Below are 72,089 nucleotides of genomic sequence, written 5' to 3'. Positions count from 1 at the left end.
ATTGGATGCTGTCATTGGTGAAATGTCAGAATGATTCAGCGAACACATCATATGGTGGAGGCCCTATGTGCCCTTGACCCAGAGAGCCATGACATGCTACATGTGAAAAAGGTGAAACCATTTATTTCTTTATTGTTACTGTTTACTGTTAACTCTAAATATACATTGTTTCATTCCTTTAACGATCTGATATGTTGTTTAATAGGCCTACTACTGTACTTGGTAATTCTGTTTTGTTCTGTTCGCATTCATTCATTTGCATTCACAGTTGTGTCGGTATTCTAAGCCAATCTGCTATTCAGTATTTTTGTTTGCATGCATGAATAACTAGGCTACTACTTTCAGCATTTACTTTGCATTATATTGGTAAGACAGCTGTGTGTACGGCTGCATTCACATAGGCTGTTTGGAATAAGTGAATTACCCTATCTATCTTGTAGCCTATATTCATTACCAAAACAACCTTGTTTTAGTGTGTAGGGCGCTGATTGTGCTGATACAGTGCAGCGGAGATAGGTTACTGATTTCACGCCAACCTGTCACTTCAAAAGCACTCAAGGATCTCGGAGTCTCGGCATTTAAACTTTATGTTTATGTAGCATAGGGTGTTATAAGCTGAATTCAACATAATTCCAATGCATAACCCCCCGAAAATGGTGCCCCCTCGCTGATTTCAACTGCCCCCTTGGTCACTTTATTCTAGCACCAGGTAACCACCCAACTATATGTGATGAAGTGAAAAACGTAGGCCTAGACCTCACCCTAACCCGCAAATATGCTGTACAGTCAGAGATGCCGGAACGTTTTTTTGACAGGGGTTGCAGGATTTTTTTTAACGCCTAATATAGATAGCCCTATGTTTCTGCTTATATTTTCCGACATTTTGTTAGGCTATTTGTGAATCAACTTGTCTATAATTAGATTCATACAGCTTCTATTCTGTCATTACATGTTGTCCTAGAAGACTAAATAAACCCTTGCACACCAAAAAATATATCATACATCGATAGAATGAATGCTTCAATCTAGTTGACATGGGTAAAAGATTTCTCTTTCATTTCTGGTTCTGTTGCACAGCAAAGACGTTTACGGACCGGGGAGAAAATGCAATAGAGTAACTCCTCACCTACAAAAATGTTGCACTTTTATTTATTTTTTTCTGCAATTCTACATGGTTTCTTAACAGGGGGAATCCATATTTATGAACAGAACACAACTATTTTTCTTAGGATTTGCCACAATAAATGATATTAAAGTGTTTAATGACTAAATTACTAATCTACTCCCTTCCCTAAAAAATCCACCCCAATAATAAATTGACAGGTCTGAAACCCTACCAACCCTATGACTCACAAGTATCCTGTCCCCTTCACTGAAAACTCCACCCATAGTGATCGATTGACAGGTCTGAAACTCTACCAACCCTATGACTCACAAGTATCCTGTCCCCTTCACTGAAAACTCCACCCATAGTGATCGATTGACAGGTCTGAAACTCTACCAACCCTATGACTCACAAGTATCCTGTCCCCTTCACTGAAAACTCCACCCATAGTGATCGATTGACAGGTCTGAAACTCTACCAACCCTATGACTCACAAGTATCCTGTCCCCTTCACTGAAAACTCCACCCATAGTGATCGATTGACAGGTCTGAAACCCTACCAACCCTATGACTCACAAGTATCCTGTCCCCTTCACTGAAAACTCCACCCATAGTGATCGATTGACAGGTCTGAAACCCTACCAACCCTATGACTCACAAGTATCCTGTCCCCTTCACTGAAAACTCCACCCATAGTGATCGATTGACAGGTCTGAAACTCTACCAACCCTATGACTCACAAGTATCCTGTCCCCTTCACTGAAAACTCCACCCATAGTGATCGATTGACAGTTCTGAAACCCTACCAACCCTATGACTCACAAGTAGCCTGTCCCCTTCCCTGAAAACTCCATCCATAGTGATCGACTGTTAAGTCGTGGCCAGGATAATGCATGACAATGAGGAAATTAAACCGAAAATGGGAGGAATAATATTTTTTTACCCAATAATAATTCGAATTTTGTACTTGGTAGGTTAAGACAAATCATTGTTAAATTGCACAAGTTTTGTTTTTGACACAAATAATGTGATCAAAATAACATAGTACAATTACAAATGTGAATTTGTATGTATCTTTTAACAATTGTATTTCTCAATATGGCAGTGGTATCTGGTAGGGCATTGAACAATTTCAAAACGCAAACTGGAGTTGCATATTTAAACATGGTCATAGATTATGTTCACATAAAAATTATATTGCAAATGTATCATTCATTTATCATTATCAAATTCATTTTTATTTTGGCAGCTATATATATCCATAAATTGTGGCCCTGAATAAGAGCTACTTCATACAACAACAACAAATTGCAAGCTTTTCATATACAGCCTGCATATTTTGTTATTGTCTAGACCTAATTTGACAAAAAGAAACAAAGAACAGCATTGCATAAATCATGTAATTGCGTTTTGGTTCTTAAAACCTGTGTATTCAGTTGGTAGAGCATGGCACTTGTAACGCCAGGGTTGTGGGTTCGATTCCCACAGGGGACCAGGTACAAAAAAAGCATGAAAATGTGTGCACTCACTATACTGTAAGTTGAGTGTCTGCTAAATGTATTTTTTTTTAAATGGAACAACACATTTTGAACAAAAATCATTCTGCTGTAGCCTATTCAGCCTAGAAACTGAATAAACATGAAAAGTATGACGAATAACAAAAGTGTAGTCTCAGCAAGCACATTACTTGAGCGTTCAGCTTTTACTCTGACATGGACTTTTTGCAGTGTTGTTTTGTTGGTTGAAGCACTGTCACATTGTCACCATCAAAATGTTTAAATTCACTTATTTTAGCAGAAAACATATTTGATGCAACGAGGGTAGAGATTATTTGGTCGACATTACTTGCCAAGCAGAGCTGTTTGATCGAGGTACAGATATCCTGTGCTTTTTCATTTTGCACATATCCGCATACAGACAACAACAGCGAAGCGGCCAAGGTGCTCACATATGGGGCTCAGCCAGGACTGTTACTTTTGTAACTGAATGAAAACATATCAACAATGTGATTTAACCGATTGATTTTATGAAAATAGATGGCAAAAATGCCAAATTGTGTTAAATGTATGTATACAGTTTAGCAAGAAAAATGATTTGACAGATTGAATCATGTAATATTAGGCCTTCTGATTATTTCTCAGTATCTACTCATTGATAGCCTGTGAGCTATACCAGACATCCAGTTTTCTGCAACGGTGCAACCAACCTTTGGTATGCTGATGGAAGGCTACTCGGAGTCAGAGGTTGCGATTCCCTGAAGCTTAATCAGACGTGCCCGTGCTCATCATGGTTCTAACAGACAAAGTGAAATAACAATGAATTTGCTTGTGGTGTACGCCGCTCAAATGATATCTCACAACACCCTGAGTGCATCAGCCATGATGATGAAACAAAGATACAAATGTAACAACAGCACAACAAAATAGATAAAACATTTATTTTTCAGGTGCCTTCTCATTTTAAACACAAGTGGTGCAGCTAGTGCATTTTAATGGCACTGAAACAAAACAGTGGTGCGCAGGACAAAGCTAAACTTTCCAGTGATCAAAATCATTCATCTTGAGGCAACAGGGGGAAGGGGTGCAAAATGCAATCTGTTCATTATTATATCATATATAAAAGGGACATATCTATTTTATTACAGTGTAAAAAAGGCCATCCTCCTCTACTCCTCTCTACCTAACTTCCCCTCACAGTCACTTCAGTCTCCATTAAGTCCCGTTAGTTTGGCTGCTCAGCCTACCTAAGTTATCCCTCACCCATCATAGCCCTGCCATTCCCAACCAATCAGAGCGCTTGGAAATCTGCATTTGAATACTTCACCCGCCCACTCAGGTCAGAGTGTTATCGTCGTCCACAGCATTTTCCATAGTGGCCTTTATTAATGTGTTTTATTGTGCTGCCATGGGGGAGCTTCTAGAGTCATCCCAGACAGCTCTTGGAACTTGCTCATGCGCAGAGTAATTTATGACCTTGTGGTGCCAGGGCTGATCTAAGGTCTCAGCCTGGCAGATTCTTACACAAGGCTGGAGAGAGAGGGAGCCATAAATCTTGAATTAGTTTCTCTCTCTCCAAAAGGTAAATGTTTAAGTTTACGTTTATATTGATGCTGTGTTTATAGCCGTTTATAGACATGTTGTAAGTGTAATGTCATTTGACATTTATTCATGTACATATAGGTATATTGCATAGTTATAATCATTAACTAATACTGTTTACATGTGTGCATATCTTTGTCTTATAGAACCACAACAATAAGATTCCAAGTCATTCGGATTACCAGAATCATATAAACATCCTCAAAGGAAACAGTTGTGTCTTTGTGTGTAGGTGTGGTGGTGACTATCAAGAGTACGGTGATGGGCCTCAACATCCTGTTCTAACCGGACAGCACTATAGAGGACAGAACCAAGCCAATCAGTTTTAGGTTTCTAGCGGGTGAGGGCATTCACAGCCGACCACTCAGACAGGTGAGGGTATACCAGCCAACCGTTTTTACATGGTCCTTCTAGCCGGATTTAGTGACCAATAGTTTTTACATGGACCTTCTAGCCGGATTTAGTGACCAATAGTTTTTACATGGTCCGTAATTTCTCTGGATTTAGCGACCAATAGTTTTTACATACAGAATAGCTAAAAAATAATAATTGAAAATGACATATTACCCAACGGATGATGATCATGCACCCCTATTTTGAATGTGGAGGTGCAGCTGCTCCATTTGCTACATTGCTCAGGCTACAGTATGCTCATCATCACATATAACATCTTTCACAAACAAACTCTGACATTGTCCTTTTTGCCTCAGTGGATCGATTTGCAATTGACGTGTATTTGGCGCACGTACAGTTAGACCCTAAAGCTTAGGCTTAGACCAATGCACTAACAGGAGATAAAAATAATCAAAGAAAAACCTCAATGTAGTCTATAGATATGAATTGCACAAGAATTATACATTTATTGATTTATTGATTAGTTTTCTCTTTATTCAAACCCGCCACCCACCCGACCTTCATCCGCACAATATTTCATGACCCTAACAACCGATGTCCACTAGATGCATATGTGTTTTGTTTCACAGGATGTCTAGCCCGCATTTTCTGTACTTGATGCACATTTGCTTCGCTTTTCACCTAGCTAAAAGCTAGCTAGCTGGAGTCTGTGTCTCTACTTCTGTGCATGATTTTAATATATTGAACAGATGCGGTACACAGAATGCACCACAGCCTAGTGCGGCATCCCCAACATAGAGTTGCGGACTGCTCCATTGGCAATGAATGACTTCCACTGGAATGCAAAGAGTTCGACACATCTGGTGGACATGAGGAAATAACCACGGGGACTGCGGGTTATGAGTGAACCCGGGCATCACTAGCCCACACTAGCCTGTGTCACTGATGTTATATTCTTCAGACCACGGATCCACAGCCGCTGCCCCTCAGCCTGTTTATTAGTTTGGGGGATATCAATCATAGACGGAATTGAGGTTGTTTCCCTTAGTGATGAGGTTAATAGCGGCTACTCCGGGGTTGAATACAGAATCCCCAAAAATTACTCCCTCATCAGGCTACCAGCTACTAACCCCTCATAGAGGGAGAGGCAAAGCAGGGAGAGAGTTAATACACACGGGCAGACCTCTGGATCTTTTCTCAACGATTACTGTGAGAGGCCTTCCAATCAACTTCACTTCTCCCCACTGTTTCTGGTTTCAACTTGTCACTTTTAAGCATAGAGAACCTGTTTTCACATACACAAACACATAGATTACCTGTTATGGCTCACTGTATACCTGTGGCGTCCTCATTGTTGCTGACTTGAAAGAGTTTAATGATATACCGTTAATAGACTCTTACGGAATTATTCTGACTAGAAGAGGTTAATGGTATACTGTTTCTAGAACTATTTGTTACACGCATGGCTAGTAAGCTGGAATCGATGTTGATTACAAAGTGGAAGATGGATATTGACATTTTCCCAATGTGTTACCACTTGTAAATGTACTGAGGAGTGGTATTAAATTAGTATTTGTTGGGAGTGTCTATTGGTCGTGAGAGTTGATGACGTCACGTTAGTGTTACAGTGCTTATCTGATCACAGGGTGCAGGGTGTTCATGTTTGATCCAAAGTTAGATTTGTGGATGACATCTAACTCCCTGAAAGCAAGTCTGTAAATGTTATACAGTCTATTTGATCATAACACTCCTCTTAGGTGCCCAACGTAAATGTTTGACTATCATATCAGATTAATCTGATATAGGCTACTTTCTTGGAAAACAAACCTCAGATCCCTTCCTAACATCTGCATAAGTGTGGCTGGCAAAAGCTGGCGAGTAATTGATCTATTCTGACAAGGTTTAGGGTCCCAAATGGCACCCTATTCTCTAATGTATATAGTGCACTACTTTTGACCAGAGCTCTATGGGCCCTTGTCAAACACAGTGCACTATATAGGGAATCTGTCAGTTTTTTTGTGAGCACAGAGGAAGCGCAGAGGAAGGCTTCCCAGGACCTTTTCGAACTCCCGAATTCACTGTCTATTTCTAGTGATCACTCTGAGGGAGTAGGGTGACATTTGGAACACAGACAAGGACTTCACAGGACATAGTTCTAGAATTAAGGAGAGAATGTTCTAGTGGAAAATATGACACACATTCTTGATTAACACTTGCTCCCAACTGACTTGTCCCTGAATCAGAAATCCAAATTCCCTCTTTTATTAAAGCAAATTTTAAGAAGTGGGGCACTCCTCACGTAATTTTTTTGCTTTATTGAAGAGATAGTAAAGTGTTGGTAAAACAGGGGAGATGGGGGGGAGGGGCTGGATTGGAACCCATGCCAACAACATGTATGCTGGTGTCCGTGTCTGTAACCGCAGGACCACACAGACCACTGAAACTCCCACAAACAACAAAGATAAATCCCTCACAAGGAACTTCCTACTACTCCTTTTTACAAACCTATCTGAGCTTTTGGTATAGATTCTGTAAATGACAAAGATCTATTCATAAGCTTACCACATGATAAAAACCGGCTTGCCTCACTACATGTTCCTCTCTCCTGTTTCCAAGCCTGCTTCCCTGCAGCCAGCCATGCCAGGAATCTTGGCTCAGCCTCGTACCCAGCAGCCAAGGCCAAGGTTAGGCCCCACTCAGGTGGTCCACATACCCAGAGGAAATGTGTAATGAATGGGTTACAGATATACCTGGCTAGCCTGGCCTCCATGAAAAAGGTCCACATACACGGAATAGGCTCCCTATTACATGGCGTGTGTGTGTCTGTGTGCTTGCTTGCATGCGTGTGTGTGTGTGCATGTGAGCCTCCCTACATGCACGTAGTTGCGTGTTGTTGTTGTGTGTGTGTGTGTGTGTGTGTGTGTGTGTGTGTGTGTGTGTGTGTGTGTGTGTGTGTGTGTGTGTGTGTGTGTGTGTGTGTGTGTGTGTGTGTGTGTGTGTGTGTGTGTGTGTGTGTGTGTGTGTGTGTGTGAGAGAGAGCATGCATGTGCGCCCATGCGCGCGTGAGATGCATAATGCATTGTAAACTCATCAGATAGGACCTATTAGAGGTGAAGCTAATGAAACCGTGCTGATTAACAATCTCAGGGTGCTGCTCCACCATATGCCAGTCTCCTCTCATACCCACCGCAGAGAGGACACACCAGGCAGAGAGGTTTCCTGGCATCACGCCCACAGACTGGGAAGTAACAGCACTATTTCAATTGGTCAGACGACTCGCTTAGGCAACGATCGTCGCACACTAACATCATACATACTATATATGCACATAGAGTTCAGTCATACAGTATAATGTACATATTAAAGGTTTCTGGCCGCTACAAAGTCCTGTCCGATATGGCTATTATAGTGAAGTGGAGTGTAATCCTTGCTAGACTGACTTTATCACACTTAATTACGCACTCACGCATACACACCTGCACTCACACAAATACACACACACACATCTCTCACCTAGCCTGTTCAACAGCTGTTGGTCAGTAACCTATCTGCCCCTCCCAGTCTGAGCTGTTCTCACTCTGACACAGAGTGACAGGTCTCTGCCCTCCCCCCCATCCACACACACACCTCCATGCCACACACACACACAGCCACACACCTCTGTGACACACACAGGCCAAGAACCCAATAACACCCACCCCACACCCTCTCCTCCACCCAGAGACCACTGCTCCGCCAATCAGACTTGGGCCAGATGGCCACACATGTTGGGTCTCACCCCCATCATCCCCGACGGCAAGTTGCTGGGTCTACCCTGGTTGGAGCAGCCACCACCTGGCCTGGCCCAGACCCTCAGCTACTGACCCCCTGGCTGGCTGCTGTGGCCTGCCTGCCTGCCTGTCTGGCCTGTCTACGGTCGGGCTAAGGCCCACCCGGGCCTGGCCTGAATGCCAATGAATTGGAAGTAGTGTCGCTGCTGGGCCGAGTGCATCCATGTGTGTTGTCTATATCCCCTCTGTATGGAGTAGCTGGCGGAGTAGTGGAGGGGAAAGATTTAGCTGGGAGCGATAATGATGAGGACTGATTATTAGTCAATTACGGCCACTTTGCCCGGGCCTTGGCACTGGAGAGTGGGGGAGTAATCCTATTATCAGTGATGTCTCGATAATGGATTTGGTGTGTGTGTGTGTCAGTGTGTGTGTGTGTGTGTGTGTGTGTGTGTGTGTGTGTGTGTGTGTGTGTGTGTGTGTGTGTGTGTGTGTGTGTGTGTGTGTGTGTGTGTGTGTGTGTGTGTGTGTGTGTGTGTGTGTGTGTGTGTGTGTGTGAGTGTGTTTCTTTTCTTCCCTCTCTCTCCGGTTATTGAATGCTGAAAATGTCATCTCCATGAGCCCTGTAATGATGTTTTGGGCAAGGGGGAGAAGGAGTGATGGCGAAGGGGAGGGGGTGGAGGAGGGAAGAGATAAGATCTCATTTCAGAACTACAGTCTCAGAACAATGCCTATCATTTCCTTCAGCAACACGGGATCAACCTCAGTTCTGCAGTGGTCAGCTATTCTCTCTCTCTCTCATATTGTTATTATTATTATGAAAGCAAACACTTTCTTGCAGGGTGGTAAGTTGTAATGATAGATTGGCTGGGAGGTACACATTATTTCGGGTGTAGCAGGGTGTTGCCCAGAAACCACTCGTCCCAAGAAGCTGCACCATCTCTCTTTCTGTTGTCAGCTAGTGGCACATCTGTCATGATACATCTGTGTGTGTGTGTGTGTGTGTGTGTGTGTGTGTGTGTGTGTGTGTGTGTGTGTGTGTGTGTGTGTGTGTGTGTGTGTGTGTGTGTGTGTGTGTGTGTGTGTGTGGGTGTGTGTGTGTGTGTGTGTGTGTGTGTGTGTGTGTGTGTGTGTGAACATCTGTCATGATAACCAAGACGGAGAACATCTCTCGACTTCACTCCACTTTACACAGCTGCTTGCATACAGAAAAAAACCAAAGGACCAAACTTGAAATGCAAACTTCCACTACCAACAACCCTCCACTCCATATTTGTGATATGAATTAGAATATATAGGATGTGACTTGTCACAGATATATGAACCGTAAACAACACATGCAGGCTCAGGCAGAACATGCTAAACAACAATAGCATATTGTGTCGGTCCGTCTCACTCTATGTAGCATTGAAAGTGAAGCATGACGCGCTTCTCCATGCGATAGCAACACAAACGTGCGCACACACACACACACACACACACACACTCACACACACACACACACAGCTTTCCAGTGTCACCTTAATGGCTTGCGCCTACTTGCCATTGAGGCTGCTCGCTGATGCATCGGAGCCCAGCGCAGCAATCGGTTATGAGGCATGCAAGCAGCATACGTGTGGTGCATGTTCTGTGTTACAGGTGTAGTGGTGTAGTGGTTTATGGCCATGTGTTTCATTTCCACTCATACATACATGCATGCAGCAAGATATGGGACATGTTTAAAACATTAGCCTCAGGTCTTCTTATGTTTTATAGAAATCCATCTACATATGGCACAAGGTGTCTAAGGCTGTGTCCCAAATGGTCCCTATTACCTATGTAGTGCATTTCTTTTGACCAGGGTCCATATGGCTCTAGTCAAAAGTAATGCACTTTATATAGGGAATAGGGTGGCATTTGGAACGCAGACCATGAGTGTGTGGTTGGTTGCACTATTAAAGACATTTAGAACGACGTTACACATTTGTCTTGATCTCTGACACCTGTGTGATGTTGTGATGAATCATTCCCTGTGCTGTTCCATATCTACCCAACACTGACAACACAGGTGCTATGACCTGTGTACTATAGCTTGTACTCTAGCATGTACTCTAGCATGTACTATAGCTTGTACTCTAGCATGTACTCTAGCATGTACTATAGCTTGTACTCTAGCTTGTACTCTAGCTTGTACTCTAGCTTGTACTCTAGCTTGTACTCTAGCATGTACTCTAGCATGGATCAGGTTGCTCACATAAAAGAGGGAAAAACACTTTTTCTCACAATATCAGAACAAGCACGTTACTTTGGTAACGGTACCGTGCCTACATAATGACTTCATAACACATTAATAACCCATAGCATTCATAAGCAGTACATAAGTATTTCAGTGCATTGTTAAAAAAAAATGTTTTTTAAACATACATTGAATACCTGTTTTCTTTGTGGCTTTTCCACCGGTTCATTTTCCCGGGTTATCGCCATCACCATAACTGAGAAGCTGTGTCATCCATCCATGGTCCAATCTGGACGGACAGTGGTGGTGGTGTAGTGATGGCGCCGGCTCTGGCCCTGTGACAGTCAGCACACAGAGAGAAGACAGAGAAGAGAAGAAGCTCATTACACACGTTAAGGAGCTCTGGGGCCTAATTAAGAGAAGCTCATTTCCTACATGCACGAGGAAACAATGGCGCCGTCATTTTTCATTATTAATACTTTAACTACGGCTGACCGGCAGCCAGCCCTGACGGAGGGAATCTCAGGCCCATCAATTAACCTCGATCCTGGGTTGCCGCTGTGAGGCTAGGTAGCCTTCCCCCTGGAGGACGATAAGGGAGAGGATGGAAGAGGCGGGTGCAGCTCGGACATATGAATATTAATCTCTTCACCTTTGTCGTTTGGGACAAAAGGGTCGATGGCTCTAAGGGCTAGTGATGCCCTCTCTTCGTTAGTGACCTTTACCACCCCTCTGTCTCACACTCACTTGACCTCTTGCTCCTCAGATCCCTTGGAACTCTAGGAGGAATATGAGGATGTCTCAGATTTTGACCTTAGCCTCATTTATGTATTTAGGTCTTTAGTATCTGCATGTTGTAGAATCATCAATCAAGTCTGTCTCAGAGTGGTTACAGACAGTTTTAGATAATGGTTTAACTGGTAAACGGATGAATGTACTAAGACAAATTAGTGAAATTAGGAGCTATATCATTCATCTGCTTTGATATCATCCCATTCTCAAACTGAACTGGGGCTGTATGCATCAAGTGTCTTATTGTAGTGCTGATGAAGGATCAGTTTTGCCTTTTAGATCACAATTAATAAGATAACATGGACGGGGGTGACCTGATCCTAGATCAGCACGCTTACTCTGACACGTTATAAATACAGACCCTGAAGTGCATCTGTGAAGAACCTTCTAATATAACATTGTATTCTGGACAAGGAGATATTGAATTTAATACAGAACATACTATTTCAGCAAGAGCTGAAGGGTTTTTCTCATCTACAAACTGATTTGATAGAACAAAAAAGGCACACTTTAAAGCATGGCACTATGAATAAAACATGACATCAACAGAAACAGCTAGTAGTTTCCATTACCTCCTGTCCCTGGGACTCAGGATGCAGCCACAGTGAGACTCTGTATGAGTCCCAAATGGAACCCTATTCCCTTCATAGTGCACTACATTTGGTCAAAAGTAGTGCACTATAAAGGGAATAGGGTGCCATTTTGGATGTATTCACAGTGAGACAAAGTAGTCTGGCTACCACTCTCACTGACTCACTTACCCCCCTACCGCTTCTACTGAACGAATTCCCCTAGCGCCCACTGCACCATGTCATCTGGGTCCAGTATCTGTCTAATGTATATGAAATCAAAACATGGGCATCCATGGTGCTCTGTGCCTCCTGAGGCACCTAAGGTCCAACAGTGACCACTGTACCATGTCATTTTGGGTCCACTAATGTATCTCTCTCTAACGTATATAATATAAAAACATGGTTCTTTCCATGGTGCTCTGTCTGTCCCCTCTGGGGTACCGAGGTAGGTGGGTTGGTGACGTCTGTGACCCAGCTGTGTGGCATCCGTGCAGGGGACACTGGGGTGGTTCTGCTTCTGGGAATACACAGAGAAAGAGCTCTTGGCGCAGCTGCCGACTGCTGCCACCTCTGTGCCCTCCCCTCTACCCCAGTCCTCTGCTCATGTCCTCATGTCATGTCATGACATGAGGGCATGAGCCACTGTTGCTGTGTACTGCTGTCCTCATGGGTCTGGCCTAGCCTAGATAGTGTGGTTCCTTTCACTCGAGAGACCTAGGCTGTGTCCCAAATAGCACCCTATTTCCTATAGTGCACTACGTTTGACCAAAGCTCTAGTGTACTACATAGGGAATAGGTTGTCATTTGGGATGTAGCCCAATACGACCCACCCCAAAACCACCTGCTCACTTGCCCCCACCCCCATGGGTTAAGGAGGCAGATGTCGTGATGACTCCCCCTTACTGGGTCCCTATGGAGATCAGGGATAATAGGGTAGTGGTCCCTATGGAGTGGTCCCTCAGCAACAGAGCTCTAGTCTAGTGCACTCAGTTCTCTCTGACATTCTGAGAACGTCAACATCTGGAGCCTTTATAACTTCCAGCTTCCAGTTTATCCTAGGCACAGATCTAGGATCCCTTCTCCTACCCCAATCCTAACCTTAAATTATTAGTGCGGCAAAATCCAAAACTGCCCCAGATCAGCGTATAGGAGCAACTTCACCCTAATCCTAACTTCTACATAATTTGCCAAAAGGATTCTTTATACTAAAATATAACACTTGGTAAAACTTAATCATGAGAGTCCTGTAAATGTTCAACTAACTAGCAACAATTCAGTAACTGCTGTTGACTAGCAATATGGAAGCATCTATAGACACGCAACTAAATATTGATTGAATATCAGATGCATTTAAACTGCACCCCTGCTGATAAGACTGCGTCCCAAATGGCACCCTATTCCTGTATAGTGCACCCCACAGGGGGCTTGTGTAAAACACAGGAAATAGGGCGCAATTTAAGAAAATCAAATCAAATTGTATTTGTCACATACTTCGTAAACAACAGGTGTAGACTAACAGTAAAATGCTTACTCACTGGCCCTTCCCAACAATGCAGAGAAAGAAAATAGAGAAATAATAGAAAAGTAAAACACGTAATAAAATAATTAATAAATACACAATGAGTAATGATAACTTGGCTATATACATGGGGTACCAGTACTGAGTCGATGTGCAGGGGTACGAGGTAATTGAGGTAGATATGTACACCGTTGCTGACAGGTGTATAAAATCGAGCACACAGCCATGAAATCTCCATAGACAAACATTGGCAGTAGAATGGCCTTACTGAAGAGCTCAGTGACTTTCAACGTGGCACCATCATAGGATGCCACCTTTCCAACAAGTCAGTTCGTAAAATTTCTACCCTGCTAGATCAGCCCCGGTCAAAAGTAAGTGCTGTTATTGTGAAGTGGAAACGTCTAGGAGCAACGGCTCAGCAGTGAAGTGGTAGGCCACACAAGCTCACAGAACGGGTCCGCCGAGTGCTGAGCAACGTAGCGCGTAATAATCGTCGGTCCTCGGTGCAACACTCACTACCGAGTTCCAAACTGCCTCTAGAAGCAACGTCAGCACAAGAACTGTTAGTTGGGAGCTTCATGAAATGGGTTTCCATGGCGGAGCAGCCGCACACATGCCTAAGGTCCCCATGCGCAATGCCAAGCATCAGCTAGAATGGTGAAAAGCTCGCAGTCATTGGACTCTGGAGCAGTGGAAACGCGCTCTCTGGAGTGATGAATCACATTTCACCATCTGGGAGTATGGCGGACGAATCTGGGTTTGGCAGATGCCTGGAGAACGCTACCTGCCCCAATGCATAGTGTCAACTGTAAAGTTTAGTGGAGGAGGTTTGGTGGTCTGGAGCTGTTTTTCATGATTCAGGCTAGGCCACTTAATTCCAGTGAAGGAAAATCTTAACACTACAGAATACAATGACATTCTATACGATTCTGTGCTTCCAACTTTGTGGCAAAAGAGGTCCATACAGAAATGGTGTGGAAGAACCTCAAACCAATCGAACACCTTTGGGATGAATTGGAAAGCTGACTACGAGCCAGGCTTAATTGCCCAACATCAGTGCCCGACCTCAAGAATGAGTGGAGGCTGTTATAGTAGCAAAGGGGGGACCAACTCCATATGTCACGAATCCCGCTTCCTGAGTCTGGGTTTGCCTGTGTGTCTGTCCTGGAGTGTGTTTCAGGTGTCCTGGAACGCATCCTGTCTGGTTGCCGGGCGAATTAGCTCATTGGGAGATTGATTTCACCCGCACCTGTTTCCCGTCAGTAATCTGCACACCTGTCCTGATCATCATCTCTACCCTTCAAAAGCTCTGACCTGACTTCCATTCCCTGCCGGATCGTTAGCCATGAACAGTATGTTGTGCCTGAGTACCAGACTCCAGTTGGATAGAATTTGTTTTGTTGTTTTCATTTACGTATTGCTTGCCTTGAACTTACCTCCGTTTGTTTTGTCTTCAGTTACTCACCTGGATCATTCACTCCATTCCCGCCTGGTTGACAGAGGATTCTGCTACTACATTGGATTCACCTATTTCCTCTCATCTACTCACCACCGCTGCCCGCTACGCCATCTGGATATATCTACCTTTTCACATTTCACTGTAAATAAATACTCACCTTCTTCCTACGCTCCTTGTCCTGGTCTGCTTCTGGGTTCGATCTTGAAAGATCGTGACAGAACGATCCGGCCAGTAATGAACCCAGCGGACCTGGACTCCGTTTGCCATGCCATTACCCTGCAGGAGAAGAAATTGGGACAACACAATACGGCGCTACAGGAGATAGCGAGTTCGATCCAGAATTTATCTGCTAGCTTGACACAAGTCCAGGATCAGCTCAGTTTGCAGGTGATTCATTCACCACCGGTTTCACCCATCTCACCTGCCGTGTCTGAAGCGGTTCCATTTCGTGAACCCAAGGTACCGACGCCTGATAAATATGAAGGGGATTTGGGAAAATGCCGTTCGTTTCTTATGCAGTGTGGGTTAGTGTTTGATCTACAGCCCCATTCTTACGCCACTGACAAGGCTAGGATAGCCTTTGTTATTGAACTGTTGCGTGGAAGAGCTCTGGAATGGGCTTCAGCCGTTTGGGAACGACAGGGAACCTGCACGGCTTCATATCAGGAGTTCACGGGAGAGATGAGGAAGCTTTTTGATCATCCAGTCCGAGGTAAGGACGCAGCTAAACGTTTGTTCTCTCTTCGCCAAGGAGATCGCAGTGTGGCAGATTTTATGATTGAGTTCAGGACATTGGCTGTGGAGAGTGGTTGGAATGAGGAGTCACTACAAGCGGTTTTTTACAAGGGGTTGTCAGATGAACTTAAGGATGAGCTGATTTCTTATCCAGAGCCTAGTGACTTAGACAGCTTGGTCGCTTTATCTATTCGGGTTGATAATAGAGTCCGAGAGAGAAGGAGGGAGAAGCAGTGGGGTCTATCCAATCAATCTGTAACTCGGTTACCATTCGGTTCAGGAGGTGAACCAGGACGTATTGATCGTTATTCTCCACACGGGATTAGTGGAGGAGTCTTGCCACCAGATTCTGAACCAATGCAAGTGGGGCGACACGGGCTAACTAAGGAGGAGCGCCAAAGTAGACGTGAGACCAATAGCTCTTTCTACTGTGGTAGATCGGGACATTACAACTCCGCTTGTCCACAGCGCCCGTTAAACTGCCCGGCTCGCTAAATTTGGGAGGAATTTTAGCGAGCCAGTTTCAATCTCTCAAGGATCTTGTCAGACCCCGTTTTCCTGCGACCCTTATGAATAAGGATCAGAGTTTTGACCTGAACGCTTTTATCGATTCAGGTGCCGATGGCAACTTTATGGATGCCGACTTGGTGGAACAGCTGGGGCTTTCCAAGGAGCAATTGCCGGAAGCCATTGAAGCAACCACTCTGAACGGCAGTAGTCTGGCACGGATCACTATGAGGACTGAACCGGTTAAGATGTTGGTGTCGGGAAATCATTCAGAGTTTATCTCTTTCTTCATTTTGTCCTCGCCCCATGTTCCTCTGGTTCTTGGTTACCCCTGGCTGAAGGAACACAATCCCTCGTTTGATTGGGTGACAGGGAAGGTAACTAGTTGGAGCATTGAGTGTCATGCTAACTGCCTTAGGACTGCCTGTTCTCCTGCTGTTTCCAGTCAGGTCAGTGACTCTGCTTCTCCTGATTTGTCCCTGGTTCCAGAAACATATCACGAGTTGGGTGAGGTATTCAGTAAACAGAAGGCTCTGTCTCTTCCTCCCCACCGACCTTATGATTGTGCGATTAATCTGTTTCCTGGATCTGCCTTTCCCAAGGGACGGTTATACAGTATCTCTCGACCGGAACGTGAGGCCTTGGAGACCTACATCAAGGAGTCTCTAGCTACAGGTCTCATTCGGCCATCGTCATCACCTTTGGGAGCAGGATTTTTTTTTGTGAGCAAGAAGGATGGTTCTCTTCGACCGTGTATTGATTATCGGGGTTTGAATGAGATTACGGTTAAGAACAAGTATCCCCTGCCCTTGATGAGCTCGGCTTTCGATTCCTTACAGGGTGCTACGGTTTTTACGAAGCTTGATTTACGTAATGCTTATCATTTGGTTCGGATCAAGGAGGGGGACGAGTGGTTGACTGGGTTCAATACTCCGATGGGACATTTTGAGTACCAGGTGATGCCGTTTGGACTGACCAACGCTCCGGCGGTGTTCCAAAGTATGGTGAATGACGTTTTGAGAGATATGATTGGTATTTTTGTGTTCGTTTACCTGGATGATATCCTCATCTTCTCAAAGGAGCTTTCTAGCCACGTTCTGCATGTCAAGCAGGTCCTGCAGCGGTTATTGGAGAACCGTCTGTTCGTGAAGGCGGAGAAGTGTGATTTTCACGCCCATACAACGTCCTTCCTCGGGTACATCATATCCAGGGGAGAGATCAAGATGGACCAAGAGAAGGTTCGGGCGGTTCGGGATTGGGTCCAGCCCGGTACAAGATTGCAGCTCCAGAGATTCCTGGGGTTTGCGAATTTTTATCGGAGGTTTATCCGTGACTACAGCCGGGTGGCTGCACCTTTAACTGCCCTGACGTCTTGCACCAGAGAGTTCTGTTGGACTCCTGAGGCAGACCGAGCATTTCTGGACTTGAAGAGCCGATTCACCAACGCCCCGATTCTCTCTCAACCTGACACTTCCCGTCAGTTCGTTGTGGAAGTGGATGCTTCTGATGTGGGTGTGGGCGCCATCCTGTCCCAGCGTAGCTCCACTGACGGTAAACTCCATCCCTGCGCTTTCTACTCTGGTCGTCTTTCTCCAGCTGAAAGAAACTACGATGTGGGTAACCGGGAGCTTCTCGCTGTGAAGCTTGCCTTGGAGGAGTGGCGGCACTGGTTGGAGGGAGCGGAGCAACCGTTTGTGGTCTGGACTGACCACAAGAATCTGGCTTACGTACAATCGGCTAAACGTCTCAACGCCCGTCAGGCTAGGTGGGCCTTGTTTTTTGGACGTTTCAATTTTTCCCTGACGTTCCGACCTGGGTCTAAGAACGGGAAGGCGGACGCCCTGTCCCGGATGTTCTCTAAGACGGAGGAGAGTGGGGTCAAGACTGAGACGATTCTTCCCCAGAATGTTGTCGTGGGAGCCGTTACATGGAGGATAGAGGAGGATGTGATGGCGGCCCTTCGGACGCAGCCCGGCCCCGGTAACGGTCCACCCGGTCGGTTGTTCGTACCCGAGTCGGTCCGTTCTGCTGTCCTTCAGTGGTCCCACGCCAGCAAGATAGCTTGTCACCCTGGCGTTGCTCGGACTATGGCACTACTGCGCAGACGTTTTTGGTGGCCTGCCATGGGAGAAGATACCCGGAGGTTTGTTGCCGCATGTCCTGTTTGTGCCCAGAACAAGAGTACCAATCGGCCCAGCTCTGGGCTTCTTCACCCCCTACCTATTCCTCGGCGACCTTGGTCGCATCTGGCCCTGGATTTTGTCACGGGATTGCCCCCTTCTGTTGGGAACACGGTCATTCTGACCATTGTGGACAGATTCAGCAAGTTTGCTCATTTTGTTCCTCTCTCCAAGCTTCCATCGGCTACGGAGACGTCCGAGATCCTGGTCAGGGAGGTTTTCAGGGTTCACGGATTGCCCAGTGACATTGTGTCTGACCGTGGTCCTCAGTTTACCTCTGCTGTCTGGAAATCCTTCTGTTTGGCCATTGGAGCTACAGTCAGTCTCACTTCTGGATTTCACCCACAATCTAATGGTCAAGCGGAGAGAGCCAACCAGAAGATGGAGTCCACGCTGCGTTGTCTTGTCTCCTCTGATCCCACCTCTTGGTCATCTCAATTACCCTGGGTTGAGTATGCCCATAATACCCTTCCTTCATCTGCCACTGGGATGTCCCCCTTCCAATGCCTTTACGGATACCAACCTCCTTTGTTTCCTTCTCAGGAGAGGGATCTCTCGGTTCCCTCTGTCCAGACCCATATTCGTCGTTGCCACCGGACCTGGCATCGGGCCAGGAAGGCTCTCCTTAGAGTTTCTGACCGGTATCAGATACAGGCGAACCGTCGCCGTATTCCTGCCCCAGCTTATACGGTTGGAGATAAGGTTTGGTTGGCTACACGGGATCTTCCTCTACGGACGGAGTCAAGGAAGTTGTCACCTAAGTTCATTGGTCCGTTTGTAGTGGAGAGAATCATAAATCCTGTGGTGGTTCGACTCAAGTTGCCTGCAACACTTAGAGTGCATCCCACTTTTCATGTCTCCTGTCTCAAGCCGGTTCACCTCAGTCCTCTGTTGCCTCCTCCTCCTCGTCCTCCTCCTCCTCGGATGATCGGAGGTGGTCCTGTCTACACGGTGCGCCGCATCATGGACTCCAGACGGCGGGGTCGAGGGTACCAGTTTCTAGTGGACTGGGAAGGATATGGTCCAGAGGAGAGGAGTTGGATTCCTCGGCGACAGATTCTGGATGACGACCTGATTCGTGACTTCTACCGCCTCCATCCTGGCGCTCCAGGTAGTCCGCCCGGTGGCGTTCGTCGGAGGGGGGGTACTGTCACGAATCCCGCTTCCTGAGTCTGGGTTTGCCTGTGTGTCTGTCCTGGAGTGTGTTTCAGGTGTCCTGGAACGCATCCTGTCTGGTTGCCGGGCGAATTAGCTCATTGGGAGATTGATTTCACCCGCACCTGTTTCCCGTCAGTAATCTGCACACCTGTCCTGATCATCATCTCTACCCTTCAAAAGCTCTGACCTGACTTCCATTCCCTGCCGGATCGTTAGCCATGAACAGTATGTTGTGCCTGAGTACCAGACTCCAGTTGGATAGAATTTGTTTTGTTGTTTTCATTTACGTATTGCTTGCCTTGAACTTACCTCCGTTTGTTTTGTCTTCAGTTACTCACCTGGATCATTCACTCCATTCCCGCCTGGTTGACAGAGGATTCTGCTACTACATTGGATTCACCTATTTCCTCTCATCTACTCACCACCGCTGCCCGCTACGCCATCTGGATATATCTACCTTTTCACATTTCACTGTAAATAAATACTCACCTTCTTCCTACGCTCCTTGTCCTGGTCTGCTTCTGGGTTCGATCTTGAAAGATCGTGACACCATATTAATGCCCATTATTTTGTAATGAGATGTTCAATGAGCAGGTGTCCACATACTTTTGTTCATGTAGTGTACTTAATTAGTTAACCAAATAGCTACACGGAAAAACTATTTAGCAGTTTTATAGCTTGGGGGTAGAAGATGTTCAGGGTCCTGTTGTTTCCAGAGTGCATCGGTACCCGTTGTTATGCGGTAGCAGAGAGAACAGTCTCGCAGAGAGAACAGTCTATGACTTGGGTGGCTGGAGTCTGACACATTTCTAGGGTCTTCCTCTGACACCGCCTGGTATCAGGCGGATCAAAGAGTGCAAAGCTGTCATCAAGGCAAAGGGTGGCTACTTTGAAGAATCTCAAATATAAAATATATTTTGATTTTGATTTCTTTGACACTTTTTTGGTTATTACATGATTGTTATTTCATAGTTTTGATGTCTTCACTAATATTCTACATTGTAGAAAATAGTAAAAAATAAGAAAAACCATGGAATGAGTAGGTGTGTAACGGCTGTCCTCCTCCTCTTCGGAAGAAGAGGAGGAGTAGGGATTGGACCAAAGCGCAGCGTGGAATGTAGACATAATTAAGTTTATTAAAGTAAAGACGAAAACCGAAAACACTTCAACAAACTACAAAATAACAAAACGACGTAGACAGACCTGAACATGGAACTTACATAAATACACGAAGAACTCACGAACAGGAACAGACTACATCAAACGAACGAACAAACCGAAACAGTCCCGTGTGGTGCAACATACACAGACACAGAAGACAATCACCCACAAACAAACAGTGTGAACAGCCTACCTTTATATGGTTCTCAATCAGAGGAAACGTCAAACACCTGTCCCTGATTGAAAACCATATAAGGCTAATTACACCTGACCTAAACATAGAAACACAAAACATAGAATGCCCACCCCAACTCACGCCCTGACCAACTAAACACATACAAAATTAACAGAAAACAGGTCAGGAACGTGACAGAACCCCCCCCTCAAGGTGCGAACTCCGGACGCACCACCAAAAGTCTAGGGGAGGGTCTGGGTGGGCATCTGTCCACGGTGGCGGCTCAGGCTCTGGGCGTGGTCCCCATCCCACCATAGTCAAACCCCGCTTTTGTAGCCTCCTCCCAATGACCACCCTCCAAATTAAACCCACCGGATTAAGGGGCAACACCGGAATGAGGGGCAACACCGGAATGAGGGGCAACACCGGATTGGATGGCGGATCCTGGCTGGCTGGCTCTGGCGGATCCTGGCTGGCTGGCTCTGGCGGATCCTGGCTGGATGACGGCTCTGGCTGGTCATGGCTGGATGACGGCTCTGGCTGGTCATGGCTGGATGACGGCTCTGGCTGGTCATGGCTGGATGACGGCTCTGGCTGGTCATGGCTGGATGACGGCTCTGGCTGGTCATGGCTGGATGACGGCTCTGGCTGGTCATGGCTGGATGACTTTGGCTGCTCCTGTCTGGCGGAAGGCTCTAGCGGCTCCTGTCTGGCGGAAGGCTCTAGCGGCTCCTGTCTGGCGGACGGCTCTGAAGGCTCATGGCAGACGGGCGGCTTTGCAGGCTCATGGCAGACGGGCGGCTTTGAAGGCTCAGTACCGACGGGCAGTTCATGCGGCGCTTGGCAGACGGACAGTTCAGACGGCGTTGGGCAGACGGGCAGTTCAGGCGCCGTTGGGCAGACGGGCAGTTCAGGCTCCGCTGGGCAGACGGGCAGTTCAGGCGCCGCTTGGCAGACGGGCAGTTCAGGCGCCGCTTGGCAGACGGCAGACTCTGGCCGGCTGAGACGCACTGTAGGCCTGGTGCGTGGTACCGGAACTGGAGGTACCGGGCTAAGGACACGCACCATCAGGCTAGTGCGGGGAACAACAACAGGGCACACTGGACTCTCAAGGCGTACTATAGGCCTGGTGCGTGGTACCGGCACTGGTGTTACCGGGCTGAGGGCACGCACATCAGGGCGAGTACGGGGAGAAGGAACAGTGCGTACAGGGCTCTGGAGACACACAGGAGGCTTGGTGCGTGGTGTAGGCACTGGTGGTACTGGGCTGGAGACACGCACCATAGGGCTAGTGCGTGGAGGAGGAAGAGGGCTCTGGAGACGCACTGGAAGCCTGGTGCGTGGTGTAGGCACAGGTGGTACTGGGCTGGAGCGGGGAGGTGGCGCCGGAAATACCGGACCGTGCAGGCGTACTGGCTCCCTTGAGCACTGAGCCTGCCCAACCTTACCTGGTTGTATGCTCCCCGTCGCCCGACCAGTGCGGGGAGGTGGAATAACCTGCACCGGGCTATGTAGGCGAACCGGGGACACCATGCGTAAGGCTGGTGCCATGTAAGCCGGCCCGAGGAGACGCACTGGTGGCCAGATGTGTAGAGCCGGCTTCATGGCACTTGGCTCAATGCTCAATCTGGCCCGGCCGATACGAGGAGCTGGGATGTACCGCACCGGGCTATGCACACGTACAGGAGACACCCTGCGCTCTACTGCGTAACACGGTGTCTGCCCGTACTCTCGCTCTCCACGGTAAGTACAGGGAGTGGGCGCAGGTCTCCTACCTGACTTCGCCACTCTCCCTTTTAGCCCCCCCCAAGAAATTTTTGGGGTTTACTCACAGGCTTCCTACCGCGTCGTCGTGCTGCCTCCATTCGCCGGTATCCCTCCTCGCACTGCGCCAGAGAATCCCAGGCGGGCTCCGGCACTCGCCCTGGGTTGATCGCCCACCTGTCGATCTCCTCCCACGTAGTGTAGCCCAGATCCTTCTCCTGCTTCCGAGCTAGCTCCTCAAAACGCCGCCTCTCTGCTTTCGCTGCCTCCAGCTCAGCTTTGGGGCGGCGATATTCTCCTGGTTGAGCCCAGGGTCCCTTACCGTCCAATATTTCCTCCCAAGTCCACGAGTCCTGTGATCGCTGTTGCGCTCTCCCACGCCGCTTGGTCCTAGGTTGGTGGGTGGTTCTGTAACGGCTGTCCTCCTCCTCTTCGGAAGAAGAGGAGGAGTAGGGATTGGACCAAAGCGCAGCGTGGAATGTAGACATAATTAAGTTTATTAAAGTAAAGACGAAAACCGAAAACACTTCAACAAACTACAAAATAACAAAATGACGTAGACAGACCTGAACATGGAACTTACATAAATACACGAAGAACTCACGAACAGGAACAGACTACATCAAACGAACGAACAAACCGAAACAGTCCCGTGTGGTGCAACATACACAGACACAGAAGACAATCACCCACAAACAAACAGTGTGAACAGCCTACCTTTATATGGTTCTCAATCAGAGGAAACGTCAAACACCTGTCCCTGATTGAGAACCATATAAGGCTAATTACACCTGACCTAAACATAGAAACACAAAACATAGAATGCCCACCCCAACTCACGCCCTGACCAACTAAACACATACAAAATTAACAGAAAACAGGTCAGGAACGTGACAAGGTGTTTCTGTTTTGCATGTTACTTTGGCATTAATACATGTCACATATCAGTTTTCAAACAATGTCAAAAAATATATAATATTTTTAATACATTTTTAATAAAGTTAATAAAGCCACATACAATCATGGTCTCTTTTTTGCTTTTTTGAATAAGGCAGCTCCAAAATGCAGGTGTTCAGCCTAGCTCAGTGCTTTCTGTGGTGATGGGGCAGCCAGCGGAAAATGCGGAGTGTAGGGGTTGGTAATGTTCGCTAGTTGCGCCGTGATTGGCTCAGTGTTCTGTCGCTCATGGGGACACTACATCACCGCAAAATCTACAGGTAGAGATCGAAAATTCAATCCTCTTGGGTGCTGCCATAGACTTACATTAGAAGTGCCCATCCAAGTAGGCTCATGGTCATTGGCCACAGATAAAATGATGTCAAATTACGTTATATCTACAGTAGCTTTGATTGGACTGATCATCATAATTTAAAAATCTTAGCTAGCAGTCATCATCATGAATCAAGTGTTCTACTGGCAAATCCTTTTTAATTCTTGGCATATGAAGAGAAATAATGAAGAAAAATTATAGATAAAACGTATCGGTGCTCATCGGCCATTGGACATATACATTACACAACAAGTTGGAATTCACAAAATCAACAATGAGTGGTTTGGAAGGAATCAGTGACAGTGGCTAACTACAAGCATTGCAAAGCAATCGCTAGCCTGCTATTCAGTGGAGTGGCTGTTTGGTCCCAAATCTGGGACTAAGTGTCTCTTTTCCAAGTTTAAAATGATATACTTTCAACATGGGCCATGCTGTCAATGAATGAGCTGTGCCGCGCTTGAAACAACTGTTAACTCGGAACTGCGAAAACTTGACTATAGTGAATTCAAGACAACTGGGAATTCCGGAAAAAACGAGCTCTGCCTGAGAAATACGTTTTGAATGGTCATCCAACTCGGAATTGCCAGTTGTCTTGAAAGCACCATAAATCCAGAGAATGCCAGACTTTGATGACAACATTTGCCCACGAAGGACCGCCGTGCCACCTTCCTGTTCAAGTGAGCACAGCACAACAAGGTGAGTCCAAAAAAGTATTGTATGCTGCTGCATAAATTATGTAATATGCCAGGGAGATATGTATACTGTAGCTAAGAAAGTAATACTTAGTGGGAAATGAAAGGGGGATAACTAGTCAGTTGTACCACTGAATGCCTTCAACTGAAATGTGTCTTCTGTATTTAACCCAACCCCTCTGAATCAGTGTATGTTGTGTAGTAAGCTGTTAGTAGCCCATGTGCCTCACCTAATAATTTCCTACCTTTTCACCTCATAACTTAGCTTACTGTTTTGACTTGGTGGTGCACATTTAGCCTATAGCCTGTTTCAGAGAAATTATTTCATTGTCTGCTTATATACCCCCTTTATTTATCTTACGGTTCTGACTTGGTGTACGGGGAGAATACTGTAAGAACGTCCCATGTTCTGAATTCTGTCACCGTACATTTCAAAAGTGCTGAACAAATAGTTATATTGACTACGTCCGTCCTAGCTAGCTCATTAATGTCTTAATCGAAAATACGGATTGCCTCTTATCCGCTCTTCGTCTCCTTATGCCATAGTTTGTACATCTCAATTGTCAGTAGAAATCACATATGTTTAAGCAAGTCAGCCCTATCAGTTATTTTTTTAAAGGCAGGAAATGAGGCTGAATGAACTGTTTCATTACCAGACAAGGCTCGGCTGATAGCCAGGTGTAGCAGTGGTAAGGAGAGTCCCTACTGCTGTAGGGACTCTGCTGTTGGGACAGCTTTAGGTAGGCCCTAACAGTTTGTCTGCACCGTTTGCCACCGTTATAGTGCAATTAATATATTGTTTAGTGTTGTGTAGTGGCTTTGCTGGCATGCATCTAAAAAAAAGGGGGGGCAGTTTGCCCCACCAAGATTTACATGCTAAAATCTACACTGAATACGTGTTCCTTTTGTCCAGATGGGAAAGGGCAGTGTGGAGTGTAATAGAGATGAACACACCCGATCTGAAACAGATTGTCATGTAACTAGAATGTTTTTTTCCCCATGTCTTTATTGAGGTGCTTTTCCATACCAAAAGACAAATTGTTCTCCAACCAAGAATATCATAACAGAATACCAGACTGAAATGAAAGACGCAAATATATACACACATAGATATGTCTCATCATTATCAATATGGACATGGTTATAATACAACAGCATGTGTAAAGATTCGGTTATATGTAGAAATACTTGCAAATGCATCGTACTGTACCATTAATGTAAACCATTTCACGTGTGCACTGTGCATCAAAGTCACAAACAAGAAAATAAAACATTGGGGTGTTCAATTTCAACATAACCGTTTTTTGTGGAAGCACATACAGCACAGCGTAGCAAACCAGTCGTCACATGAATGGACTGAGGCCGTTGTTATTTCCAAGCAATAAAAAGCCTTGCACCTGTCGAATGCTGGCGAGACTCGAACACTTGTCTCTGTGGCTACGCCCCAAATGGCACCGTATTCCCTATATATTGCACTACCGGTAAAAAATAGAGCACTATATAAGGAATAGGCTGCCATTTGGGACACAGCCTGTACCATGGCTAGTGCCAGTGCCAGACACCCATTAAAAGTTAGCTTTCTCTGTGAAGTATAGGCTAGTGTACTACGTTTGGGAAAGTTGTTCAGACAATTGCCCATAGTCTCTGCTGTAAACATTTGGGCAGTTGAAAACTCCAGGATCGAGTCAGACAGGGCAGATCAAAGGGCCGGTAGTCATGCTAACCTGTTCCAACTGGACAGGATTTAGAAGAGCGGGTGCCAACAAGAGAGGGGGGGGGGGGGGGGGTAGAGAGAGACTGAGCCAATAAACTAACTGTAGTGTCTCCCACCAAACTAGATAATCTGCCAACAACACTCCAAAATGCCAGTAGCTCAGTAACCGGGATCTGAATATGTTTTAATCAATAGTGTTGGGTTGGGCCTCTGTCTGCTCCAAGTTCATTATGCAATATTTATAATGTTATTTTCCTTGCAAAGTTGATGTGTAATGCATGCAAAACACATTTTAAAATATAGTACCAAATAAATGAACAAATATATGAATAATCATGACAAATTACTAACAATCATATCAAAACTATTTTGTAAACAGCTTCATAAGCACAACCTATGACAAATTAAAAGATACATGTCAGACATTTAAAACATATACAATTTGGTGAAATTTGAGTAATTCTGAAATCAGACCAGTGGTTTCTTGTAATTTCTCATCTTTTAAAGGCCCAGTGCAGTCAAACTTTCATGTGTTTTATATACACTGGCCAGTTTATTAGGCAAAACAAGTGACCTAAGCGACTTTGATCGTGGTACTGTATGATCGTCGGTGCCAGGCGCGCCGGTTCCAGTATCGCAGAAAAGGCCGGCCTCCTGGGCTTTTCAGGCACGACAGTGTCTAGGGTTTACCTACAACCAGTCAGCGGCAGTCCTGTGGACGAAAACAGCTAGTTTATGAGAGGTCGAAAACTGCAAAAATCATGCAAGCTAACAAGCGGGCTACAAACAGGCAAATAATGGTGCAGTACAACAGTAGTGTGCATAACGACATCTCGGAACACACAACTTGTCGGTTTGTGTCATGAATGTGTCACACCCTGATCTGTTTCACCTGTCCTCGTTATTGGCTCCACCCCCTCCAGGTGTCGCTTGTTTTCTCCAGTGAATGTATCCCTGTGTTTCCTGTCTCTCTGTGCCAGTTCGTCTTGTTTGTTTCCAAGTCAACCAGCGTTTTTCCCGTTCTCCTGCTTTTTGAATTCTCCTTTTTCTAGTCCTCCCGGTTTTGAACTCTGCCTTTTTCTGGACTTTGTACCTGCCTGCCTGACTATTCTGGCTGCCTTGACCACGAGCCTGTCTACCATTTTCCATTTTGTACCTCCTGGACTCTGATCTGGTTTTGACCTTTTTGACCTGACGCCGCGACCATGGGTTAAAGGCTATTATGGAGCAAATCAGGGAGTTAGCTCAGAGACTGTCTGCCACCTCTGAAAATACCCAGTACATTTTTCCCTATCTGTGGTGAGTTGGTACAGCCTATCCTGACTCCCTGTGAACCCCGCTTACCTCCTCCAGAGCGATATTCGGGGAATCCTGGTGCCTGCCAGGGTTTTATTTATCAGTGCTCGCTTATTTTTGAGCTACAGCCATCTTTGTTTTCTTCAGACCGATCCAAGATAGTGTATATTATTACGCTAATGTCGGGAAGTGCGCTCTCCTGGGCTACGGCAGTTTGGGAACAACAATCTGCCATTTGCGGGCATACAGAGGAATTCATGGCAGGGGTGAGAAAAGTTTTGGAGTCTCCGGTATCCGGGAGAAAGGCGGCCAGCAAACTGCTTGACTTACGTCAAAACTCCCGTAGTGTGGCAGACTACGCGGTGGACTTTCGCACGTTGGCCGCCGAGAGTGCCTGGAATCCGGAGACTCTTTTCAATACTTTTCTGCACGGATTATCTGAGGAGGTAAAGGATGGGCTAGCTGCTCTGAGGAGGTTAAGGATGGGCTAGCTGCTCTGAGGAGGTTAAGGATGGGCTAGCTGCTCTGAGGAGGTTAAGGATGGGCTAGCTGCTCTGAGGAGGTTAAGGATGGGCTAGCTGCTCTGAGGAGGTTAAGGATGGGCTAGCTGCTCTGGGGAGGTAAAGGATGAGCTAGCTGCTCGGGAACTGCCGGTGGACCTCGACTCCCTTATTGCCTTAACCATTCAAATTGATGGACGCCTAAGGGAACGCAAGAGTGAGAGGAGGTCTGGTCTCGGGCACACTCGTGCACCCGATATGGCGCAATCACCTCCTATGGAATCTGGAAGTTTCCAAAGGCAGCTCTTCCGAGAGGAGTCGGAGCCACCCGAGCTCTCTCGTGGATCTACGACGGGTGAGTTTGATACTCCTGAGCCTGTGCAGTTGGAAAGAACTAGGCTATCAGTTTGGGAGAGCTCATGGAGGATGAATAATAACTGTTGTCTGTACTGTGGAGGGGTAGGACATTTTATAGCTACATGCCCTATTAGGAAACCCTTGTCTCTAGTGGGTACCAGTACTATGGTGAGTCAGACTGTGAGTTCCCTAATTCCCATCACCCATTCCCATCACCCACACACCCCTTTTTGCTCTTGTGCTGTGGGGAGACCAATCTAAGTCTCTCCAAGTGCTCATTGAGTCTGGGGCTGATGAATGTCTTATGGATGCCATGATAGCTTCGGAGCTTGGTATTCCCACTCAGCCTCTCTCTGTCCCCATGGATGCTAGGGCACTGGACGGCCGCTCTATAGGGGAAGTCAGCCATAGTACTGTGCTCGTTCAATTACAGGTTTCTGGTAACCACAGTGAGACAATACAGTTCCTCCTCATTACCTCTCCCCATGTTCCGGGTTGTTTTGGGATTTTCCTGGCTTCAAAAGCACAATCCGATGATTGATTGGACCACAAGCTCCATCCTGGGTTGTAACCCATTTTGCCATTCCAACTGCCTTCAAGCAGCACAGGCTTCCTCAAGTCATCTTCCTCAGGATGTTAGCAAGACTGTGGATATCTCTCTATCCCCACAGAATACCATGACCTCCTGGAAAAGTTCAGTAAGGCACGTGCTACTTCCCTTCCCCTGCACCGTCCTTATGACTGTGCCATTGATCTTCTCCCAGGCACTACACCACCTCAGGGTTGATTGTATTCTCTGTCTGGACCAGAGACCAAAGCTATGGAGGAGTACATAGAGGAGTCTCTGGCCACTGGGGCCGTCCGTCTGCATCTCCTGCCGGTGCAGGGTTTTCTTTGTGGAGAAGAAGGACGAGACCCTGCGTCTGTGCATTGACTACCGGGGACTTAATGACATTACTGTCAAGAATCATTACCCCCTACCTCTCCTCTCCTCGGCGTTTGAACCTCACCAGGGCCACCATATTTTCCAAGTTTGACATTCGAAATGCCTACCACCTGGTTTGGATATGCAAGGGGGATGAGTGGAAGACAGCCTTCAACGCAGCCAGTGAACATTATGAGTACCAGGTCATGCCATTTGGACTCACCAACACCCCTGCTGTTTTCCAGGCTTTGGTCAATGATGTGCTTCGGGACATGCTAAACCAGTTTGTGTTCGTGTACCTTGATGACATCCTGTTTTTTTCCCGATCTCCACAAGAACATGTTCTTCATGTCAGACAGGTCCTTCAGAGCCTCCTGGAGAACCAACTGTTCGTGAAAGCCGAGAAGTGTGAGTTCCACCGCTCTACTATCACCTTTCTGGGATATGTCATTGCTGAGGGCAATATTCAAATGGATCGTGGAAAGGTGAAAGCAGTGGTGGATTGGCCTCAACCAACGTCCAGGGTGCAGTTGCAACGGTTTCTTGGTTTTGCAAACTTCTACAGCCGTTTCATTCAGAACTACAGCACCCTGGCAGCCCCTCTGTCGGCACTCACCTCTCCCAAGGTACCGTTCAAATGGTCTCCAGCTGTCAACAAAGCCTTTGTGGACCTGAAGCATCGGTTCACAACAGCACCCATCCTCATCCATCCGGACCCCTTGCGTCAATTTGTGGTGGAAGTGGATGCTTCAGATGTTGGAGTGGGGGCCATCCTGTTCCAGCAATCTGCCCAGGACCAGAAGCTTCATCCCTGAACCTTCCTGTCCCATCGACTCAATACTGCTGAAAGGAACTACGATGTTGGCAACCGAGAACTCCTGGCGGTGAAGATGGCGTTGGAAGAGTGGAGGCACTGGCTGGAAGGAGCAGAACAGCCATTCCTGGTCTGGACCGACCATAAAAAACTGGAATATCTCCGTACAGCCAAGCGCCTCAACTCCAGGCAGGCCCGGTGGGCCCTCCTGTTCACTAGAGTTAACTTCACCATCTCCTACTGCCCAGCATCAAAGAATGTGAAGCCTGACGCCCTCTCCCGTCTATACAATTCCTCTGCCAAACCCTCAACTTCTGAAACCATTCTCCCTACCTCATGCATTGCTGCCACTGTGGATTGGGGTATTGAGAACCTGGTCCGCAAGGCGCAACACTCCCAGCCTGGACCTGAAGGGGGCCCGGCTAACCGTCTGTTTGTCCTTAATCCAGTCCGGTCCCGGTTCCTGGAATGGGCTCACTCCTCCAGGCTGACCTGTCATCCAGGGTCTCATCGTACACTAGCCTTCCTTCGAGAACGTTTCTGGTGGCCCACAATGGTCCCTGTGTGGCTTCTTCCTTGCCGAGTGGCCTTTCAGGTTATGTCGATATAGGACTCATTTTACTGTGGATATAGATACTTTTGTACCTGTTTCCTCCAGCATCTTTACAAGGTCCTTTGCTGTTGTTCTGGGATTGATTTGCACTTTTCGCACCAAAGTACGTTCATCTCTAGGAGACAGAACGTGTCTACTTCCTGAGCGGTATGATGGCTGCGTGGTCCCATGGTGTTTATACTTGCATACTATTGTTTGTACAGATGAACGTGGTATCTTCAGGCTTTTGGATATTGCTCCCAAGGATGAACCAGACTTGTGGAGGTCTACAATCTTTTTTCTGAGGTCTTGGCTGATTTCTTTAGATTTTCCCATGATGTCAAGCAAAGAGGTACTGAGTTTGAAGGTAGGCCTTGAAATACATCCACAGGTACACCTCCAATTGACTCAAATGATGTCAATTAGCCTATCAGAAGCTTCTAAAGCCATGACATCATTTTCTGGAATTTTCCAAGCTGTTTAAATGCACAGTCAATTTAGTGTATGTAAACTTCTGACTCACTGGAATTGTGAATTATAAGTGAAATAATCTGTTTGTAAACAATTGTTGGAAAAATTAATTGTGTCATGCACAAAGTAGATGTCCTAACCGACTTGCCAAAACTATAGTTTGTTAACAAGAAATTTGTGGAGTGGTTGAAAAACCAGTTTTGATGACTCCAACCTAAGTGTATGTAAACTTCCGACTTCAACTGTACCTTAAAAAAAGGTAGGGGAGTGGATCAGAAAACCAGTCAGTATCTCGTGTGACCACCAGTTGCCTCATGCAGCGCAAAACATCTCCTTCACATAGAGTTAATCAGGCTGTTGATTGTGGCCTGTGGAATGTTGTCCCAGTCCCTTTCAATGGTTGTGCAAAGTTGCTGGATATTGGCGGGAACTGGAACACGCTGTCGTATACGTTGATCCAGAGCATCCCAAACATGCTCAGCAGGTGACATGTCTGGTGAGTATGCAGGCCATGGAAAAACTGTTACATTTTCAGCTTCCAGGAATTGTGTACAGATCTGTGTGACATTGGGCCGTGCATTATCATGCTGAAACATGAGGTGATGGCGACGGATGAATGGCGTAATAGGCCTCAGTATCTCGTCACTGTATCCCTCTGCATTCAAATTGTCATCGTTGTCTGTAGCTTATGCCTACCCATATCATAGCCCCACCACCACCATGGGACACTATTTACAGCGTTGACATCAGCAAACCGCTCACCCACACAACGCCATACACGTGGCCTGCAGAGGCCGGTTGGACGTACTGACAAATTCTCTAAAATTACGTTGGAGGCGGCTAATGGTGGAGAAATGAACATTCAATGCTCTGGCAATATCTCTGGTGGACATTCCTGCAGTCAGCATGCCAATTACACGCTTCCTCAAAACTTGATACATCTATGTATGTGTGTTGTGTAACGAAACTGCACATTTTAGAGTGACCTTTTATTGTCCCCAGCACAAGATGCACCTGTGTAATGATCATGCTGTTTAATCAGCTTCTTGATATGCCACACCTGTCAGGTGGACAGATTATCTTGGCAATGGAGAAATACTCACTAACAGGGATGTAAAAAAGAAATTGCACAACATTTGAGAGAAATAAGCTTTTTGTGCACATGGAACACTTCTGGGATCTTTTATTTTAGCTCATGAGGCATGGGACCAACACTTTACATGTTGCATTTATATTTTTGTTCAGTATAGTTAATAGACCAAGAAAGAGTTCCAAACCTCTCGGCCAATAACAGCAACTTTTCAGTTTTCTCATCCGGGGCTCAGACCACTCCCAAAGTCCTAGAAAAATTATTGCTTGAGAAATTTCCCTTTGCTAATGAACTATTTTTGGTTTATTTTTTTACAATTTTAATAAAAAATTTAAAAAATCACAATACGGTAATTAAATTGTTACCCAGAAATGATTATATTGAGGTGAAAACAGCTGCATTGGGCCTTTAAGACCTTGCTTTGTCAGCTTCATTAGTTAAATGTATTACAGTGGCACACCAGTGTGAATGATTTGGCTAAACCCTTGCCAATAGCCAAAGGCTGAAATTAAACTTACATTAAATTAAAATATGGCCTGTGCTTTTCTGACTTTCTGGCTTGGCTAGTAGCATCTAACTGGGCTGCATGGAACATAGACATACGTTTTACAGAACTAAACCAACCATGTTGTCCTTCCTGGCAGTGATTCATGTAGTATTGATCAAATTAACTTAGAGTATAGCAACAGCTGCCCCTTGGTTATTGGTTGTCATATCCATCATGTCCAATGCAAATTAAAACAACACCCCTACAATTCAGGGGGTGCAACATTATGATCATCAAGTATCCTTGGTGTTTTACAGGGTCTCCTTCCATAATGAATACACCACAGTGTGATAAAACAGGACCAGTAGAACACAAGACGTCAAAAATAGTGTGTCTTTGGACGGATATACACTCTCTGAGTCTGGTTCTTGTAAAAACATTTAATAAAACATACTTTAAAAAGCCGCAGGGCTATCCAGTTAGTACAGCTAACTGAATAAGTCTTTGGCTAGTGACAGCGGTAGTCTTGAGGGTTGTTGGAGGCATGAGTCTGGACATTTCGATTGCATCCCAAATGGCGCCCCATTCCCTATATATCGCAGTACACTCTACGGGCCCTGGATTAAAAATAGTGCACTATAAAAGGGAATAGGGAGCCATTTGGGACAGCAACCTTCCTTCCACATTGATGTAAATACACAGCAGGTGACTGTCTCCTAGTAGCGTGCAGGTGAATATTTTATATGTACTCTATAAATCCTCCATCGACATCAACTGAAGGGAAGCCGGTTAGTTTAAAGTGCTCTCTCTCTCTCTCTCTCTCTCTCTCTCTCTCTCTCTCTCTCTCTCTCTCTCTCTCTCTCTCTCTCTCTCTCTCTCTCTCTCTCTCTCTCTCTCTCTCTCTCTCTCTCTCTCTCTCTCTCTCTCTCTCTCTCTCTCTCTCTCTCTCTCTCTCTCTCTCTCTCTCTCTCTCTCTCTCTCTCTCTCTCTCTCTCTCTCTCTCTCTCTCTCTCTCTCTCTCTTCCCCCCCCCCCATAGTCGACCTCTTTGAATAAAAACCACCTGATTGAGTGAGTGTTTCCACCCCTTAATGAACCGTTCCCTTCACTCTCAACCCAGGCATTCAGCAGAAAAAAAGTAGGAGGGGGGGAATAGGTATTTTTCAGAATTTGTGCGCCTGGTGCTGTGAATTAGCTACCGGTGCGTTTTTCTCCCCAGACATGCTTGCTGACAGCACACAGGCCAGCACTCAAAAATGCTTATCATTACAAAAATGAATCTACTACCTTTCATTACCCAATATTAGCACAAGTAAAACCATAAATAAAAACACTACTGAATAAATAAATGCTTTGTCATGGAACTGATTTTGGCAGACAAGGTCCTCTGGGGTGCTCCACCTCCCCAGGCTGAGGGTTTGCATGTGTGAGTGACTCAACCTATTTGGCACTAGCTACGCTCTCCCTCTGCTCTCCCTCCCTACGTCCCTAGCATCTCAATCCTCCTACTCCTCAACGGTGGGAGTTCTCCTCTCCCCCCTCCTCACACCCACCTCCCTTTCATCTCCCTCCCTCCTGTTCCTTAACAGAGGTAGATCTGTCTCCCTCCACTCTCACTCCCCTCCCTACCCCCTGCTCCTTAACAGAGGTAGACCCGTCTCCCTCCCTCCCCCTGCTACCTAATAGCGGGCTGCAGTAAGTCCATCAGTAGAGCTGCATAAAGAAGTCAGGAGCCCAGTCCAGGGCGGTCTGGGCCACAGCCAGCGAGGACGCCCCCAGGGTGGCTGAGATGCCCACACGGCCATCTTGATGAGCTGGTTGGCAGCTTGGTTGGGCTGCGTGTCCCTGGCCAGGGCCATTTGGGAGTCTGGGCCCCCTCGGCCTTGGGCTGGGCCCCGAAGGAGCTGCCGACGGAGGACCGAGTCGGGCCGCTGCTGCTGAGTGGTCATCTGGAAGGCCTTGAAACAGTTGATGGTGATGCTGGAGAGAGACAGAAGGAGATACTGTTTTTGTCTGATAGGGTGTTAGCAGTTACTCATCGGCCGAGTTGGTTACGGCTCACAAGAATACTGAAACAGACAGTAGAAAAATAAATAGGGTCGGCACTTCACAATATGAGTTGTCCTACTACAGGCAATTGCCCATTGTTTACCACTGTCAAAGTGGAAGGAGAAAGAGGGAGGAGGTCTCGTGGCCTTGCAGTGAAAGATAGTAAACGACAGAGGGAAGAAATGTCAATAATGTCAATAAGAAAGACAGAAGGAAGAGAGACGGGTGACAAAAGAAAAATAAATGCTCCATATGGGAGGGAGGGAGGGAGCAGTGCCCTATGGCCTCAAACAATTTTAATTTGGCTGGGGAGGTGGAGCAGCCTGGGGAGGTGGAGCACCCCAGCTTTTTCTCAATTACAATAGCAACACAACACCAGAAGCAACAGCCAGCGCTTATGGGCAAGACAACGGCAACAAGGCACACTTTTTTTCATCTTCTTCTCCTCAACAGTTTGGAGAAAAACATCATTAAAAAAACGTAAAATATTCACTTCCATTTCATTATCGTCCCTCTGGAAGTAATAGTAAACATTGCGCTGCAACACGAAATGCAAATGCCTTTTCTCTCCGATTATGAACGTTGTAAAAAGAAAAACGGGATGTTTAATGACAAAAAAACGCCTCTCGGAAAATGGTACTCCGAGCGAGCGTGCGTTTGTGCGCTGAGGGGCTCAATGTCTTTAAGTCTTTCGTTCGACTTTTTGATTCTCCCATCTCTCTCTCTCATTAGAATCGTCTGCTAATGAGCCCAGGCTGAAAATAGCTGACAGGTAACGGCAGACAATTAACTTTTAAACTTTCACTTTAAACAGCTTAACACCCCAGAGGGCCCAGCTCCTCAGATGAACCTCCTTCTGTAGTTTACAGTACATACAGTAGTGGCTGACTTCTATCACTCACTCCTTCTTCAGTCCTCTCTCCGACAGCATCCCAAATGGCACCCTATTCCCTATGAGATGAACGAATTTTGACCAGAGCTACCTTGTCAAAAGTAGTGCACATTAATATTTGTAATGTGATCCTGCGTTATGTGTATTGTATAATGTGAAAAAAAATGTAAATGTTGATCACAAAAAAATAACAATTGGTGCAATAAATAGGGAATATGGTGTGATTTGGAACACAGCCTCCATGTGACAGTGATAGTACAGTACAGTAGGTGGCTGGCTTAGCCTGTCCTCTCCTCTCGTTTCTCCTCCTGTTGAAAGGGTCTAGGACCTCGTCAATGACAGTGACACTCAGTCTTTGAATACAGCTGACAGGATAGTGAGATTATGACCATGATCAAAGCAGCTCATTCTAAACCTTGAGAGAATTTGAGAAATATTTTGCAAGATACAGGTGGCTTTGCTGGCGTCTTACCTTTGAAATGAAATATGTGGTCATTACAGGAATTTCAAAACAAATAAAAAGATTCCTATGAGCATTGTGACCCTTCCATCCCGTGCCTGCCTGCTGGTCATTCACCGTATGTGACCTTGGTCTAACCTGTACTGTAGTCAGTGGTTCTGTTCCACAGTAGTTGTGTAGTCATTAGTACACCATGGGTGTGTCCAAAATGGCACACTATTCCCTTGTCCGAAGTAAAGTAAGGACACAACAGAGGTCATACGGGTGATTCAGCATGCAGCTATCCTCGTGACCTAGAAGAAGCAGAGGATGTTCAGTGTGGTTGAGTCATCATCACCGACCCGGCCTGTTTGTCATGTCACCACCGGGAGCTGCTCTCTCAGCCATGCAGCGTGACGCAACACTACACCCCTGCTTGCTCTCTCCCTCTCTTACATTAGAGACCACAACTCAGAGTCAATATGCTGCAGCTAGATCTAAAATACACTGTATCAGTTAGTCACTCGTCGTCACACTTTCACTTGCATTTCATGTCATGCATCGCCCTACTACTGGACAAGAGGAGGGAGACGAGGTCACCTGTTACTCTATACTGGGTCAAAGTCAAACCAACGCAGACATGACCTTCCTGTACGGAGTTAATGTCATGTCTCGTATACAAGAGCCCCACAGCCACCACTCATTCAGCCTAGCTCTCATGGGTTGTATTCATTAGGCACCAAATGGAAGAAAACGGACTGAAACAGGGAGGATTCTACCTGGAGTGTCTAATAAGAAATGCTAATTTTCCTTTTCTGTGGCAAAACGTTGTGTGTGCACTAATGAATAAGAACCTGTCCTGGGTGTCACCAACTCTTTCTACCCAACGTCACCTGTTGTGAGATCAACCCAGGCCAACCCTGACTCACTGACTTTCTGACTGACTCAGCACTTCCTTCAATAAGAAGCAAGCAGCAACTAGCCAGAGAGCTTGTCGCTACACTGCCCTCCAGGCAGACATTTGTATCCAGCTGTCACTCAAGGCCCCTTGTCAGCAATGTCATTTACTCCTGGAGAGGAATGACTGCAGCGCGGGGTGGAAGGATACGGACAGAGGGATGACTGCAGCATCAGTGGAAGGATATGGGCTACGGAGAGGGGAAGTGATGGGGGGAATGTGATGAGGTATGGTACACCTACACACATTGACACAATCAGCGGCAAGCGTGGTATCACACAAGGTCACAACCTTTTTCTTTTATATTCATTTTTTTACTTTTATTTTGACAGGGAAGTCATACTGAGACTAGGGTCTATTTTACAGATGAGCTCTGCATAAATACATCAACACATGCAATATACAAAATCAAAAAACATATGAAAAAAAAAGACATTTAACAACATTGAGGTCTGACCAAGAGGAACCAGAACATCTACACTGAAGAAAAATATAAATGCAAAATGTAAAAGTGTTGTTCCCATGTTTCATGAGCTGAAAGATATCCCCGTTAGTGAGCATTTCTCCTTTGCCAAGATAATCCATCCACCTGACAGGTGTGGCATATCAAGAAGCTCATTACACAGGTGCACCTTGTGCTGGGGACAATGAAAGGCCACTCTAAAATGTGCAGAGAATTTAGCAGTACATCCAACCAGACTCACAACCACAGACCACATGTATGACGTACTGTGGGTGAGCGGTTTGCTGATGTCAACGGTGTGAACAGAGTGCACCATGGTGGCGGTGGGGTTATGGTATGACCAGGCATAAGCTACGGACAACGAACACAATTGCATTTTATTGATGGCAATTTGAATGCACAGATTCCGCGACGAGATCCTGAGGCCCATTATCGTGCCATTCATCTCCTCCTGTTTCAGCATGATAATGCACGGCCCAATGTCACCAGGATCTGTACACAATTCCTTCAAGCTGAAAATGTCCCAGTTCTTCCATGGCCTGTATACTCACCAGACATGACACACATTCAGCATGTTTGGGATGCTCTGGGTTGACGTGTACGACAGCATGTTTTAGTTCCCCCCAATATCCAGCAACTTTGCACAGCCATTGAAGGGGTGGGACAGCATTCCACAGGCCACAATCAACAGCCTGATCAACTCTTTGTGAAGGAGATGTGTCACGCTGCATGAGGCAAATGGTGGTCACACCCGATACTGACTGGTTTTATGATCCACGCCCCTACTTTTTTAAAGGTAACTGTGACCAACAGATGCATACCTGTATTCCCAGTCATGTGAAATCCATAGATTAGGTCCTAATTTGTTTATTTTAATTGACTGACTTTCTTATATGAACTGTAACTCAGTTAAATCTTTGAAATTGTTGCATGTTGCCTTTTTTTTGTTCAGTACAATTTCAGAGAGCTCTGGAAGTTGTTCCACATAAAGGGTGCAAAAAAACTAAAATCAGCTTTACCCTACTCTGTGAAGACCGAAGGGGCCTCCAGTGTTATCCAAGCCTGAGACCGGGTTTGGTCATTTGTACGTCTACATTTTATTAATGATGATAGATACATAGGACGTTTTTGCATAAGTGTTTTGCAGAGGCCCAAACCACTTTTTAATAAAAAAACACAATAGTGAGTTCTATAAGCATCACCAGTAATAAACCTAAGGGTACAATGGAAAATAGCATCTAGTGGTTTAAGTGTACATGCTGCTGCATGCATATAGGTAATGTCCCCAAAATCTAAAATAGACATAAAAGTGGCCTGGACAATTACCTACCTATTAAGAAAAGTCAGACATGCTTTGTTTTTGTAAAATAAACCAACCTTGATCTTCAACTTCTTCACCAGCTCAGTGACATGTTTTTTAAATTACTGTTTGTCATCAAGCCAGATACCAAGATGTTTGTAGGATGGAACTCACTCAATCTGTGTACCGTTCAAACTAGTCATTACAAATTCATTTAAATCTGGGTTATGAGACCTAGAAAAAAGCATACATTTAGTTTTGTTTGAATTTAGCAGTAACTTTAGATCCAATCGTGACCTCTGCAGTGTTATAAAATTAGACTTCAAATGTGAAAAGGCTTGGCCAACCGATGGAGCAATAGAATACAACACAGTATCATCTGCATACAAATGAATATTAGAATTGTTTTACAGCATTAACAATGTTATCTATATCGATTGTAAAAAGTAGTGGGCCGAGTATCAAACCTTGGGGCACCCCTTTACGTAACTCAAGGAACTCAGACTTGATCCCATCTACCTTGATGACCTGAGTTCTGTCTTTGAGATAATTATGAAACCATCGGCAAGCATCCGTACGTTTTTCACTGTCTTTTTACTGTTGTTTTTATTTCTTTACTTACCTATTGTTCACCTAATACCTTTTTTCACTGTTGGTTAGAGCCTGTAAGTAAGCATTTCACTGTAAGGTCTACACCTGTTGTATTCGGCGTGACAAATAAACTTTGATTTGATTTGATTTGTACCAATCATATCAAGAACAGCTTATTCAAAAGATGAACATGATCTACAGTATCAAAAGCTTTTGACAAGTCTACAAACAAGGCATCACAATTATTTCTCTAATCCAAGGGATTTGCAATATAATTTAAAAACAAGCATGGTAGCCATAGCGGTGCTATGTTTAGGTCTTAATCTGAATTAGAGGTCGACCGATTATGATTTTTCAACGCCGATACCGATTAAGGACCCAAAAAAAGCCAATGCCGATTAATCGGCCGATTTTATATATATATACAGTATATATATATATATATATATATATATATTTACGTTTGTAATAATGACAATTACAACAATACTGAATGAACAATGAACACTTATTTTAATTTAATATAATACATAAATAAAATCTATTTAGTCTCAAATAAATAATGAAACATGCTCAATTTGGTTTAAATAATGCAAAAACACAGTGTTGGAGAAGAAAGTAAAAGTGCAATATGTGCCATGTAAAAAAGCTCATGTTTAAGTTCCTTGCTAAGAACATATGAAAGCTGGTGGTTCAATATTCCCAGTTCTTCAATATTCCCAGGTAAGAAGTTTTAGGTTGTAGTTATTATAGGAATTATGACGCGTCAACTATTTCTCTCTATACCATTTGTATTTCATATACTGTACCTTTGACTATTGGATGTTCTAATAGGCACTTTAGTATTGCCAGCCTAATCTCAGGAGTTGACAGGCTTACGAGCCTCCTGCTGCCTACCACCACTCAGTCACACTGCTCTATAAAATATCAAATCATAGACTTAATTATAATATAATAAACACAGAAATACGAGCCTTTGGTCATTAATATGGTCAAATCCGGAAACTATCATTTCGAAAACAAAGCGTTTATTTTTTCAGTGAAATACGGAACCGTTACGTATTTTATTGAGCGGGTGGCAATCCTAAGTCTAAATATTGCTGTTACATTGCACAACCTTCAATGTTATGTCATAATTATGTAAAATTCTGACAAATTAGTTTGCAACGAGCCAGGCGGCCCAAACTCTTGCATATACCCTGACTCTGTGTGCAATGAACACAAGAGAAGTGACACAATTTCCCCAGTTAATATTGCCTGCTAACATTCATTTATTTTAACTAAATATGCAGGTTAAAAAAAATATATACTTCTGTGTATTGATTTTAAGAAAGGCATTGATGTTTATGGTTAGGTACATTCGTGCAACGGTTGTGCTTTTTTCGCAAATGTGCTTTTGTTAAATCATCCCCCGTTTGGTAAAGTAGGCTGTGATTCGATGATAAATTAACAGGCACCACATTGATTATATGCAACGCAGGACAAGCTAGATAAACTAGTAATATCATCAACCATGTGTAGTTAACTAGTGATTATGTGAAGACTGATTGTTTTTTATAAGATAAGTTTAATGCTAGCTAGCAACTTACCTTGGCTCCTTGCTGCACTCGCGTAACAGGTGGTCAGCCTGCCACGCAGTTTCCTCGTGGAATGCAATGTAATCGGCCATAATCGGAGTCCAAAAATGCCGATTACCGATTGTTATGAAAACTTGAAATCGGCCCTAAATAATAGGCCATGCCGATTAATCGGTCGACCTCTAATCTGGATTGATTGACATTAAGAATACCATTTACAGATAGATAATAACGTAGCCGTTTGTTGGCCAATGATTCTAGTATTTTAGCAAGGGAGCCTGGAAATGGATAGATTATTATCAAGATCACTACTATCCCCTCTTCCACACTTTTGGAATATTTCCTGATACTAAAGTTAAATAAAACATTTGTGTTACTGAGCCAGCTATGAGGAGGGCAGCAGACTTAAGCAAAGACGGGTCCATATTGTCAGCCCCTAATGACTTCTTGGTGTCAATAGCTAACAAGGCAGCAAGAACTTAAGTTTGCCAAAAATATTTAAAAAACTGACTACCATTTCCCAAGTCACATGAGGTTGACTTATCATCCAAATCAAATCAAATCAAATTTTATTTGTCACATACACATGGTTAGCAGATGTTAATGCGAGTGTAGCGAAATGCTTGTGCTTCTAGTTCCGACAATGCAGTAATAACCAACGAGTAATCTAACCTAACAATTTCACAACAACTACCATATACACACACACAAGTGTAAAGGAATGAAGAATATGTACATAAAGATATATTAATTAGTGATAGTACAGAACGGCATAGGCAAGATGCAGTGGATGGTATAGAGTACACTATATACATATGAGATGAGTAATGTAGGGTATGTAAACATATAAAAGTGGCATTGTTTAAAGTGGCTAGTAATACATGTATTACATCAAGATGGCAAGATGCAGAAGATGGTATAGAGTACAGTATATACATATGAGATGAGTAATGTAGGGTATGTAAACATTATATGAAGTTGCATTGTCTAAAATGGCTAGTGATACATTTTTTCATCAATTTTTACATTGTTAAAGTGGCTGGAGTTGAGTCAGTATGTTGGCAGCAGCCACTCAATGTTAGTGGTGGCTGTTTAACAGTCTGATGGCCTTGATATAGAAGCTGTTTTTCAGTCTCTCGGTCCCTGCTTTGATGCACCTGTACTGACCTCGCCTTCTGGATGATAGCGGGGTGAACAGGCAGTGGCTCGGGTGGTTGTTGTCCTTGATGATCTTTATGGCCTTCCTTTGACATCTGGTGGTGTAGGTGTCCTGGAGGGCAGGTAGTTTGCCCCCGGTGATGTGTTGTGCAGACCTCACTACCCTCTGGAGAGCCTTACGGTTGTGGGCGGAGCAGTTGCCGTACCAGGCGGTGATACAGCCCGACAGGATGCTCTCGATTGTGCATCTGTAAAAGTTTGTGAGTGCTTTTGGTGACAAGCCGAATTTCTTCAGCCTCCTGGGGTTGAAGAGGCGCTGCTGCGCCTTCTTCACCACGCTGTCTGTGTGGGTGGACCAATTCAGTTTGTCCGTGATGTGTACGCCGAGGAACTTAAAACTTACTACCCTCTCCACTACTGTCCCGTCGATGTGGATAGGGGGGTGCTCCCTCTGCTGTTTCCTGAATCCACGATCATCTCCTTTGTTTTGTTGACGTTGAGTGTGAGGTTATTTTCCTGACACCACACTCCGAGGGCCCTCACCTCCTCCCTGTAGACCGTCTCGTCGTTGTTGGTAATCAAGCCTACCACTGTAGTGTTGTCTAAACTTGATGATTGAGTTGGAGGCGTGCATGGCCACGCAGTCGTGGGTGAACAGGGAGTACAGGAGAGGGCTGAGAACGCACCCTTGTGGGGCCCCAGTGTTGAGGATCAGCGGAGTGGAGATGTTGTTACCTACTCTCACCACCTGGGGGAGGCCCGTCAGGAAGTCCAGGAACTCTTGTCCAGATGGGCTAGGGCAGTGTGGTTGCGATTGTGTCGTCTGTGGACCTATTGGGGAGGTAAGCAAATTGGAGTGGGTCTAGGGTGTCAGGTAGAGTGGAGGTGATATGGTCCTTGACTAGTCTCTCAAAGCACTTCATGATGACGGAAGTGAGTGCTACGGGGCGGTAGTCGTTTAGCTCAGTTACCTTAGCTTTCTTCTTTCAAATAGGAAATCAGATAAAACGCTGATTAAAATAATCACAAATCTGAACTTTTTCAGCAATGATGCAGGAGTCCAAAACGACTTGCATAGGCAGGGATGTAGAGGAATTAATCCCACTTCAGTGAATTAACGATTTTACAGAATTTAGAATGATCACTAACAGTCTGTCATAGCGCAAAGGAAGTCGTTTGATTTGGCCTGTTTAACCGAGGCAATGCACCAATTTCTCAATTGCCGAAAAATCTGCCAATCAGCTAATGAGACAGTTTGTCTTGGCCCAGGCTTGATTTTTTATCAAGAGGTCTGAGTACAGGAGAGTGCCATGGATTAGTTCGGTTTTTGACTCTGAGTCGCTTGAAAGGGGCATGTATATCAGCCAGAGAGGTAAAAATGGATGAGAAAAATTAAACCTTAAAGAGGTTTACACACTGACTTGTTCACCATCATACGTTGCCTTTGCGTATGAAGCTACTGCTTTTATACTGAATATGAGAGAGGAAGGAAAAATGAGTGCAGAGGCATTTGTTCATTTCTCGTCTGAGGGAGCACTTTCAGAGGTGATTGTGCACAAGGTCTAACTGGCTAATCCGTTTCCAACGCCTCTGTGCTTCCCAGCATGCTCGCTGTCGCTGCGCAGAAACCGCCACCGAGCCGACCCCCACTCCAACCCCCTCAAACCCCCCACCGCCTGGCTCAGAGCTCAAAGATGTGCCTGAGGTGATATCACAGTCCCCCACCTCAGCCTCAGTGGAGGCCCAGCCGGCTACAACACAGTCCTGCTGGGCCAGCCACCTCACACATCAAACCCAGTAGGCCCCCCCAACCAGCCAACCAACCGCTGCTGGAGGAGCTGATGCACTGGTTGGGTTACAGGTGGCGGCTTCTGCAGTAAGGAAGTGGTATATTCTGTTTTTAAAGAGTTTCACTCTGTTGATTTGATTTGATTGTGATATATCACGATGTTTCTTAATCCTAAGAAAATCACTGAAAAGGCCTGAAAAGAAGCTGATATTAAAAAGAAAACCTGTAAAAGATCTGACATGTATTTTAAATCTCATCCAAAGCACATAGGCCTGCAACTATGAGCAGATTGGGGGAAAAGAGCCTACAGTACGTGGGGGGGGTGCATCCTTTGTGAAGAACATTTGGGGGTCACCCTCACCTCCATCCCCCTGCCTCTTGAGGGGAACCTCTACATTGCTACATTTTTCCCGTTGCAGCCCAGTCTAAGGTCAGTCAGACAAATAGAGCCAGAAGCCAGGGGTTGGAGTGCAGTGAGGGCTGCTCATCTCATCTCTGTCTTCAGAACAATACAGTAGGTTATGTACCACGTGACACGGAGCCCCCCCCCCCCCCCATCTTTCCTCGGGGGCCACAGATGCTTAAAAGCGGGGGGGTGGAGAGGGGGGGAATCCGCATGCAAAATCAAACAGCCCATAATTACCTAGGGATGAGGCTTATTTATTAGATAGCACAAGGGGCCTCCAATTTTTTTTAAATAAAATCTCTCTTGCCGTGATGTGACGAGTGTGACATTAAAAAGAGGAGAAGACACCCCAAACCCAGGGCCACCGTACTAACCACCCCATCTCTCTAGACAACCTTTTCTGACAAGACAGCGAGAGAATCAGAAATGCTGTAAGATCTAAAATGAACCAGATTTCTGTCCGATTTAGATGGCATTTCTGCTCAGGAGGGAGACATGAATAGAGGGAGAACAACATTGCTCTTGTGGGAAAGGTATTCATAACCTCCCACTGGTGTTGATAGCATCATAAATGTGAGCCTAGCAGATCTCGTAGACTGACAGATACCGTTTACATACAAAGGGCTGAGATGCAGACAGGCAGGACTGAACGTCAGCCACATCACAATAGACACTAAGGAGGAAGAGGATCAGCTCCAGCAGCATAGGGAGCCGCTCTGTTGTGTGGGCTGGGGGACTTGTTGCTCAACAGCCCCACCTGCTGGACATGTGGAAAAACAAATCCCAAAGGACCACAAGAGTCCTCCACCTCTGCGCTACCTCTGCGCTACCTCTGCTCTGTCTGAACAAAGTTGGATCTACTGGTAATACTACAGAGAGGACTATCTCTCCTCACATTCCCTGTTTCAGGCCAGTTCAGACTTGAAGCTGATTATACATTTTATTCAAATATTGAGCATTGTAGTTTACAGGAGGGGTATTCAAGTCTTACCCTACAAGGTCCGGAGCACTGCTGGTTTTCTGTTCTACCTGATAATTAATTGCACCCACCTGCCCTGGTGCCTCAGGTCTAAATCAGTCCCTGATAAGAGGGGAACAATGAAAAAAGCAGTGGAACTGCCTTCAAGGTCCAGAGTTGAGTTTGAGGGGTCTAGAGGATCCATGGCCTGCATAGTAAAACACCCGTCCTTTGCAAAAGACAGACATCCAAGAGTCTGCAGGATGGCTGGAACCCCCTGCTGTGGCTACACTGCAGATAATGTTAACACTGTCTGCAAGCCCAATCTAACTGTGTTACATCCTCTACCATGTAATATCTCCTCCTTCTGTATTATGTGACTGGCATGGTCCACATCTCCTCATGTTCTGATGTAATAGCAGCTGCTATTCTTTAGCTCACAAGTCCTCCTGGCAACAGTAGTCACAACACTGGATTTAGTTGAAGCACAGTCCCCCCCCCACCCCCCAAAGGTAAATTGTATGGTAAATTATGCAGGGAGACCCTGACCCACTCACCTCTTGTGAGACTGCAGAGCAGCTCGCTTGGCCAACAGGGAGGGAGGGTAGAGGGTGAAGAGGCAGTGGGCCTGGGTGATGAGCTCCTCGTAGGGCAGGTCCTGGGGGATCTGGGACAGGATGTGGTACACCATGGCCATGTTACACTCGGTTTGCTTCACCTCTTTCTCCCTGTGCAGGACGATCTATAAACAATACCGAATATTAGCAGGTTATTATATTAGCTTTGTCCCATTCAACTATTCAGTAGTTACAGTTTGTCTAGCTACACTCTTTTTCTAACTGTTGAAGACTTTCTCAGCTCTGCGGATTTTGCTGCGAAGAGACAGAATGATTAGATCATTTGTTTTGGTACTGACCATATGTGGTTTGTTTTTGGTCACAGGTCCAGGAATGGCTGAAGAATTGCAACATTTACCTGGAGCATTTACCCGGATCTCTGCAAATAGCACTGCTGGATTATCTGAAAAGTCATAGTCAATTGATCAATAATCTAATAATACTTTTAGCAAGAATTATATACAATCTGAAGAAATTATGAAAATAGAAAGGATCAGAACTTTTGTGAAACATCACAGCACAGTTGAAAAATATATAGCAAATAGAAATCCGATATGGATGTGTTAAGAGATAGATGGGAGGGGTTGAATGGAGCTGAAAGTTGGGAATAATAACAACTAATAGCAAGATAACTAATGTAAAAGCTACTGTGTCCGTAAAACGTATATAGGTTCAGAACGTTAGTGAAAGAAAAAGATATGAGAGGTTGAGGCTAGAGGAAGGGCAGGAGTAAAAACAAACAAAATACAACTATTGTAAAATAGACTGTGCCCGTAAAATGTATATAGTATGTTGAAGCCTAAGCGTTGTTGTTCACTGGTTTACTCAAATTAGGGGAGGGGTCGTCGGGCTAGAAGGTAAAAAAATGTAAATATATTTTTAAAAATAGATGTGTACATGTATGTATGTATGTATGTATGTATGTATGTATGTATGTATGTATGTATGTATGTATGTATGTACAGTTGAAGTTGGAAGTTAGCCAAATACATTTAAACTCAGTTTTTTACAATTCCTGACATTTAATACAAGTAAAAATTCCCTGTCTTAGGTCAGTTAGGATCACCACTTTATGTTAAGAATGTGAAATGTCAGAATAATAGTAGAGAGAATTATTTAATTCAGCTTTTATTTCTTTCATGACATTCCCAGTGGGTCAGAAGCTTACATATACTCAATTAGTATTTGGTAGCATTGCATTTAAATTGTTTAACTTGGGTCAAACGTTTCGGGTAGCCTTCCACAAGCTTCCCACAATAAGTTGGGTGAATTTTGGCCCATTCCTCCTGACAGAGCTGGTGTAACTGAGTCAGGTTTGTAGGCCTCCTTGCTCGCACATGCTTTTTCAGTTCTGCCCACAAATGTTCTATAGGATTGAGGTCAGGGCTTTGTGATGGCCACTCCAATACCTTGACTTTGTTGTCCTTAAACCATTTTGCCACAACTTTGGAAGTATGCTTGGGGTCATTGTCCATTTGGAAGACCAATTTGAGACCAAGCTTTAACTTCCTGACTGATGTCATGAGATGTTGCTTCAATATATCCACATAATTTTCCTCCTCATGATGCTATCTATTTTGTGAAGCGCACCAGTCCCTCCTGCAGAAAGACACCCCCACAACATGATGATGCAAGCCTCCCCTTTTTTCTCCAAACATAACAATGGTCATTATGGCCAAACAGTTCTATTTTTGTTTCATCAAACCAGAGGACATTTTTCCAAAAAGTACAAACTTTGTCCCCATGTGCAGTTGCAAAGCGTAGTCTGGCTTTTTTATGGCGTTTTTTTAACAGTGGCTTCTTCCTTGCTGAGCGGCCTTTGAGGTTATGTCGATATAGAACGCATTTTACTGTGGATATAGATACTTTTGTACCTGTTTCCTCCAGCATCTTCACAAGGTCCTTTGCTGTTGTTCTGGGATCGATTTGCACTTTTCGCAACAAAATACATTCATCTCTAGGAGACAGAACGCGTCTCCTTCCTGAGTGGTATGACGGCTGCATGGTCCCATGGTGTTTATACTTGCGTACTATTGTTTGTATAGATGAATGTGGTACCTTCAGGCGTTTGGAAATTGCTCCCAAGGATGAACCAGACTTGTGGAGGTCTACCATTTTTTTTCTGAGGTCTTGGCTGATTTCTTTTGATTTTCCCATGATGTCAAGCAAAGAGGCACTGAGTTTGAAGGTAGGCCTTGAAATACATCCACAGGTACACCTCCAATTGACTCATTTTCCAAGCTGTTTAAAGGCACAGTCAACTTGGTGTATGTTAACTTCTGACCCACTGAAATTGTGATACAGTGAGTTATAAGTGAAATAATCTGTCTGTAAACAATTGTTGGAAAAATTAATTGTGTCATGCACAAAGTAGATGTCCTAACCTACTTGCCAAAACTATAGTTCGTTAATAAGAAATGTGTGGAGTGGTTGAAAAACAAGTTTTAATGACTCCAACCTACGTGTATGTAAACTTCCGACTTCAACTGTATGTATGTATGTATGTATGTATGTATGTATGTATGTATGTATGTATGTATGTATGTATGTATGTATGTATGTATGCATGTATGTATGTATGTACGTACGTATCTATGTATGTATGTATGTACAGAAGTTTACATACACCTTAGCCAAATACATTTAAACTCAGTTTTTCACAATTCCTGACATTTAATCCCAGTAAAAATTCCCTGTCTTAGGTCAGTTAGGATCACCACTTTATTTTCAGAATGTGAAATGTCAGAATAATAGTAGAGAGAATTATTTAATTCAGCTTTTATTTCTTTCATCACATTCCCAGTGGGTCAGAAGTTTACATACACTCAACTAGTATTTGGTAGTGTTGCCTTTAAATTGTTTAACTTGGGTCAAACGTTTCTTGTAGCCTTAAACAATTGTTGGAAAAATGACTTGTGTCATGCACAAAGTACATGTCCTAACCGACTTGCCAAAACTATAGTTTGTTAACAAGAAATTAGTGTAGTGGTTGATGACTCCAACCTCAGTGTATGTAAACTTTCGATTTCAACTGTATGCATGCATGTACAGTACCAGTCAAAAGTTTGAACACACCGACTAATTCAAGGGTTTTTCTTTATTTTTACTATTTTCTACCTTGTAGAATAATAGTGAAGCCATCAAAACTATGAAATAACATATATCGAATTATGTAGTAACCAAAAAAAGTGTTGAACAAATCAAAATATATTTGAGATTCTTCAAAGTAAGCCACCCTTTGAATTGATCACAGCTTTAAACACTCTTGGCATTCTCTCAACCAGCTTCAACTGCTTTTTCAACAGCCTTGAAGAAGTTCCCACATATGCTAAGCACTTGTTGGCTGCTTTTCCTTCGCTCTGGGGTCCAACTCATCCCAAACCATCTCAATTGGGTTGAGGTCGGGTGATTGTGGAGGCCAGGTCATCTGACGCAGCACTACATCACTCTCCTTCTTGGTCAAATAGCCCTTACACAGTCTGGAGGTGTGTTGGGTCATTGTCCTGTTGAAAAACAAAATGATAGTCCCAATAAGCGCAAACCAGATGGGATGGCACATCGCTGCAGAATGCTGTGGTAGCCATGTTGGTTAAGTGTGCCTTTTGAATTCTAAATAAATCACAGACAGTGTCATCAGCAAAGCACCCCCCACACCATCATACCTCCTCCTCCATGCTTCACGGTGGAAACAACACTTGCAGAGATAATCTGTTCACCTACTTTGCATCTCACAAAAACAAGGCGGTTGGAACCAAAAATCTCAAATTTGGACTCATCAGACCAAAGATCAGATTTCCACCGGTCTAATGTTCATTGCTCGTGTTTCTTGGCCCAAGCAAGTCTCTTCTTATTATTAGATGTCCTTTAGTAACGGTTTCGACTATGAAGGCGTGATCCACGCAGTCTCTTCTGAACAGTTGATTTTGAGATGTGTCTGTTACTTGAACTCCGTGAAGCTGGGTCTTCCTTTCCTGTGGCAGTCCTCATGAGAGCCAGTTTCATCATGGTGCTTGATCATTTTTGCGACTGCACTTGAAGAAATCTTCCGGATTGACTGACCTTCATGTCTTAAAGTAACGGACTGTCGTTTCTCTTTGCTTATTCGAGCTGGTCTTGTCATAATAGGGACTTGGTCTTTTACCAAATAGGGCTATCTTCTGTATACCACCTCTAACTTGTCACAATAAAACTGATTGGTTGAAACGCATTAAGAAGGAAAGAAATTATACAAATTAACTTTTAACAAGGCACACCTGTTAATTGAAATGCATTCCAGGTGACTACCTCATGAAGCTGGTTGAGAGAATGCCATGAGTGTGCAAAGCAGTCATCGAGGCAAAGGGTGGCTACTTTGAAAAATCTCAAATATATTTTAATTTGTTTAATAGGTTTATGGTTACTACATGATTCCATGTGTTATTTCATAGTTTTGATATCTTCACTATTATTCTACAATGTAGAAAATAGTAAAAATAAAGAAAAACCCTGAAATAAGTACAATATTTTGACTGGTACTGTATATATTTGCAAAAAATATATATTGGAGATTGGAAGTGATGCAGTCAATTACATTGATGGAAGGTACAATCTATCTGCAATATTAAAGCTGATGTAGCCCTAAAAAAATATATATATCCTTAGTTAAGATGTTTCAAATCGACATACATAGTAGACCAACATACCAATTATATATATTTTTTAAATGCACTCTTCCTACTAGCACTGACTTTGCTGATAAGTACTGGTTGTCTGAACTAACTATCTTAAGATGAGTGCACTAATTGTAAGTCACTCTGGATAAGAGCGTCTGCCAAATTACTCAAATGTAAATCTACCATCTACCTCAGCAGACTCATACCCCAGACTCTTTTCTGTTCCAGGAGATGTGCGGTGAGTAATTGTACAGGGTTTAGGCCCGGTGAGTAACGATATAGGGTTTTAGCCCGGTGAGTAATGGTACAGGGTTTTAGCCCGGTGAGTAACGGTACAGGGTTTTAGCCCGGTGAGTAACGGTACAGGGTTTTAGCCCGGTGAGTAACGGTACAGGGTTTAGGCCCGGTGAGTAATGGTACAGGGTTTTAGCCCGGTGAGTAACAGTACAGGGTTTAGGCCCGGTGAGTAACGGTACAAGGTTTTAGCCCGGTGAGTAATGGTACAGGGTTTTAGCCCGGTGAGTAACGGTACAGGGTTTTAGCCCGGTGAGTAACAGTACAGGGTTTAGGCCCGGTGAGTAACGGTACAGGGTTTAGGCCCGGTGAGTAATGGTACAGGGTTTTAGCCCGGTGAGTAACGGTACACGGTTTAGGCCCGGTGAGTAACGGTACAGGGTTTTAGACGGGTGAGTAACGGTACAGGGTTTAGGCCCGGTGAGTAACGGTATAGGGTTTTAGACGGGTGAGTAATGGTACAGGGTTTTAGACGGGTGAGTAACGGTATAGGGTTTTAGCCCGGTGAGTAACGGTACAGGGTTTTGGCACGGCGCAGACTGAAAGGGTTAAGCCTCCCTGTGTCTAGTAACATAAGAGGCAGGATGAACTACATTTCCTGACTGCCTTGTTATCCCGACTTCAAAAGGCCTCGGCCCCCTTTGGTTTGTGTGCAGCTCCAGTATCTAGCAGGGGATAGGCTTATGGAAGTAGAAGAAAGGGGCCATTTAAAGCAATCTAGCACAAACACAGCCAGTACTCCACACCAAACCTCTGGTGAGTTCATTAGAGTTGTTTAATTAACTGGTCTAGCTACAACAAAGTGCCCTGGATTCCTCTGTGTGTGTGTGTGTGTGTGTGTGTGTGTGTGTGTGTGTGTGTGTGTGTGTGTGTGTGTGTGTGTGTGTGTGTGTGTGTGTGTGTGTGTGTGTGTGTGTGTGTGTGTGTGTGTGTGTGTGTGTGTGTGTGTGTTGTGCACGTAAGAAAAGAGAAATCCTTGCCTTTTTAAAAAACTTTTTGTTTTGTTTTCCGTTGCTGCTGACAAGTAGTCACAAAACAACTCCATTTACAAAGGGCCGAGCGAGAAACACACGTTTGAAGTTTGGCGAGATATCGTTTCCCCAATACCATCTAATAAGCGCTTAGTGGAATGTGCAGACTAATGAGTGTTTTGTTGTTCATTAGCAACTACTGTCCCACAAATAAGAATGCATCTCTAAATTCACTTCAGATTGTAAAATGCCCAAATGACTGTCGCTCACTTATAGAAAATACATACTGCCCCCCAAAAAGAATTATGTCCAGCAGACAACTTGGAAGCAGATGAGAGAGAAATGCTCTGAAAACAAGGATTTAGGTACAGAGTAAGGCACAAGACACATTTCTATTCCTTACAAAATGGACAATAACCGATCCATTCTATTCTAGTATTTTATTCCACATGACTCTATTCTATAAACAGAGAGGTCACAGCTTAAATATTGGTTCTTACCACGGCAGCGAAGTTGACAGGCCATGAGTGGGTGTGAAGCCAGGAAGAAGTCAAATGGCCTGAGAACATGACGGAACTCAGAAAGGACGTGGCCGTACCATGTGATGAGCCAGCTCAGAGCAAAGATGGTTCCCACCTCGGCCCTGCAACACATATGAACAAGTTAGTCAGTTATTATTATTTTCTGTGCTTGTTTATAGGATAGGACAGAGGTAGAGCTAGAGAAGAGAGTGTGCTGAAATAGCAGTAGGCCGTATTCAAACCCATACTGCAGCGGTATATGAGATCTGGAGGCAGCGACTTAGACCACTTGACCACCCTATGCCATTATGAACAGGTCAAGTCACATTTGATTTAAAGTGCATCGTCACAGAGTCTCCATACACTTTACAGAGGGAATAAACAGCAACAACTACATTGCTCAACCGCTCATTATCAAGAGCAACAGCTCATTTTTACACTGGCTATTTAAAATACATCCGTTGACGTCCCACTAGTTGATGTACAGTAAACCCAATCTCCTTATTCTGTCATGATGACCGCAGGACAGCCCAGCACTTAACCTGCATTAGCCTGCAAAGTGGGGGATGCAAGTCTGAGAGAAATGAGTGAATATAACAAGGGCTACGAGTACATCCCATACATGGGGCTCTCGTTAAAAGTAGTGCACTATATAGGGAATAGGGTGCCATTTGGGACACAGGCAAGTTATGCTTATGCCAGTTCCTGTGAGTAAGGACGGTGTAATTACAGAATACAGAGAGACCAGTTCTAAAGGCAAGGCATTAGGAATGGTTCACTACAGAAACCCTTTGGACTGCAACGGTTAATGCAGATCTATTTGAGTTATTATTTGTGGGCTTTGCAGGAGTAAACTCCTTGGACAAAGCACTCGAGTGCCGCTCACAAAAATCACCAATTTGTAACATCCATAGGCAACTCTATAGCTAACTGAACATTTAGGATGGCAACCACAACAGCAACAGTCATTGTGTTGTCAAATGACTTGCCTTTGTAAAACTTTAATTTTGTTCAAATGAAGTAGGGCCTATTTGTAAAAACTAGGCTATATAACCGTTCTAGCGTCAAATACTTTCCTGAACATTTCCTCAGCAGTCTTAAGGTAGCCTAAAAGCAGTGAGCAACACCATTATACCTGTGAGCTTCCATCTCCTTAGCTCTGTCTCAAATAGCACCCTAGTGCACTACTTCCAAGAGGCCTTCCAAGACGCACCCATATTCAATATTTATCACTAGCCCTCTTATTCTCTACATTTTACATGTCGCCGCTATCAAAAATAACTTTATTTTATCAAGAACTGGGGAGGAACTGCACGCAACACAGAGAGAGAGAGAGAGAGAGAGAGAGAGAGAGAGAGAGAGAGAGAGAGAGAGAGAGAGAGAGAGAGAGAGAGAGAGAGAGAGAGAGAACGAGAGAGAGAGAGAGAACGAGAGAACGAGAGAACGAGAGAACGAGAGAACGAGAGAACGAGAGAGAGAGAACGAGAGAGAGAGAACGAGAGAGAGAGAACGAGAGAACGAGAGAGAGAGAACGAGAGAGAGAGAACGAGAGAACGAGAGAACGAGAGAGAGAGAGAACGAGAGAGAACGAGAGAGAGAGAGAGAGAGAGAGAGAGAGAGAGAGAGAGAGAGAGAGAGAGAGAGAACGAGAGAACGAGAGAACGAGAGAACGAGAGAACGAGAGAACGAGAGAACGAGAGAGAGAGAGAACGAGAGAGAGAGAGAGAGAGAGAGAGAGAGAGAACGAGAGAACGAGAGAAAGAGAACGAGAGAACGAGAGAACGAGAGAACGAGAGAACGAGAGAGAACGAGAGAGAACGAGAGAGAACGAGAGAGAACGAGAGAGAGAGAGAGAGAGAGAGAGAGAGAGAGAACGAGAGAGAGAGAGAGAGAGAGAGAGAGAGAGAGAGAGAGAGAGAGAGAGAGAGAGAGAGAGAACGAGAGAACGAGAGAACGAGAGAACGAGAGAACGAGAGAGAACGAGAGAGAGAGAGCGAGAGAGAGAGAGAGAGAGAACGAGAGAACGAGAGAACGAGAGAGAGAGAACGAGAGAGAGAGAACGAGAGAACGAGAGAGAGAGAACGAGAGAACGAGAGAACGAGAGAACGAGAGAACGAGAGAGAGAGAACGAGAGAGAACGAGAGAGAGAGAGAGAGAGAGAGAACGAGAGAACGAGAGAACGAGAGAGAGAGAGAGAGAGAGAGAACGAGAGAGAGAGAACGAGAGAGAACGAGAGAACGAGAGAGAGAGAACGAGAGAGAACGAGAGAGAGAGAGAGAGAGAACGAGAGAACGAGAGAACGAGAGAACGAGAGAACGAGAGAACGAGAGAGAGAGAACGAGAGAGAGAGAACGAGAGAACGAGAGAACGAGAGAGAGAGAACGAGAGAGAGAGAGAGAACGAGAGAACGAGAGAACGAGAGAACGAGAGAACGAGAGAACGAGAGAACGAGAGAGAGAGAACGAGAGAGAGAGAACGAGAGAACGAGAGAACGAGAGAACGAGAGAGAGAGAACGAGAGAGAGAGAACGAGAGAGAACGAGAGAGAACGAGAGAACGAGAGAGAGAGAGAACGAGAGAACGAGAGAACGAGAGAACGAGAGAACGAGAGAACGAGAGAGAGAGAGAACCCAATTTCTGCTTTAAACTGGCTTTATGTGCTTCAGCTTACCCCATACAATTTCAACACAACACACACCCAGGACACAGTGTATAATAAGACTAGGAGAATATCTAATACCATGGTAGTGTGTTTTAGTACACCACACACAATGCTGGAGTTTTAGAGGGATATAGTCACACAACTTTGACGAGCAGTCAAATAAAACACTGCTTCAGTTCGAGTCAAAATATCGTTCCTTGTCTGCTGAGTTCCATTTCTCCTCGGAGATGGATGAAAAACATGCCTAGCGTACAAAAAGAGTCCTCAACCATGCTCATAGTGACTTGTCAGTGCAGCAATCATATTGACGTGGAGACATCTTAAGAAGGTTGACAAACAAGACCCAATGTGACATTGAGAAAACAGAGAGCAAAGTGACAGCACAGCGGAAGGCGGTGGAATCCTTGGACTGGCTGACAGTTAGCTGTGGAGACAGGAAACCAGGGCCCGCTTTTTAACTCAAAGTCTTCCCAATTAAATCTCACAGCATACATTCTTGTCAGACCATCAATTATACAAATGCATCAGGAGCCCCAAAAAATCTCTGTGATAAATAAGAAATACACAGTCTTCCATCCTTTCTCCCTCAGTTCTGTAGTCTCATACTACACACTAGTCCAGCTGGCTCAGGGGTACAGTAGCCTAGCTGATGGCAAGGCAGGTGGAGAGAGATAGAAGCAATCGATCTGGTGGATTTTTACTGGTCTGGTGAGTTTGACTCAATTGTATATCCTGGCTGCGACAACCTACCTTTCCAAGAAGAACATACAGACTCTTACTGCCCCCTTCAGGAGAAAAGAGTGGGAAGCAGGGCATGTATTAATAAAGTGTTACAGAATAGGTGCTGCTCTAGGATCAGTTATTTATTTTGGATCAACATGAACAAGATTACATGGACAGGGGGGACCTGATCCTAGATCAGCACTCCTACTCAGAGCCTTCATGAATATGGACACCGATAATTAGTCGCAAATGCAAATATAGTGAGCTACAAAAGTATTGGGAGAGTGACAAATGTTTTGTTGTTTTGGCTCTGTACTCTTCGGATTTGAAATTATACAATGACTATGAGGTGAAAGTGCAGACAAAACAAACAGAAAATGCATCCAACAAGTTTATAGAGTCACAAGCTTGATGTAGTCATTGTGTGCAAGGAATATGGGACCAAACACTAAACTTTTGACCCCTTGACATTCTCCACATTTTGTTACGTTACAACCTTATTCTAAAATGGATAAAATAAAATCCTCATCAATCTACACACAATACCCCACAATAACAAAATGAAAACAGGGTTTTAGAAAGTTAATACATAAGTATTGTACATAAGTATTGTAATGACCTGACTGGATCATAAAGGAACAATTGTCCAGACAGAGGATTGAGTTTACGAAATGACGGTTTATTAAACCAACTTTACACAGGCTACTGTTTGGCCGTAGCCCACGCCAAATAAATGAAAGATAACCACAAGCCAACGGTGACCTTCTCTTGTGAAGGCAAGACGTAAGAGAAAGAACAATGGCTAAACCTGGTCTTAACTTCCAATGCTCCATCCCCCTGCCCAACCCCCCTCCACGACACTCCGCCAACCACCAGGATGCCCGGCATCAGAACATTCCAGGCATTCCCGTGATTGGCAGATAGCAGGTTGATTGGCATGTCAGACCCCGCGAACACTGGTAAGTACAACACAACCAACTAATAGCCTAACACATAACACACATCTGTCTGTGCGGGTCGCTACAGTATTCAGACCCTTTGCTATGAGACTCGTAATTGAGCTCCGGTGCATCCTGTTTCCATTGATCATCCTTGAGATGTTTATACACCTTGATTGGAGTATACCTGTGGTAAATTAATTTGATTGGACATGATTTGGAAAGGCACACTCCTGTCTATATAAGGTCCCACAGTTGACAGTGCATGTCAGAGCAAAAACCAAGCCATGAGGTGAAAGGTATTGTCCGTAGAGATCCGAGACAGGATTGTGTCGAGGCACAAATCTGGGGAAGGGTACTGAAAAATGTCTGCAGCATTGAAGGTCCCCAAGAACACAGTGGCCTCCATCATTCTTAAATGGAAGAAATTTGAAACCACCAAGACTCTTCCTAGAGCTGGCCACTCGGACAAACTGAGCAAACGGGGGAGAAGGGCCTTGGTCGGGGAGGTGACCAACAACCCGATGGTCACTCTGACAGAGCTCCAGAGTTCATCTGTGGAGATGGGAGAACCTTCCAGAAGGACAACCATCTCTTCAACGCTCCACCAATCAGGCCTTTATGGTACAGTGGCCAGACGGAAGCCACTCCTCAGTAAAAGGCACATGACAGCCCTCTTGGAGTTTGCCAAAAGGCACCTAAAGACTCTCAGACCATGAGAAACAAGATTCTCTGGTCTGATGAAACCATGATTGAACTATTCGGCCTGAATGCCAAGTGTCACATCTGGAGGAAACATTGCACCATCCCTACAGTGAAGCATGGTGGCAGCATCATGCTGTGGGGATGTTTTTCATTGCCAGGGACTGTGAGACTAGTCAGGATCAAGAAGAATACCCCTCTTCCCACAGGTGTTATTACTACCTCTGAAGGTTTAGAGCTTGAGGTAGTCACATCATACAAGTACTTGGGAGTATGGCTAGACAGTGCACTGTCCTTCTCTGAGCACATATCAAAGCTGCAGGCTAAAGTTTGCTCTATCGTAATCGCTCCTCTTTCACCCCAGCTGCCAAACTAACCCTGATTCAGATGACCATCCTACCCATGCTAGATTATGGAGAAGTAATTTATAGATATGAAGGTAAGGGTGCTCTAGAGCGGCTAGATGTTCTTTACCATTCGGCTATCAGATTTGCCACCAATGCTCCTTATAGGACACATCACTGCACTCTATATTCTATACTCCTCTGAGATGGCCGCCTCGCTTCGCGTTCCTAGGAAACTATGCAATTATTTCTTACATTGTTACCCCAGGAAATCTTAGGTTTTATTATATACAATCGGGAGGAACTATTGGATATAAGAGCAATGTCAACTCACCAACATTACGACCAGGAATACGACTTTCCCGAAGCGGATCCTCTGTTTGGTCCATCACCCAGGACAATGGATCGGATCCCAGCCGGCGACCCAAAACAGCGGCGCCGCAGAAGGGGCAGACGGAGCGGTCTTCTGGTCAGGCTCCGTAGACGGGCACATCGCGCACCGCTCCCGAACATACTACTTGCCAATGTCCAGTCACTTGACAACAAGGTGGACGAAATCCGAGCAAGGGTTGCCTTCCAGAGAGACATCAGAGACTGTAACGTTCTTTGTTTCACGGAAACATGGCTCACTCGAGACACGCTATCGGAGTCGGTACAGCCACCTGGTTTCTTCACACATCGCGCCGACAGAAACAAGCATCTCCCTGGTAAGAAGAAGGGTGGGGGTGTATGCCTCATGATTAACGAGACGTGGTGTGATCATAACAACATACAGGAACTCAAGTCCTTTTGTTCACCTGACTTAGAATTCCTTACAATCAAATGCCGACCGCATTATCTACCAAGAGAATTCTCTTCGATCATAATCACAGTTCGTATGTATTCCCCCCCAAGCAGACACATCGACGGCCCTGAAGGAACTTCATTTGACTCTATGTAAACTGGAAACCACATATCCTGAGGATGCATTTATTGTAGCTAGGGACTTTAACAAGGTTAATCTGAAAACAAGGCTCCCTAAATTTTACCAGCATATCGATTGCGCAACCCGGGCTGGCAAAACCCTGGATCATTGTTACTCTAAATTCCGCGACGCTTCCCTCCCCCGCCCTCTTTTCGGAAAAGCTGACCACGACTCCATTTTGTTGCTCACAGCCAAAAGACAGAAACTAAAACAGGAAGCACCCGTGCTCAGGTCTGTTCAACGCTGGTCCGACCAATCGGATTCCACGCTTCAAGATTGCTTCGATCACGTTGACTGGGATATGTTCCGCATAGCGTCGAACAACAACATTGATGAATACGCTGATTCGGTGAGCGAGTTTATTAGCAAGTGCATCGGTGATGTTGTACCCACAGCGTCTATTAAAACATTCCCCAAACAGAAACTGTGGATTGATGGCAGCATTCGCGCAAAACTGAAAGCGCGAACCACTGCTTTTAATCAGGGCAAGATGACCGGAAACATGACCGAATACAAACAGTGTAGCTATTCCCGCCGCAAGGCAATCAAACAAGCTAAGCGTCAGTATAGAGACAAAGTAGAGTCGCAATTCAGCGGCTCAGACACGAGAGGTATGTGGCAGGGTCTACAGTCAATCACGGACTACAAAAGAAAAACCAGCCCCGTCGCGGACCACGATGTCTTGCTCCCAGACAAACTAAACAACTTCTTTGCTCGCTTTGAGGACAATACAGTGCCACTGACATGGCCCGCTACCAAAACCTGCGGACTCTCCTTCACTGCAGCCGAAGTGAGTAAAACATTTAAACGGGTTAACCCTCGCAAGGCTGCAGGCCCAGACGGCATCCCCAGCCGCGTCCTCAGAGCATGCGCAGACCAGCTGGCTGGTGTGTTTACGGACATATTCAATATGTCCGTAAACATCACGGGCAAACTGAAATGGTCCACCCACACAGCGTACACATCACGGACAAACTGAAATGGTCCACCCACACAGACAGCGTGGTGAAGAAGGCGCAGCAGCGCCTCTTCAACCTCAGGAGGCTGAAGAAATTTGGCTTGTCACCAAAAACACTCACAAACTTTTACAGATGCACAATCGAGAGCATCCTGTCGGGCTGTATCACCGCCTGGTAAGGCAACTGCTCCGCCCACAACCGTAAGGCTCTCCAGAGGGTAGTGAGGTCTGCACAAAGCCTCACCGGTGGCAAACTACCTGCCCTCCAGGAGACATTTACATTACATTTTACATTTTAGTCATTTAGCAGACGCTCTTATCCAGAGCGACTTACAGTAGAGTGCATACATTTTATTACATTTTACATACTGAGACAAGGATATCCCTACCGGCCAAACCCTCCCTAACCCTCCCTAACCCGGACGACGCTATGCCAATTGTGCGTCGCCCCACGGACCTCCCGGTTGCGACCGGCTGCGACAGAGCCTGGGTGCGAACCCAGAGACTCTGGTGGCGCAGCTAGCACTGCGATGCAGTGCCCTAGACCACTGCGCCACCCGGGAGGCCTACACCACCCGATGTCACAGGAAGGTCAAAAAGATCATCAAGGACAACAACCACCGAGCCACTGCCTGTTCACCCCGCTATCATCCAGAAGGCGAGGTCAGTACAGGTGCATCAAAGCGGGGACCGAGAGACTGAAAAACAGCTTCTATCTCAAGGCCATCAGACTGTTAAACAGCCATCACTAACATTGAGTGGCTGCTGCCAACATACTGACTCAACACTAGCCACTTTAAACAATGCCACTTTATATAATGTTTACATACCCTACATTACTCATCTCATATGTATATACTGTACTCTATACCATCTACTGCATCTTGCCTATGCCATTCGGCCATCACTCATTCATATATTTTGATGCACATATTCTTCTTATTCATTCCTTTGCACTTGTGTGTATAAGGTAGTTGTTGTGAAATTGTTAGGTTAGATTACTTGTTAGATATTACTGCATGGTCGGAACTAGAAGCACAAGCATTTCGCTACACTCGCATTAACATCTGCTGACCATGTGTATGTGACAAATAAAATTTGATTTGATTTGTAAACTGGTCATCTCTGTATACCCGTCGCAAGACCCACTGGTTGATGCTTATTTATAAAACCCACTTCGGCCTCACTCCCCCCTATCTGAGATATCTACTGCAGCCCTCATCCTCCACAAACAACACCCGTTCTGCCAGTCACATTCTGTTAAAGGTCCCCAAAGCACACACATCCCTGGGTCACTCCTCTTTTCAGTTCGCTGCAGCTAGACTGTAACGAGCTGCAACAAACACTCAAACTGGACAGTTTTATCTCAATCTATTCATTCGAAGACTCAATTATGGACACTCTTACTGACAGTTGTGGCTGCTTTGTGTAATGTATTGTTGTTGTATCTACCTTCTTGACCTTTGCGCTGTTGACTGTGCCCAATAATGTTTGTACCATGTTTTGTGCTGCCACCATGTTGTGTTGCTACCATGTTGTTGTTATGTTGTGTTACTACCATGATGTGTTGTCATGTGTTGCTGTCTTGCTATGTTGTTGTCTTAGGTCTCTCTTTATGTAGTGTGGTGTTGTCTCTCTTGTTGTGATGTGTGTTTTGTCCTGTATTTATATTGTATTTTTTATTTAATTTTTAATCCCAGGCCTCTTTATCCCAGGCCTTTTGCCTTTTGGTAGGCCGTCATTGTAAATAAGAACTATTTCTTAACTGACTTGCCTAGTTAAATAAAGGTTAAATAAAAGGGATAGATGAACGGAGGAAAGTAGAGAGAGATCCTTGATGTAAACCTGCTCCAGAGCACTCAGGACCTCAGACTGGGGTGAAGGTTCACCTTCCAACAGGACAACGACCCTAAGCACAGACAACTCAGGAGTGGCTTCGGGACAAGTCTCTGAATGTCCTTGAGGGGTCCAGCCAGAGCCCTGACTTGAACTCGATCGAACATCTCTGGAGAAACCTGAAATTAGCTGTGCGGCAACGTTCCCCATCCAACCTGACAGAGCTTAAGAGGATCTGCAGAGAAGAATGGGAGAAACTCCCCAAATACAGGTGTGCCAAGCTTGTAGTGTCATACCCAATAAGACTTGAGGCTGTAATCGCTGCCAAAGGGCTTCAACAAAGTACTGAGTGAAGGGTCTGAATACTTATGTAAATGTGATATTTCTGTTTTATATTTTTAACAAATTTGCAAAACATGTTTCTGTTTTTGCTTTGTCATTATGGGGTATTGTGTGTAGATTGATGAGGGGGAAAAATATTTCATACATTTTAGAATAAGCCGGTAGCATAACAAAATATGGAAAAAGTCAAGGGGTCTAAATACTTTCCGAATCACATAAGTATTCACACCCGAGTCAGCGATTACATCTGTGCGTCTTTCTGTGTAAGTCTCTAAAAGCATTCCACACCTGGATTTTACAATATTTGCACATTCTTTTTAAATTCGTTGTTGATCACTGCTAGACAGCCATTTTCAAGTCTTGCTATAGAGTTTTCAAGCCGTACCTCAGGAACATTCCAATGTTGTCTTGGTAAGCAACTCCAGTGTATCTTTGGCCTTGTGTTTTAAGTTATTGTCCTGCTGAAAGGTGAATTTGCCTCCCAATGTCTGTTGGAAAGCAGACAACCAGAATTTCCTGCCTGTGCTTAGCTCTATTCCGTTTTTCTTTTTATCCTAAAAAACTCCCTAGACCTGACCAATGACAAGCATACCCATAACATGATACAGCCACCACCATGCTTGAAAATATGAAGAGTGGTACTCAGTGATGTGTTGTATTGGATTTGCCCCAAACATAACACTTTGTATTCAGGACAAAGTTCATTTCATTGCCACATTTTTTGCAGTTTTACTTTAGTGCCTTATTGCAAACAGGATACATGTTTTGGAATATTTTTATTCTGTACAGGGTTCCTTCTTTTCACTCTGTCATTTAGGTTAGTATTGTGGAGTAACTACAATGTTGTTGATCCATGCATTATCCTTCCTCTCCAGCAACTGAATTAGGAAGGACGCCTGTATCTTTGTAGTGACTGGTTGTAGTGATAGACCATCAAAAGAGCAACGTCACCATGCTCAAAGGAATATTCAATGTCTGCTTTTTTTATTTGTATCCATCTACCAATAGCTGCCCTCCCTGGTCTTTGTGGTTGAATCTGTGTTTTAAATTCACTGATCCACTGAGGGACCTTACAGATAATTGTATGTGTGGGGTACAGAGATGAGTCATTCAAGTCATTAAAAAATCATGTTAAACACTATTATTGCACACAGAGTAAGTCCATGCAACTTATTATGTGACTTGTTAAGCACATTTTTACTACTGAACTTATTCAGGTTTGCCATAACTGTCATGACTTGCCCTCCTGGATGGAGGTCAAAGGTGCTGGCTAACCAACAGTTTCAAGACTCCCCTCTCCTGGGGGGAGTTGGCCAGTTTTATGATGGTCGTAAATACCTTGCAGGAACTGTCTCTCCCTGGCCATGCAGTATTTAAAGGGAAGAACCCTTTTGTTACAAGGAGATTCTTCCCGCCAAAACTACAACATCCAAAAGTGGAAAATTAAACAATATTCCGAACACAAAGAATGTGGGAAATGGTCGGGAGAGACTTAAAGAACAATCATGTCAGATCATTTATTGTTTGGTGATATAATTTTTATTGTATTTATTTAACTTTTATTTAACTAGGCAAGTCAGTTGAGAACAAATTCTTATTTACAATGATGGCCTAGGAACACTGGGTTAACTGCCTTGTTCAGAACAACAGATTTTTACCTTGTCAGCTCGGGGATTTGATCTAGCAACCTTTCGGTTACTGGCCCAACACTCTAACCACTAGGCTACCTAACCTGGGTTCAAATAATATTTGAATCATTAAAATACTTAAGCTGTGTTTGATTGAGCTTGCCTGGTACAATGGAAGAGTTTCAAAATTGCCAAGCCTGCCATGTGGCACTACAGGCAGGCTCAAGCAAATGCTCAAAGTATTTTGGGAATATTTAAAATAACTGCTTGAACCCAGGTCTGGAGGTCTGTGCCCTTATGTATTCATAAAGAGTCTCATAGTAAGTGTGCCGATTTCCTCATATCGACCTGAGGTGGTGGTTAGAGAGGGTCTCCACCATGGCGAAGGCCATGCGCTCCCCTACCACCAGTAGGAATGTGACCACGATGTCATGGTAACCCTGGTAGTAGTGCAACACAGGGTTCTTCTGTGGGACAATCAGGATGCTATCAATCAGCTGTTCCTGTAATACGTGCTTCTCGTCCACACGCATGCCTGAGGAGAGGGGGAGAGAGCAAAACTGTGTCTGAAGAGATAGCCACAAAATCTATTGCGCTGATGCAATACATTTACGAACAACCAAAGCAAGCTGCAATCACAAGGGTTTCAGATACTTGTGTCTAGATGTCAGTGTCTCAATACTTGGCAATAGCTTGCTTTCATCATCTACTTTACTTCAAGAGCACTGTCTAGACACTGATACACACTGCCCATCTCTGGTCGATAGAAGGATTGGATTGTATTCTGTTTCCACCACATTAGTATTCTTTTATCAGTGGTCATCATAAAGGGACTGAGATAAGTTAATGAGAAGGACATGGTTAAGGATGCCACTGAACACAATATTGAGATGCCCACCATGATGGGTAAGGCCCTGAGTTAACTGAGAGGGAGGACAGACAGTGACCTATCAGCTTACCCCTGATCAGATCAATGCCACAGAGAGGGAGTTCACAATTCTATTCTATCAATGACACACTAAGTGAGTTCACAATTCTATTCTATCAATGACACACTGAGTGAGTTCACAATTCTATTCTATCAATGACACACTGAGTGATTTAACAATTCTATTCTATCAATGACACTGAGTGAGTTCACAATTATATTCTATCAATGACACACTGAGTGAGTTCACAATTCTATTCTATCAATGACACGCTGAGTGAGTTCACAATTCTATTATATCAATGACACGCTGACTGAGTTCACAATTCTATTCTATCAATGACACACTGAGTGAGTTAACAATTCTATTCTATCAATGACACACTGAGTGAGTTAACAATTCTATTCTATCAATGACACACTGAGTGAGTTAACAATTCTATTCTATCAATGACACACTGAGTGAGTTCACAATTCTATTCTATCAATGACACACTGAGTGAGTTAACAATTCTATTCTATCAATGACACGCTGAGTGAGTGCACAATTCTATTCTATCAATGACACACTGAGTGAGTTAACAATTCTATTCTATCAATGACACACTGAGTGAGTTAACAATTCTATTATATCAATGACACACTGAGTGAGTTAACAATTCTATTATATCAATGACACACTGAGTGAGTTAACAATTCTATTATATCAATGACACACTGAGTGAGTTAACAATTCTATTCTATCAATGACACTGAGTGAGTTCACAATTCTATTCTATCAATGACACACTGAGTGAGTTCACAATTCTATTCTATCAATGACACACTGAGTGAGTTCACAATTCTATTATATCAATGACACACTGAGTGAGTTCACAACTCTATTCTATCAATGACACACTGAGTGAGTTCACAATTCTATTATATCAATGACACACTGAGTGAGTTAACAATTCTATCAATGACACTGAGTGAGTTAACAATTCTATTCTATCAATGACACTGAGTGAGTTCACAATTCTATTCTATCAATGACACACTGAGTGAGTTCACAATTCTATTCTATCAATGACACACTGAGTGAGTTCACAATTCTATTCTATCAATGACACACTGAGTGAGTTCACAATTCTATTCTATCAATGACACACTGAGTGAGTTCACAATTCTATTCTATCAATGACACACTGAGTGAGTTCACAATTCTATTCTATCAATGACACACTCAGTGAGTTCACAATTCTATTCTATCAATGACACACTGAGTGAGTTAACAATTATATTCTATCGATGACACACTGAGTGAGTAACCTCTATTCTATTCTATCGATGACACAGTGAGTGAGTTACCTCTATTCTATTCTATCAATGACACAGTGAGTGAGTTACCGCTATTCTATCAATGACACAGTGAGTGAGGTACCGCTATTCTATCAATGACACAGTGAGTGAGGTACCTCCATTCTATTCTATCGATGACACAGTGAGTGAGTTACCGCTATTCTATTCTATCGATGACACAGTGAGTGAGTTACCGCTATTCTATTCTATCGATGACACAGTGAGTGAGTTACCTCTATTCTATCAATGACACAGTGAGTGAGTTCAATTCAAATCAAAGTTGATTTGTCACGTGCTCCGAATACAACAGGTGTAGACCTTACAGTGAAAGGCTTACTTACAGGCTCTAACCAACAGTGAAAAAAAGGTATTAGGTGAACAATAGGTAAGTAAAGAAATAAAAACAACAGTAAAAAGACAGTGAAAAATAGCAGTAGCGAGGCTATATACAGTAGCGGGGCTATATACAGTAGCGAGGCTACATACAGGGACCGGTTAGTCAGGCTGATTGAGGTAGTATGTACATGTAGATATGGTTAAAGTGACTATGCATATATGATAAACAGAGAGTAGCAGTAGCGTAAAAGAGGGGTTGGCGGGAGGTGGGTGGCGGGACACAGTGAAGATAGCCCGGTTAGCCAATGTGCGGGGGCACTGGTTGGTCGGGTCAATTGAGGTAGTATGTACATGAATGTATAGTTAAAGTGACTATGCTTATATGATAAACAGAGAGTAGCAGTAGTGTAAAAGAGGGGTTGGCGGGTGGCGGGACACAGTGAAGATAGCCCGGTTAGCCAATGTGCGGGGGCACAGCGTAAAAGAGGGGTTGGGGGGGGGCACACAATGCAAATAGTCCGGGTAACCATTTGGTTACCTGTTCAGGAGTCTTATGGCTTGGGGGTAAAAACTGTTGAGAAGCCTTTTTGTCCTAGACTTGGCACTCCGGTACCGCTTGCCATGCGGTAGTAGAGAGAACAGTCTATGACTGCGGTGGCTGGGGTCTTTGACAATTTTTAGGGCTTTCCTCTGACACCGCCTGCTGTAGAGGTCCTGGATGGCAGGCAGCTTAGCCAAAGTGATGTACTGGGCCGTACGCACTACCCTCTGTAGTGCCTTGCGGTCGGAGGCCGAGCAATTGCCGTACGAGGCAGTGATGCAACCGGTCAGGATGCTCTCAATGTTGCAGCTGTAGAACCTTTTGAGGATCTCAGGACCCATGCCAAATCTTTTAGTTTCCTGAGGGTGAATAGGCTTTGTCGTGCCCTCTTCATGACTGTCTTGCTATGTTTGGACCATTCTAGTTTGTTGGTGATGTGGACACCAAAGAACTTGAAGCTCTCAACCTGCTCCACTACAGCCCAGTCGATGAGAATGGGGGCGTGCTCGGTCCTCCTTTTCCTGTAGTCCACAATCATCTCCTTAGTCTTAATTACGTTGAGAGATAGGTTGTTATTCTGGCACCACCCGGCCAGGTCTCTGACCTTCTCCCTATAGGCTAGTCGTTGTCGGTGATCAGGCCTACCACTGTTGTGTCATCTGCAAACTTAATGATGATGTTGGAGTCATGCCTGGCCATGCAGTTGTGGGTGAACAGGGAGTACAGGAGAGGACTGAGCACGCACCCCTGGGGGGCTCCAGTGTTGAGGATCAGCATGGCAGATGTGTTGCTACCTAGCCTCACCACCTGGGGGCGGCCCGTCAGGAAGTCCAGAATCCAGTTGCAGAGGGAAGTGTTTAGTCCCAGGATCCTTAGCTTGGTGATGAGCTTTGAGGGTACTATGGTGTTGAACGCTGAGCTGTAGTCAATGAATAGCATTCTCACATAGGTGTTCCTTTTGTCCAGGTGGGAAAGGGCAGTGTGGAGTGCAATAGAGATTGCATCATCTGTGGATCTGTTTGGGCGGTATGCAAATTGGTGTGGGTCTAGGGTTTCTGGGATAATGGTGTTGATGTGAGCCATTACCGACCTTTCAAAGCACTTCATGGCTACGGACGTGAGTGCTACGGGTATGTAGTCATTTAGGCAGGTTGCCTTTGTGTTCTTGGGCACAGGGACTATGGTGGTCTGCTTGAAACATGTTGGTATTACAGACTCAATCAGGGACATGTTGAAAATGTCAGTGAAGACACATGCCAGTTGGTCAGCACATGCCCAGAGCACATGTCCTGGTAATCCATCTGGCCCCACAGCCATGTGAATGTTGACCTGTTTAAAGGTCTTACTCACATCGGCTACGGTGAGCGTGATCACACATTCATCCGGAACAGCTGATGCTCTCATGCATGCCTCAGTGTTGCTTGCCTCAAAGCAAGCATAGAAGTGATTTAGCTCGTCTGGTAGGCTTGTGTCACTGGGCAGCTCGCGGCTGTGCTTCCCTTTGTAGTCTGTAATAGTTTGCAAGCCCTGCCACATAAGACGAGCGTCGGAGCCAGTGTAGTATGATTCAATCTTAGCCCTGTATTGACGCTTTGCCTGTTTGATGGTTCGTCGGAGGGCATAGCAGGATTTCTTATAGGCTTCCGGGTTAGAGTCCCACACCTTGAAAGCGGAAGCTCTACCCTTTAGTTCAGTGTGAATATTGCCTGTAATCCATGGCTTCTGGTTGGGGTATGTACGTACAGTCACTGTGGGGATGATGTCCTCGATGCACTTATTGATAAAGCCAGTGACTGATGTGGTGTACTCCTCAATTCCATCGGAAGAATCCCAGAACATGTTCCAGTCTGTGACAGCAGAACAGTCCTGCAGTTTAGCCTCTACTTCATCTGGCCACTTTTTTATAGACTGAGTCACTGGTGCTTCCTGCTTTCATTTTTGCTTGTAAGCAGGAATCAGGAGGATAGAGTTGTGGTCGGATTTACCAAATGGAGGGCGAGGGAGAGCTTTGTACGCGTCTCTGTGTGTGGAGTACAGGTGATATAGATTTTTTCCCCTCTGGTTGCACATTTAACATGTTGATGGAAATTAGGTAGAACTGTGTTAAGTTTCCCTGCATTAAAGTCTCTGGCCACTAGGAGCGCCGCCTCTGGGTGAGTGGTTTCCTGTTTGCTTATTTCCTTATACAGCTGACTGAGTGCGGTCTTAGTGCCAGCATCCGTCTGTGGTGGTAAATAAACAGCCACGAAAAGTATAGCTGAGAACTATTTAGGCAAGTAGTGTGGTCTGCAATTTATCACAAGATACTCTACCTCAGGCGAGCAAAATCTAGAGACTTCCTTAGATTTCGTGCACCAGCTGTTGTTTACAAATATGCACAGACCGCCCCCCTTCGTCTTACCGGAGTGTGCTGTTCTATCTTGCCGGTGCAGCGTATATCCAGCTGAATATCCATGTCATCATTCAGCCACGATTCCGTGAAACATAAGATATTACAGTTTTTGATGTCCCATCGGTAGGATATTTGTGATCGTACCTCGTCTAATTTATTGTCCAATGATTGCACGTTGGCGAGTAATATTGACGGTAATGGCAGCTTTCCCACTCGCCTTCTGCGGATCCTTACGAAGCATCCCGCTCTGTGTCCTCTGTACCTGCGTCTCTTCCTCTTGCCAATAACTGGGATGTTGGCCTTGTCGGGTGTTCAGAGTATGTCCTGTGCGTCCTGCTTGTTGAAGAAAAAAATAATTGTGAGTGATCGCTGTCCTGATATCCAGAATCTATTTTTTGCTGTAAGATACGGTTGCAGAAACATTATGTACAACATAAGTTACAAATAACGCAAAAATAAACACATAATAGTACAATTGGTTGGGCCCCCGTAAAACTGCTGCCATTTTCTTCCGGCGCCATTTTATATATACTGCCGCATTTCTTCCGGCGCCATTTTACCTCTATTCTATCAATGACACAGTGAGTGAGATAAATCTATTCTATTCATGACAGTGCATGAGTTAATTCTACTCTATCAATGACACAGTGAGTGAGTTAACTCTATTTCTATTCATGACAGTGCATGAGTTAACTCTATCCTATCAATGACACAGTTGTAACGGCTGTCGTCTTCCTCCTCATCTGAGGAGGAGAACTTTGAAGGATCGGAGGACCAATGCGCAGCGTGGTAATTGTTCATCTTATTTAATGAAAGTGAACAACTCAAAATACAAAAACAACAAAGTGAAAACCGAAACAGTTCTATCTGGTGCAGACACACAAAGACTGAAGACAACCACCCACAAAACCCAACAGAAAACAGGCTACCTAAATATGGTTCCCAATCAGGGACAACGATTGACAACTGCCTCTGATTGAGAACCATATCAGGCCAAACACAGAAAACCAACACAGAAATAGAAAACATAGATTACCCACCCAACTCACGCCCTGACCAACTAAAACAAAAGTTTCAGTTAAACATATTTAAACAGTGCTGCTGCCAAAGGCCCTGAATGTTGCTCGTTTACATTCCGTTGTTGCACAGTATTGACGAATACAGAATGAATCAATGTTGACAAAAGTCACCTGAATTTGATGAAGTTACAGTAGGCTACATTCAATCAACATACATCAACAGACTATAGACAGCTAGAGGCATACTGACACAGTGTAATGGTCGTAGTAGTCTACAGCCACGTCTCAGGGCAATGGCCAAACGCAACGATGGACATCCAGGACCTCACATTGAAACCTCTCACTCACTAGGTTTAGCAGGCAACTTGTAGACGTTGACGCCCAGCTTTGGCCAGACTTCCCTCCTGATCTCGTCTGTTAGAAGGCCTCCCTCGCTGATGGCCGCCCTCCGCAGGGTCTCAATGTCCACCGGGTCACTGTTCAGGGCCTGGAGGATCTACAGAGATTATACATGTTGTTCAGATAGCAATACGGTCTTGACTGTGGACAGGGTTTGCTTGGATGATAAGATAACACCAGAGTACCAATGCAAGCAAGGGCTTGTCTGTGCTGGTACTGTAGGTTGATATCACTTTTTGTTACTCAATTCCTTCCACAAAATGCTATTCAATGTCAATTGTGCAAGTTAAAAGTGTGTACTTTCACACATTCTACTGTTACTAATTTACAATGTGGCACATAGCTAGTAAATATTAGTATCCCACCTGGGTCATTCCTACTATGCGGTGCGTTTTGGACCACATAACTTTTGTGAAAAAAAGTATATATATTTTTTTATTTGTTTTGTATTCTATCAGAAAAATGACATGTTTGACTTTCAGAAAAACATATTGGTCAAGCTCAGGCACTTATCGCCATATATATATTAGGATTTATTGTTCACACATGGACCATGGGATATTTCCACCCTGTTAGGGACATACACCTAACTATCTGAAAGTGTTAACAATGCATGTATATATCTAGATTTAGATTTAAGACATTCAAAGTCCCTTACTCTATTACGTTAATTTATTTTCTTCAAATAATTATACATCAATGATTATTGAGCGAAACATGTGTTATTTTCGGAACCAACGCTTCATTTGCACCACATTTTTCCTAATAAGAGTGAATAACAACAGAATTTGGTCAACATTTTTGCATATGTATTTGACCCCTTCTATTTCTACAAGTTACCACAAAGATATACATAACATTTGATGATATTATTCAATTATGATTTTTTTTTTTACACTGACCTAACAGGGTGGAATGAAGCATAACAGGGTGGAAAGCAATAACAGGGTGGAACTAACAACAATAATGAACAAAATATTGAAACAATTAAAGATATTTTATGAACTTTGAAATCTGTGAAATGGTTAAAAAAAACATTACATTTATAATTAGAACTACTTTCTTTTTATTTAATTTTCAATTTACTTTTGTCTTTTTAAAAACATTGTCAACCTAAGTTTGTAAAACAACAAAAACATATTATTAAAACACAAGTATTCCATTAGAACAACATAGCTACATGTAAAACAATTGGATTGCATTTGAAAATCACTGTTAGTTCAAGTTTATTAACACTAATCAGGCATTTTATGATAAACAGCCCTACACATTTTGCTCCTATCAATTCTGGGCTCACGGTTCAAGCTTAATAAAATGGTTATTCAAAAAGCTTAACAGCATTTATAAAATATCTCATACATAGAAAGATACATGAACCTTTAAAAAGTCCCCCCCTCCCCTTCTTCCCTCTCACCTCTCCTCCACTTCACTCCCTTCCAAAACCCTTCCCACTCCACCCCTATCGCCTTTTCTCCACTCTACTCCATCCCCCCTCCACTGCAAGTCCCTTTACTCCAGTTGTAGCTAAATGGTTTCCAAAGTGATCTTTTATGTACCTTTTATGTACCTCCAAGCTCTGGGATCAGGCATACTACCTGGTGGTCAGCGTACTTTGCGTGGGCTTGGCCTGAATA

At 44.5% G+C, this 72,089-nt stretch overlaps 1 pseudogene; it reads right to left on the bottom strand.

Moving 5' to 3' along the window:
• Positions 1–34,472: 34,472 nt before the first annotated feature.
• Positions 34,473–70,829, bottom strand: LOC120027061 (annotated as a pseudogene).
• Positions 70,830–72,089: the final 1,260 nt, after the last annotated feature.

The sequence above is a fragment of the Salvelinus namaycush genome, chromosome 32, assembly GCF_016432855.1.
Source record: "Salvelinus namaycush isolate Seneca chromosome 32, SaNama_1.0, whole genome shotgun sequence".
NCBI lineage: Eukaryota > Metazoa > Chordata > Actinopteri > Salmoniformes > Salmonidae > Salvelinus > Salvelinus namaycush.
This window is presented reverse-complemented; position numbering and strand designations above follow the sequence as displayed.